At 30.8% G+C, this 72,089-nt stretch overlaps 6 protein-coding genes and 1 non-coding gene across 8 annotated transcripts; 5 read left to right on the forward strand and 2 right to left on the reverse strand.

Moving 5' to 3' along the window:
- The first annotated feature begins 5,959 nt into the window (after positions 1–5,959).
- On the forward strand, positions 5,960–8,340 carry LOC100805300 (chitinase-like protein 2-like). The gene is given in 3 exon segments (NM_001255679.2): positions 5,960–6,379; positions 7,072–7,231; positions 7,646–8,340. Coding segments are annotated over 3 exon segments (957 nt in total). The 5' UTR covers positions 5,960–6,003; the 3' UTR covers positions 8,067–8,340.
- A 19,721-nt stretch (positions 8,341–28,061) lies between these two features.
- Positions 28,062–34,856, forward strand: LOC100805839 (beta-D-xylosidase 1). Its single transcript, XM_003546286.5, has 6 exons — positions 28,062–28,525; positions 30,951–31,232; positions 31,994–32,163; positions 32,505–32,953; positions 33,057–33,470; positions 34,002–34,856. Exons 1-6 carry the CDS (start codon positions 28,100–28,102, stop codon positions 34,586–34,588), a joined length of 2,328 nt encoding a protein of 775 aa, XP_003546334.1. The 5' UTR covers positions 28,062–28,099; the 3' UTR covers positions 34,589–34,856.
- Positions 34,857–39,181: 4,325 nt separating this feature from the next.
- LOC100527098 (uncharacterized) lies at positions 39,182–42,165 on the forward strand. Of its 2 annotated transcripts, none has more exons than NM_001251741.2 (7): positions 39,182–39,298; positions 39,600–39,657; positions 41,272–41,331; positions 41,448–41,495; positions 41,659–41,721; positions 41,838–41,917; positions 42,021–42,146. In NM_001251741.2, the coding sequence occupies exons 2-6, from the start codon at positions 39,610–39,612 to the stop codon at positions 41,889–41,891; spliced, it is 273 nt and encodes a 90-aa protein (NP_001238670.1). In that variant the 5' UTR covers positions 39,182–39,298; positions 39,600–39,609; the 3' UTR covers positions 41,892–41,917; positions 42,021–42,146. The 2 variants fall into 2 exon arrangements, with proteins under 2 accessions (NP_001238670.1, XP_006596983.1); XM_006596920.4 differs by lacking the exon at positions 39,182–39,298 and adding an exon at positions 39,381–39,474 and having other exon boundaries at positions 42,021–42,165.
- A 4,256-nt stretch (positions 42,166–46,421) lies between these two features.
- LOC100806363 (uncharacterized) lies at positions 46,422–50,155 on the forward strand. Its single transcript, NM_001254514.2, has 4 exons — positions 46,422–46,539; positions 46,630–46,844; positions 48,307–48,532; positions 49,807–50,155. Exons 1-4 carry the CDS (start codon positions 46,458–46,460, stop codon positions 49,932–49,934), a joined length of 651 nt encoding a protein of 216 aa, NP_001241443.1. The 5' UTR covers positions 46,422–46,457; the 3' UTR covers positions 49,935–50,155.
- Positions 50,156–52,115: 1,960 nt separating this feature from the next.
- TRNAP-UGG (transfer RNA proline (anticodon UGG)) lies at positions 52,116–52,187 on the reverse strand. Its single transcript has one exon. It is a non-coding gene; the product is annotated as a tRNA-Pro (tRNA).
- Positions 52,188–58,453: 6,266 nt separating this feature from the next.
- On the forward strand, positions 58,454–62,756 carry LOC100819736 (transcription repressor MYB6). Its single transcript, XM_003547318.5, has 3 exons — positions 58,454–58,666; positions 58,761–58,890; positions 61,940–62,756. The coding sequence occupies exons 1-3, from the start codon at positions 58,534–58,536 to the stop codon at positions 62,667–62,669; spliced, it is 993 nt and encodes a 330-aa protein (XP_003547366.1). The 5' UTR covers positions 58,454–58,533; the 3' UTR covers positions 62,670–62,756.
- Positions 62,757–64,245: 1,489 nt separating this feature from the next.
- On the reverse strand, positions 64,246–69,620 carry LOC102669513 (uncharacterized). Its single transcript, XM_006597650.4, has 6 exons — positions 69,273–69,620; positions 68,011–68,244; positions 67,823–67,884; positions 65,896–67,728; positions 65,093–65,216; positions 64,246–64,995 (listed from the first exon to the last, which is right to left on the reverse strand). The coding sequence occupies exons 2-6, from the start codon at positions 68,129–68,131 to the stop codon at positions 64,331–64,333; spliced, it is 2,805 nt and encodes a 934-aa protein (XP_006597713.1). The 5' UTR covers positions 68,132–68,244; positions 69,273–69,620; the 3' UTR covers positions 64,246–64,330.
- Between the last annotated feature and the right edge of the window lie 2,469 nt (positions 69,621–72,089).

Genomic DNA, 72,089 nt, shown 5'->3' on the forward strand with positions numbered 1-72,089 from the left:
AAAAACACTCCCCTAAATTTGGAACAAATTGTCTTGATTCATAACAATGCTCTCCTATAGCCTAAGATAGGGTGCACAAAGATAGCATCTGCATTTAGCTCAGGGTTCAATGACACATTCATTCACATTTAGGCCCAAAAGGGTGCAAGGGATTCAATCATTCATTAACACAAGGTAGCTGTTTGGCTAAGTGGCTGAAATTAAAATAAACAACAAGACCTTGATCATATCCACATCATGTATGCACTTAAGCAATTCAAGAATCATGCAAAATCGAGAAAATGAAATCATTCATTCTCTAGCAATTAAGGTGCACATAACTCACACGACAATGTGAAACATTTAGTTTTTCATCCACAATTTCCTATCATGCAAGCTAACCAACTCACTCATGCGCATTTAATTCACAAAACCATCATTCAACAACAACGTGTGCTCACTCAAAAATCGAAAATTTCACAACATTAATTACCAGTACACAATGTCTTAGTCATGCAATCAATTCAACCAAACATGCCTCATAATGTGTTAACTATTAGAGTTAACCAAAATGTATCATCATGTCTTTCATGCAAAATTAAACATAATAAAGAATTCAAATTTGAAAAATAACAAAAATTAAAGTAAGGTAGGAGGGAGTGGTGCACTAAATGCACAGGTGCACGCTTGGTGCTTCACAAAACAAAATAAACATAAATGCATGGTGGGCTTAACGCATAAGCGTGCAAAGCCCAATTGACAACAAAAAAGAATAGCAAACTTATTAGGCTTAGCATGCAAATAATGCTTAGCCCAATAGATAAATGCAAAACACTGAGGAAAACTAAGACTTAGTGCATAAGTGCGTGATGACTCTGCCTGCAATAGACATACCAAAATAAAAGTACAAGAAATTTTGATTTTCTTTTAAATTTTTTTTGGCTAAGCTCGAACTTGTGCGCTAAGCCCAATCTTGAGCGCTAAGCCCGAACTTGCATGCTAAGCCCAAACCATTAAATTGAAACTCCATAGATATGATTGGGCTTAGCACGCCACATGGGGCTTAGTGAGTTTTGCAGAAGGAAATTCTTGCAAAATATGCTTAGCGAGCACCATGGGCTTAGCGGGAATGCATGACTCGCTTAGCCTGCGCTTACGTGCTTAGCCCAATTCGAGATATTACAAAATAGAGACGCTTTTGGGCTTAGTGCGACATGCAGGCTTAGCCAGTTGCCCATGCACGCTTAGCCTGCACTTGCGCGCTAAGCGCACACATGTGCGTTGAGTGCATGACATAATTAGATAGCAAAAAATAAAAAATAAAAACATTTGTACTCAAATTGACTAACACAAACATTCACAAAGTCATGGGTATAACCAAAATCATCCTAACATCAACACACAAACCAACTAACACAATTATTAAACAAGTCACATAAAAAGAGGAGAAAAAAGGTAGAAATCCTGGGTTGCCTTTCAGTAAGCACTTCTTTAATGTTACTAGCTTGACAGGCTAGATGCGTTCAAGGTGGCATGAAGGTCACATAGAACACATCTTTCTTGTATTTTTGCTTCTTAGCTAGAGACTCCATGAAAATCATGTATCACTGAAATGCCTTCCATATCATTGCAAGGGAAGTATTGGTGGTCACTGAAATGCCTTCCACATCTTCCTTGGAGAAGGCTTTCTTGTTCAATTTCTACTTGTGAACACTTCTCCCACTATTGTTGTGTTCTCTCCTCACATTTTTTTTTCTTCATTTTTTTCTCTTGAATCATGCTCTCTACAAGACTCTCCCCATGTGCTTTAACCTCTACAAAGTTTTCTTCCCTTGTGACCAAAAAAGGTATTTCAACCACTTCTTTTACTAGCTTATCAACCTGAATCTCCAGATTTCGAATTGAGTTTTGATTGGCTTTGAAGCTAGCTTAGGATGTTTCCATGAATTGCATTAACACATTCTCAATATTAGAGAGTCTTTTTTCTTCATATTGATTGTAAGGGTGTAACTCTTGTTCCCACCAAGAATTTTCCATGGAGTAAAGATAACAACTATCATCGTAATACTCTTCTCCATAAAAATCACAATTGACAGGTTGTGGGTGACTGACCCTTATTGCACAATTTCAGCATGCTCAGACAACATCTTTAATTGGTTACTAAGAAGCCTTCGTTGTCTCAGCATACTACTCAAAATATCTTTCATGGATCAAGTTCTTCAAAGGTTCCACCTTGCAAGCATAGACTCAAAAGAAAAGATACGTTTTTTTCTTATTTTTTTCTTTTTAGACAAAAAATCAAAGAATAAAGAATTGATGCTTAAAATAAGGATATACAGACTACTAAGTACAAGGGATGGAAAAATGAAAAAAGAAGAAAAATGGAAGTGTATGTTGGGAGAAGAAAAAGAAAGAAAAATGAAATGTACGTTGGGAGAAAGAAGTGTACGTTGGAGTGGGGGACGAAAAAAATTAAAAGTGGGATACATGTGGGACCTACAAAAAATTGTGTAAGATTCTAAAACGAAATTTATTACTAAAGGGGAAAAAATGAAACAAATCTTAATAAATCTTCAATTTTACGTAACACTGTAGGATCTATTGAAAAATGGTCTAAGATTTTAATTTGAAATTTACCACTAAAAATGCTCTAATTGTCTAATAAACTAGACAAGTGTCAACAATTATATCAAGTTTTTCACCCTCTCTTCTTTTTCTATCTTGCATTCTATATTCTTTATAAAAGAAAATAAGTTATTTTTTTCAACCGCCGGTGCAAAAGCACCGGACAAATGATCTAGTATATGTATATGATAATATATGATATGTGATAAGTAATAATATAAAAAAGTTTAATTGTATTTTTTACCATATTTGTTAAAAATGTTTAATTAGTCCTTTTTTATTTTTGGTTTTTGTAAGTTCAATTTTTTTAATTTTAGTTACGTAAGTGGATATTTTTTTCAATTTTGATCATTGTAAGTTTTTTTTAGTTCTTATAAGTTTTTGTTTTTTTTTTTAATTTATTCCTTTAAGATTTTAACTTTTCATCTATAGTTTTCATAAGTTTGTTCTTATAGATATCAAAATTGAAAAAAATGTAAATTTATAAGGACTAAAAATGAATAAAATATCTTACATGAATCAAAATTAAAAAATATAACTTACAGGAATTAAAATTCAAAAATAAACTTACAAAAATTAATAATAAAAAAAATATTATCTTATAAGAACTAAAAACATATCTAAATCTACATTTTTACTTTTTGACAAGTTTTATTCCTAACAAATTGTTCTAACACATTTTACCTTTCACTATATTTAAATGTCTATTGAATTTCAAACACCTAACACATTTTACCTCCCTTTTAATGCGTCATACATGATAGTTGGAGTTGTATTGCTTTTTTCTATTGCTTTATCACATTCTATTTGACCATAAAGGAAAGTTTAACGATTTTAAGATAAAATAATCAATAGTTTTTAAATTTACTTAGATTATCATAAACAATAATGTCTTGAAATTGTAGTCATGTTTCTTAGGACAATTATTAAGAGAGTGCATATCTTTAAGAACTGTAGGGTTCTATTTTTTATATTTTTTTTTATTTATTCACGATTGAACTTTAAACTATTTATGTTAAAAAATACTTTATAGTAATAAATATAAACACATCAAATTATATTTTAAGAGATTTTATATAACAATAATAAATATTTATTTTTATATAAGTATTTAAAAATAAAAGTTAAGTGATATTTTTATAATTATTAGTATAAACACAAAAATAGAAACAAAATATACTTTACATTAAAGAGTTCTTTACTTTGTGTTATATGTGTTACATAATTTCTGTAATAAATTTCTTTAATTTTTACCGACAAGTTGTGGAAGGGAAGGAGCCTAAATCGACCCCCTTCTTTTTCTTTTTAATTTGAAAAAGAAAAAAGCACTACAAAGAGATTAGACTCTGGATCGGATGAGACTAAGAAGCCACCGACCAAGAAAGAAATTCAAATTAAAAAGTATAAAATTAACAAAGACTAAGTGGACCTAACCCATTAAATTATACCAATATTTATTATTCTTATATTTAAATTGAGTAAAGATGAAATTCGGACAATGATTTTTTGATTTTCTTTTTAAAATTTATTATTTAGAGTTAGTTTTAATGATTTAATACTTTATCAATATATAATAATATTTTTTTATCATGTTAATGGTACAAAATATTCATTAGCTTTATTGACGATTAAATATCGTAAAAAAATCTGACTGATTATCTTTAATGAAATTTTTTTCTTCCAATCATATTTTATTTTTATTCACAAGACTTGAACCGAGACCTTACTTAAAGTAATCAAGTTTAATATTACCGAGATCAACTAATTCTTGATATAGATAATATTAATATATTGAGTCTTTATTAGCTTAATCAATATAACTAGCTGTTATATATTAATTTCACATTACTATTTTGTTTACATAAAATTATTGATATTTGTATTTAGGAGTTAGCTAATGAATGTCTATTTTGATGAATAAAAAAAAACTAATCAATGTCTAATTTTGTTGGTTAACCATTTTAACATTTTTGTGGGTATCGATCGCATCCTTTTGGATACTAGCTAATCAGACATACATGACCTGGAATAGAAGCCTAGCTAGTCTCTATACTTAAATGACCCATGCATGAATAATTGGTCTATCTTACTTATCATACATTTTCGTGGTTTCCGTCAAATAGGTTCAAGCATCTCGACATTTTCCTCTCTATCTTACTTGAATCCGTAACAGATATGGCACCTCTAGTCATCAACAACAAATGCGATATTGATGTTGAAGGTTACCAAAGTTACTATTCTCCCTTTCTGGGTTGGCAGGTGCACGCATTGGATCTTCAGTATATATGAAAATATAATTAAGGATTATAAATAGAACAAAGCTTGTTTTACTTCCTTCGAATAATTGAATTATTTTTTATCCTTTATTTATGAAAATGTATGATATGTAATTCTAGTCTTTTATAAACAATGTTTGTTTTTGGTCTCTCATTTATTGAAATAAGAATCACATATGACATTTTCATAAATAAGGGACAAAAAGAAAAATTTGTTTCTTGAGAGACTAAAAATTATTAAAAATAATTGTATTAGCCTATTTGTATAAATGAAAAATAAATTTAACCCCGATAATAATACTATAAGGCATAGAGTACTAGATTGACAATTTTATTTTATTTTTTTATTTAAGACCAGAGGTATATGTCTTTCTTTTTATCAACTAATGTTAGTTATTAATTTTTGTTAAAATATTAGTGGGAGATTCTTAAACTCATATCACCAAATCAATCTTATATTTATTTGAATATATTTTTCTTGAGAAGTTATTACGTTGGAATTGGATATGGTCCCTCTGAATGATAAAATTCTTCTTTGAGTAATTAAACTGAAAACAAATAACCTCAAGAAAGTTGATAATACATGAGAAGGTGTAGCTTTACCAACTTACTCAAACAATCCATAAGGTCATGTCTGAGACCTGAATTTGTACAAAGTAAACAATCCCCAATTAAGCAAGAAAGCCCTTCATAGACTTATCCATCAACATAGGCAGTCTTAGGTCCAAATTATTTGTAGCAATCTGAACAAACCAGGCCTGAAGTAAGAACACTAAAAATGAAAAAAATCACACAATTTGGGCCAAGGTCCAATTATAGCATCTTTTGCCTATACAGGCACAAGTACACATTAATTAGAAGAAACCCCCACACCCATGATATTTCTTCCCTTCTACTCAAACGTGAATGAGAATGGAAGCAAAAGCTCCACTTATTCCACCTCTGAAAATCTCTTCCTCCTACTAAGTTACACTCTCGCTTTCCATTACTTTCACTCTACATTACAGCCTGTCTAGAACAACCCTCTTCATACGTGCAAACACCTCTATATAGTTTCTCTCACTTGGTGCCAAAGAACCACACCACACAACAAACAATATTATTCAATAGAAAAGAAAGAAAGATGAGTCCAACATGGGTTTTTGTGTTAGGTATTATTGCAGCAATGTTGGTGGTTGTGAATGGACAATCATCAGTGAAGCCATTGGTGAAGACAGTGAAGGGGAAGAAGGTGTGTGACAAAGGGTGGGAGTGCAAGGGTTGGTCTGCTTATTGCTGCAATGAGACTATCTCCGATTACTTTCAGACATACCAGTTTGAGAACCTCTTCGCGAAGCGCAATTCGCCGGTGGCACATGCAGTCGGATTCTGGGACTACCGTTCTTTCATCACTGCTGCAGCACTGTATCAGCCTCTTGGCTTTGGCACCACTGGAGGAAAGACCAGTGGCCAGAAGGAGCTTGCTGCTTTCTTTGGCCATGTTGGCAGCAAGACCTCTTGTAAGTCACACATTTCTTAAATTTTGACAATAATTCGGTTTGTAAGATAAGGATGGTTCTTATCATATATTATTTCTAGTTAACCTGAGAGTTAAAGAATTTTTCTCTATAGCATTTAATTGTTATACCAATCATGCATGATATTACATATGATATGATCATTCATGGGGATGAACTTATTCTTATTTTGTTTTTTAATATGTTGGATTCTGGGAGGAATCCACCTTAAGTATTATTAAGGGGGCAATATTTTTTTATTTAAATATATTTAATAAAAAAATGTATCCCATAAAAAAAAAGTGATACCCCATAAAATGAAAATGTGTTTATAAATAAATATAAAAAATTACTAGTGACACAAACCCACACATTGGTCCAATTGTAATTTTTAGAAGTTCAAATAATTTGAATTTTTTTACGATGTATTGTGTAAAAGCTTAAAATTAATATTGTTTTAAAAAATATTATAAATTAATACTTTTTTGTCCCCATTATAAAATATTTTTGGATCCCTCCTTGATTGTATTCATGATCTCAGTTGCCTAATCTCAATAATTTGGATATTTCAAGTGATATATACGGGATATGGTTATTTGATTTTGATCTTTAATTTATTTTGGTTAGGTGTGATTGGAGATTTTTTTAAAGACCATGAAATTGTATAGTAACAAAGTGTTGGAATAATGTTTCAGGTGGTTATGGGGTGGCTACAGGGGGACCCTTAGCCTGGGGCTTATGCTACAATAAGGAATTGAGTCCTGATAAATTCTACTGCGATGACTACTACAAATTAACCTACCCTTGTACTCCTGGTGCAGCATACTATGGCCGTGGTGCCATCCCACTTTACTGGTATTAATATCTTGAGATTTTTAAACATCCCTTAATTTCACCAACATGGTCTAAATTATATAATCTCGACCAATTTCTATGTGACATATTATTCACTTTTGTTTTCATAAATTGAAAAATATAATCATGTTTTGTAGAGATTGACCAGAACCGCATGACACCAGATGATGTAATAATTTCTCCTGGATTCGATCCACCATTGGAGTATAATTATATTCATTTGTTTATTTCCACAAAATATGTGTTAAATTGAGAGACTGGTTTTGGTTGTGTTCCTAAGAAGGGAACAAATATTTATACAAAGTCTCTACTTGTTTGTACAAGTGGTTAGTTAGAAGCATTTTATGCAAAAATATTACCAAGTTTTGGACACTTGATGATCAAAGTCCTTGTGTTTTTCTTCCTTGATAACAGGAACTACAACTATGGAAAAGCTGGGGAAGCCTTGAAGGTGGATCTGTTGAACCATCCAGAATACATAGAACAAAATGCCACCTTAGCCTTCCAGGCTGCACTCTGGCAGTGGATGAACCCACCAGAGAAGCACCTACCATCACCCCACGATGTCTTTGTTGGCAACTGGAAACCCACAAAAAATGACACATTGTCCAAAAGGGTGCCTGGATTTGGTGCCACAATAAACTTGCTCTATGGGGACCAAACTTGTGGCCAGGGATCAGATAATGAGGCCATGAACAACATCATTTCACACTATCTTTATTACCTTGATCTCATAGGTGTTGGCAGAGAAGAGGCAGGACCTAATGAAGTACTCTCATGTGCTGAACAAGCTGCTTTTAAGCCCCCTGGCTCACCATCTTCTGCCACAAATTGAGCCTTGCCTTGCTTGGCTGAAATTCTTGGCCGTTCCATTCTTGAATCCTGCAAAAAATTCTTAATAAAGGAGGCAACAAGTAGACAAGATACTTCAATTACTTTGGCCTTCAAATGAGAGTGAAACGAGTTTGGAGTGGACACTCATTGTTAATTTGTGTATAGATTATATTACTTTGCCATATATTTTGGCTTTTGATGTTTTCTTTCTCTTGTATAATTTGAATATATTTTGGTATATAATGTATGTATACAATTGAGTATTTGATCATTAAGGATTGCCTGAACAATTTTGTTGATGTTTGCATGTTGTGCATTTCACTTATCAAATGATACAATGTTTCATTTGGATAATCTGTTTCCCATTTACTATTTCCTGAAACCCCGAGCATGTCCATGTATTTATTTTTGTCTAAACTGCTTACATTGGACTTTTTTTTTCCCAAAATATTTTTATGCAGTGTTTTCCCCATGTAACAAAAAAATTATTTATATACAGTTATTTTATAATTAAATTAATCATTATTTTTTTAAAAAATGTTCATGGAATTGGTTCACGTGACTTGATCCTTCTAAAGGAATGTGAAAATGCTTCACTCGTTAAACTTTTTGTGAATAAATTTTTTTCTTACGTCAAGATTATTAATTTAATGATAACTAAAAGAAAATAAAATATGACTTCTTCCATGACTTGGGCACTTCCAGTAGTGGCCCAAATAGATCAACCTATTTGAGTAGGGTCTATAACTTAGCCCACATGAAACTTAAACTAAGACCCATTTATTAAATAAGCTAGTTAATTCTTTTTAAAAGTCTATTTAATTAAAAATATTATATTTCTAACCATTCAAAATGCCTTTTTAAATTTAAAATGTATGTCAATAATAATAATAAACATCATGCTGCATATTTAATCCGATAGAAATAAGAGTTTTCTAACTTATTATAAGTAAAAATGAGATTAAAAAATTCCATCCTAAATGAATGGTGCAATCATGAAAAGAAAAATGTTAATAAGATGAACCATCTAAACGAATGGTACCAAACTACAGCTGTAAATATTTTAAAAGAACAACAACTAATTACCCATTTTTAATGGAAATCAAGATTGGCTAAATATATATAAAAAAACAATAAAAATTATTCGTTCCTTTTTGTATCAGCCACTCTTTGTAAATTCAGCATTTACCTTAAGAAAACTGCTCTAACCATTTGTAAATATCTAGAGAATTGTACCAAACATTTATTATGGGATTATTTAACAACATGAAACAACCCCATAAAAATAGCAGCATCATCATTTTATAGGTGTAATAATGTTATTTTCGTCATTAAATATTTAACATAGTGATTTTTATGTTCCATCGTTTAAAGAATGTATAATGTCCTTTTAAATCAAATTACTAGTATACAAATTGTGATCTCTGGCGCTGCACCATGTAAAGTTTTTGATCCACAAAATTGTTAATATATTAATTTTTATTAGTGATAGAGATTTTGACTTACGTTTTTTTTTTTTCTTCCTTCAATCATCAAATCAACCTTATACATTTTTTCACATGTAAAGTACTACACGTGCCTTATTGGATAAATTATATGTTCCATCTTTTAAAGAGTATGTGATTTCCTTTTAGATTACCTTAATAAATCAAGCAGTGCTTCTGATTCGTACACGAAAAATGGGAAAAATAAATGAATGAAACAATACTAGTTTTGCTGTTTTATTTAGGCCCAAAACTTTTGTTTTGCAAGCTGGTAAGATTTTTTAGAACCGTCTTTTCTCCAAAGTTTTTTTGATTGCGTATGTGAAACAAAGTGAAATGAATTGGTTTTCCTTACTGTCTTTCTAGTAAGTAGTTTGTCTGTAAACATTCCCCCCTCATTATATCAAGAAGAAATTGACCACTGGAATAGGAAAAATAAAAGAAAAATGACATAGATAAGATATACTCCATAGTCCATGTATTATTTACAAACTGGTTCATTGGTTAAGGCATTCTCTACCAAAAAAATTTGATTTTAATAGATTTATTGTTGAGCCGTGAATCATATGAATTCTTTTGCCTTTTCTTTTTGTTGACTGGTAGACTAGTGAAAACATTCTAATTTATTTCAAACGAACAATTCTGTGTGTAGTCCTGCTTGAAGCAAATCTGTTTAATCACGCTGCCCTCTTTTTAACTAATGTATGCATTTACACAGGCAAAAAGCTAACTAAGGCAGTATATATATGCAGCCATTGCCAATTATGAAGTGATTCATTTTTGTGCAGCACCAATGGAAATTAGCTCATTTTTTTATTTAATTTGGTTCGAGTTTTGTTGTGATGTGAACTCGAGGTGCTTAGTTTGAACAACTTTTGTGTTAAAAAATAAAAATAAAAACCTAGCCGAAGGTTATGTAGGTCCATGGTGCCTTCTTATTGGGTCCCAAAATAAGTTGTATTTGGACTGTTGCCAAGGTCAGCAACTGGAAGATAGAGGTATTTGCTGAGGGCAAAGGCAAGGACATCATGGGTCCTGTTAGGATGGGCAAGTTGTAACCGTATGTTACACAAACGATCAATGAAAATCGTTGTGGTTGTTGCTGTGTGTCATGGGACTAGGATTGTTCGTTTGTGCCATTTTATCAAATAATAAAGGCTTTTGAGTTTTGACACACTGGAACCACGGTTGGCAGTTATCCATGTTGCATGGAGACGGCACAGGTGAATACAAAAATAAAATAAAATAGATACACCATAAAATAAATTAAAATTAGAAGACGACATGCCAATGTAACAAAATATAATTTTATTAACAAGCTATTGGACATAAATGATTAATACATTAAAGTTAAAGTTAAATATTTCCCGTAATATTTGAGTTCAATTTTTAATTAAAATAATTTTTTTATCATATTTTACTTCTCAGTCGAATTCCGAATTAATTATGATTTCTTTTCAATTAGAGGATTAAGAAAAAAAACACATATATATATATATATATATATATATATATATATATATATATTGTTTATTTATATATTATTGTTATTATTACAGTTTTCTTTATTTCCATAATCTTTCAAAAAATAGGTATAAATAATTTTTAAATAAAAGTAATTAGTTAATTTCTCAAAATATTAGGTCAAGATCTATGACTAAATATAAGTGATATAATTCAAGTAATAATTACAAATTAGTCTCTATAAAAGATGTAAATAAATTAGAATGTAAAACATTTAAATTTCTATATGAAAACCATGGTGTAATATGTGTTTTAATATTTGGTACAGGCATGATATAAATTTAATTTTATAGTATTTGTGCACAAGCGAAGTCGCAACACAAAAGAAGCAGGGCTATTGCATCCTGCACTCCCTTTATTGCATCCTACATGTCTAATTACATTCTGAAAAGTTCATTTTAGAATGAATTTTTTAGAATACAATAGGAGGTATAAGATGCAATTGTGGAAATGCAAGAAATAAATGCCAATGAGCAGTTTCCAACTAACGATGTTGGGTTTAGCAGGCCCAATATGTTTTACTTATTGGGTCCAATATCAATTTTTCTTTTTTTAGAGAGAAACATCTTATACCTCTAAATTTTACTTCAGATATCCTATTACATTATGCAATGTCCAATCCATAATGTAGAATTACATTACGAATTGAACATTATGTAATGTAATGGAGTGTAATGGCTGAGGAATGTGGAGAATATGAGGATTACGGATGGTGTTGATAAGATGACAATTGAGGATCTAATTATGCTTTAGGTACGCTACTTTAGGTACGCTACTGGAATGAACACTTATTGTATGAACTATTTGAAGATGCACTAGTAAAGGATATTATGAAAATTCCCCTCTTTAATTGTGTAAATGATGATTTACATGTTTGGTGGCATGAGAAAAATGGTATTTATATAGTTTGTTTTGTATATAGGTTAATTATGAATGATATGGCTGACTTGCTTCATTTTAGAGTTGATAGAAAATGGTCCCTGATTTGGAGGTTAAGAGTTCCTCCCCAAGTAAGGCTTTTCATGTAGAAGGCTTATAAGGAGTGTATTTCAACTACGATTAGACTCTAGTAAAAGGGAGTCCAACTGTGTCTGTTGTGTGCAGTAATCAATTAGAGCATGCTTAAGACTTATTTTTTGACTGTTTAGGAAGTAGGCATTGTTGGGAGCAAATTGACATATGGTCTATGCTAACTCATTTTATGTTGGAGGAAGATAGTTTTGTTGATGAAAATGTTGTAGAATCTTGAAGAATCAAGTAGAGCTCTTTTTTGCATGACTCTACGAAATATTTGGAATAGTCAAAACACTAAACTGTCGGAGGATAAGACTACCTCATTTAATCAGATAGTCCATAACACTAAATAATTCCTTCATGATTGGAGGACAACCAAGGCAGGTAGAGGATTTAATGCAAAAATACATCAACAGACAAACAATATTAAGTGGCTTCCCTCATAGAGAATTCTTCAAGTGTAATATAGATGTAGTGTTCAATATTCATAATGCTAAGACGAGTTGGGCTTGTTGTGTTCGTGATGAGAAATGGGAGTTTGTTGTTGCTTATGTTGGTTCCACTTGGTTGTGCATACTTATTGAAGAAGGGAACACTGACTGATAATTGCTATTCATACTTAGTTTGTACGTTTAAATTATATAACAATTATTTAATTTCTTCTCTTTTAATGTTTCTTTTGACTTAAAAAGATAGGAATTTAGCTTCTTTTGAGTTCTTATCTCAGGAATGCTAAAGTTAGTAAATTTACAGGTTTTGTTATATTTTTGTAGAGTTTTGATAGACAAAGGACTGAAAGATGTTAAAGAATTAAAGCAACCCGCTTAGCGTGCCATTGCATGCTCAACGCTAGAAGCCAAGTTGGAAGCTATCTGTATCGAGCATATGCACTTAGTTCGCGGATGGAGGCTTAGTGCGTGGTCATTTATCCAACTGTATTATGCATGTGCACTAAGCACTCATATGCAGGCTTAGCACATGGTGATTTTTGAAAAGCATGACTGTGTAACATTTTGAAGGATATAAAAAGCTACACTGTGCTTTTTAGAGGGAGTTAGCATCAAAGGGCATGAAAAGGAAGCAAAGCACTTACTTAGGAGCTTTTCTTCTTCCATTTCCTTTGTTTCATCTTTTGTTTTTGAGCCTTTCATGACTATGAGAGGCTAGATTACCCATTGTTGGGAGTTTAGATACCAAACACTCTTTGATGTAATGATCCTTAGTATCTATTTAATGTTATTTCAATATTATTGCTTCCTTTATAAGTTTATTGCCCTTTTATTGTTTGATCACCCATTCATATGTATGTTATAAGATTTTAATCATTAGGAAATGTTTTTATCCTAAGAACTTGAATGAACTTCTAGGTATTCCATATCTAGGGATATAATGGTGTTATTTAGCCTTATTTATGCATTGTTAGTCATAAAGCAAATTACTTGGTTTATCTCTTAAGGGATTATGAGTGAAATTAGGTGATTTAGGCTTTTTCACATGATGAATCATGGTTAGAGTAGTTTAGTTGGTGAAGGTGATAGTTAGAATAACTTTCAATGGTGAAAAATCCTTAACATTGTATCAAGAGTAATTTTGGTAGGCCAAACACCCAATATTTTCACAAGTATTTACACCAAATATCATTTTCCACCTCCAAGTGTTTGTTTTCTTGTCTCTTGCTCTATTTTCGTATCCTTTGTTATGGTTAAAGTTGTTATTTCTGCACTATTACTCCGAAAAATATTTAATTTTAGTAATTCATTTGCTTAAAACTTGACATATATAAACTCTGAATACAATCAAAGTTCCTATAAATTCGACAGTCGATCTTATCATTTTAATATTATTTTGACAAATAGATATGTTTATGAAGGAGTTAACCGTTACAAGCTTTTCCAAGCTTTGACGTGGGCGTCTAACCTATGTCATTTTTGAAATGGACTATAAGAATGTAGTTGGAAGAATAAATAGCCTAGTTTAAGATATCTCTGAGCTGGGGTCTATAATTTCAAAATGTAAATATCCCATCCTCTTGTCCAAACTTTGGAGTAAAGTTTGTTAAAAGGGAAGCTAATATGGTAGCTCATGTTCTTGCTAAGGCTGCCATTACAAATGTTGACCCTTTTTTTTTATTCTCCTATTTCTAATTGTATTTCGGTATTAATTATGAATGAAATGATACAAGCATTGCTTTGCCAAAAAAAAGAGAGAGAGAGAGAGATGCCAGAAGCAACACTCTTTTTTGGATGCTATATCATTTGTGTTTTGAAACTACGAAAACACTCCTATTAGACCATATGGTATAGACAGTTTTTTCAGTAAAATGGAAGAGACAAAAGAAGAGGTGGGTAGTTTTTAACTTAATTTAATGATACTTGACTTATTTTAACTATAATTTTTTCTCTCTTTTAATAGAACCATAAATAAATTATTCTAACTAAATTTTAGTATTTTAGTTTAATAAATAACAAATTATAATAGTTCTGCCTTTTATTAGTATGTTTTTAAGTTAAGTTTCAAAACTAGTTAAATTTTCTATTTAATCCAATTTAGTTCCTAAGCTTATTAGCTCATTACTAATGACTTTTGGTCATTTTTATGAACTTAATCTTTTTTAACAAGTCCTAGAAAATATTAGTAGTATTAGACATTAGTAGCACAACTCTACTCATTAACAATTCCTCGTGATTTTAATAATAATATGAAAATATATACCATCCATTATTTACTCATTATTATTGGCTCTACATCAATTTTTAAAAGTAAATTTACTGAACAAGAAAGATGTGAATAAATAAATAAAATTTTAGGGGCAAATAACTTCACTAAAACATGGATGATGCTCATGGACAAACAAAATGGATTTCTCTTTATTTTCAACTTTTCATCAATTATTTTGAGTTTTACATAAATAATAATATACAAATAAAAATATATAAAATTCATAAAATAAATAAAAAAAGATATAAACATTAAAGTGAGAATGAAATATGATTGCTATACTGGATAACTGCAAAAAAAATCCAAGATCCAAAAAGTTAATGTGGCAGTATCAAACTAACCGGATATAATTGGTCTGCCACTACCTCTGCAGGGACTTAATTCTGACAACAATTTGTCTACTTGTACATAATCTTTATCATCTCCGAACTCCGAAAACAATAGTATCAAGAACAAAAAATATTTATATATATTGGTGCTCTTGTCTCATTATTTCACAGTTTTATATATTTTTTTGTTTCAAGATTTTTTTGACTGATTATTTTATTTCAGGATATTGAAAAAGTTAAAAGTATTAATTTTGAGCTACCATATTTTAAATAAATTCACAACTATATTTTAGCTCTTTTAATAAGGATAATTTTATGTTTTTTAATATTATAACTTGTGTAATTAATAATTTTTTAAGAAGTGTGTATTAATTTTTAAAAATAAATAATATGAGACGGGTTAATAATGACCTGTAAAATCTAGAAGCTCAATTTTTTTGAAAAATGAAGTGGCGTAGAATAAAATTAAACTACCTGGATGATAATGCAAAGGTTCTTTTCGATTGGTTATTCATAGTAATCTTCTTTGTATAATGGATACCATAATTTCAATCTCTTAACTACCATGATTTGATTGAACCGATCGATCTCACAACGATGTTCCTTCCAATATTCTTAAACTTAAGTACCAATTTTCCATCAAGAAGGACCCACTATGTCTATATTCCATTGGGATATATAGTAAAAGCAAACCAATAATTTCTCTACCTTTAGCTGCATTTTATGACTGCAGTTTACAAACACTTGGAGATGAAATCATTAGACAGAGAACCAAAAAAATGGTGAAGTTAAGTAGCATATGATATGGCAGTGCTTCAAAATTAGGTAAGTACAACTTTTGAAAAGTCAACTCAAAGTTTGGGATTAATTAAAGAAAATTAAAGTGCTATCTATGATCACACTTGATAATAACTTAAACCATGTAATGAATAAATTATTGTTCCTTAAAATTTTAACATGACTTATAGCTTCATCTTGTAAGAAAACTTTCAATTGGATAACTTGTTCTTGGAAAAGCAACATCTTCACGTCACCTTATAGTTTTAAGGATAAGAAGGTATACCATATCATTCAGCAACTACACACCATGCTTATACCATGCCACAGTTTGTTCTTTGTAGAATGTTCATTGAGAATGTTAGAGAAACAATTTTTTTGGTGATGCGTTGCTGAGGTGGATTTGGTTCTCATCTATTAGATATGAACTAGCCATGCAAGTAGCTAGCCTTGTGTCTAAGGATGGATTTGGTTTCAAACTTTCAATGGTGCATACATAGCAATTATTTCGTTCTAATCCAAAAATCTTCATCAAAATCCGGATACTCAACGGATAGGATTTGTGGGCCCGTTTTATTTATGATCCAGTTGGGTCTTGTTAGGCCCATATTGCCGTTGCCACCTCTACAATTTATCCACTCCCTCTTTTCGCTTTCATTCACTCTCTCACTAGACAATAGCCAACACATCGTGCATGAGAGTTGTACGCAAGTCACTGCGATAGCATGGATTCATGTTGGTAGCCACCACAAGAATTTTGATATTTGTATAGCTCTAATTCTTTTTTTTTAGATCATACATATCTTCCACCAGAGATAACATTGTTTGAACTGAGTAGAACTATTATAGAAGATAAAATTTTCTCTCCAAATATTTAACATAATTCTAATTCTAATTCTAATTCTTAAATTTTTGTAGCTAGTGTAAAAATTTTTACACTTGTTGTATATTGAATTTAAATTATACTCACACACCACATGTTTTTACAAAATAAATATTTCACAATTAATTAAATTGTGTCAATTTATCAGAAAGAAGAAAGGGAAAGTTTTCTTTCGTTTATTAAATTTGTTTCGATGGATGATTGGTTACTTATTAGTGTTATGTATCCTTCCCAGGAAACGCGGTTCATATATTCCAACAAATAGAAAATAAAAAAGAACGTACAGATACACACAAATTAAAATTTTGGATTATTTAATCTTTTCGGTTTGGACTCTAATAAAATTGCTTACTAAGTCGGCAATCTGATTTCTTTCACCAAGCTTCCTTCTACCACACTGATTTGATACCTGAATTTTATCTGATTCCTTCCTTAGAGACACATAAAAACCAAAGAGATTTTAATAAACTAAACTAAGACAAAACAAAACAGGAGGACAATTTTAATTCAGTTAAGGAACAAAACTATCTATGACCGTTAAACTCTCTCTACATATATAATATTTAGATTTTTTTTTCTTGTTCATATATTATTGAATGAGTGAAAGATATACAAAATGACTTAATATTAAGAAAAAGTTTGGATGCCTTTGTCTGGTTCCTTCAAGCTAGGTTTTCAAATGGAAGCAGAGTTAAAGGGAGAAACAAAAAAGTTGAGTGTCCGTTAGTGACATATAATCGAATCGTTGCATGGTCTCTGTAAATTCTGTTAAACAATGTCCCACCCGACATAACGTAACTCAAGCTGACTCGTGCTTTTTAGTTTTTTGGAGAAAAGAAGGAAACCAACAATGACAATACATATTTATTTTGTCTTTTGCTTATGATGAAAAATCATTATTTGTATGAATATGCTTATAATAACCAAATTCTTATGAAAAAATTGAATCGAACTGGCCTGCTACACATGCCTAATTACGCATGCATTGAACTTATCATTAGGTTGAGATTTACAGTCACTTACATGAATAGGTGGAAGTATTAATTTAAGATTTGATGGTTTAATCGGTAGTAAATATTTTTTATATAATATTTTAAATAATAGAATAGTATAAAATTATGAAAATCAGTATATAAAAAATTATAAGTTAATGTAAATAACTAAATTATATGTTTTATACTTATATGAAATATTTAAATATGTACTTGTATTTATTTTGAAAATGTTTTAGATTAAATTAAAAAAAAACTAAATTGACTGGCTCAACTTAATTTTCTACCCCAATTTTTGTTGGTTAAATTGGTTATTTTATTTTACTAGCAAGTTTTGAGATGTCATGATTTTTATTCAAGCTAGTAAACTGATCATCAAGCTAGTTGTTGGTTAAAAAGGTTGAATTGATAGGTTTTAGTCATATTTTTATAACAATATATAGTTAGAGGAATGATAGTGGTGGTGGTTTTTTTTTTATCATAATATAATTAACATTCAATTAAATAAAAATAGAATGTATTACATATTTCTTTAGATTTATGAATGTGTTGTTTTCAAAGAAGAGAAACAGTTTTAGATGCTATGGTTTAGGCTTTGGTACCAACGTCAAGAAGAGGTTAAAGAGAGAGATATATGAAAACACGAGAAAGTAAGTATGTGAGTTAGTGTATATGATAATAATGCATGCATTATATTTATTGAAAAAATCTAACGGTAACATAATTCATTTGGTGGAATCTTGGTCGTTGATTTTTTTTCGGTGTGATCTTGGTCGTTGAACATGGGTTATTCCAATCGGTGATATCTAGATTGTTCATTTTGTCAGTTGGATCTTGGCCATTCAACATGTATTGTTCCAATCGGTGATATCTAGGTTATTCATTTTGTCGGTGGGATCTTGGTCGTTCTTTTTGAAGTGTATGTGACAAGCCATTAAACATTATAAATATGATCTACACTAAGGCAGTCTGATCCATCACCTCAATTAGAAACCTTTATGCTACCCAAAACCCTAAACCACGACATCATCATCAGTCAATGTGATTGTATATTATGATGGCGACATCATAACAATAAAACATGGTTCAACGTTTGTAAGTGGTTCACCAAATATTGTTTAACTTGACAATAAAATGTCATTTGATGCCTTGAAACAAGCTATTGAAAACATGATTAGTCTGCCAAATAGTAAAATGGTCAAGGATATATATTTTTTATTACCTGTATCATTTGTTGGTGATTGTGGCCAGTACAGGACATGCATGTTGCACAATGATGAGAATGTAATTACTATGTTTTCTATGTACACAAAAATCTCCAAGCTCACATGTCTGGAGTTATATATTACCATTTCATACACACCCACACAAACATGTGCACATTCACCACCAATTTCTACTAGCTCTTTGAATTTGGAGGGTTTAGATGAATACCTCGATGAAATAATGAATCTTGATTTGATTTTGGAAGAATTGCTCCCCCCCCCCCCACCGCCAATTTATTTGATTGTTATTTTATTATTTAATGATTTGTAGTTGTCATGTGTGTTTTAATGCCAAAAGTTTGAAGTATTGATTGAAATCTTAAAGTGTCAATAACTTTTTCTTGGCCACTTCTTTAATGCATTTGAGGGCCAAATCGAGACCCGAAAGTTGTTTTAATGGCTTCATTAACATGAAACTATGAGAATGAAATATTATTTTAACCAAAACAGCTAATACTAATAACAATTTAAGTGTCAAAAGTTGCCTTCATGGATTGAAATCTTCAAGTCTTAGTAATTCTTTATTGTTTTTGGCTACTTCGTTAATGTGTTTGAAGGCGAAATGACTTCATTGACATGAAAATTACGGGAATGAAATATTATTTTAATCAAAATAGCTGATACTAATAACAATTTAAGTGTCAAAAGTTACAATCATGGATTGAAGTCTTCAAGTCTTAGTATTTTTTCTTATTTTTGGCCACTTCCTTAATGCATTTGAAGGTTGAATCGAGGCCCAAAAGTTATCTTAATGGCTTCATTGACATGAAAAATACGAGAATGAAATATTATTTTAACCAAAACAGCTGATACTAATAACAATCTAATTACCTAAAGTTGCCCTTATGGATTGAAATCTTCATGTCTTCGTAATTTTTTTAAATTTTTGGCCACTTCGTTAATGCGTTTGAAGGCCGAATCGAGACTCAAAAGTTGTCTTAATGACTTGATTGACATGAAAACTACAGGAACGAAATATTATTTTAACCAAAACAACAGATACTAATAATAATCTAAGTGTCAAAATTTGCTCTCCTGGATTGAAATTTTCAAGTCTTAGTAATTTTTCTTGTTTTTGCCCTAATTATCAACCTCAATCCATATGTTTGTCACATAAACCCTAATCCTCGTATATTAACTAATCCATGGACACTAAAAGTCACCTTAACCTTAGGTCATAAACCCTTAACTTTGACCCCAGACCCTACACTTAAGAGGAGAGAAAACTTCTTTTATCTAATCTTTTTTCTTTTTTTTTTCTCTCTCATTCACGGGTTCACAACTTCATCCTCATTTATTCATGTTAGGGAATCCAATGCTTCAAATCCTCATTTATTCACGTTAGGGAATCCAATGCTTCAAACCCTTATTTATTCATGTCAGGGAATCCAATGCTTCAAACCTTAAATCCTAGCCCTAATCCTAGGTCGTAAACCCTTAACTTTGCCCTAGACCTTACACTTAAGAGGAAAGAGAACTTCTTTTCTCTATTTTTTTTCTTCTTTTTCTCTCACTCACAGGTTCACAACTTCATCCTTATTTATCCACGTCAAGAAATCTAATGCTTCATATCCTCATTTACTTACATTAAGGAATCCAAAGCTTCAAACTCTCATTTATTCACGTCAGGGAATCCAATGCTTCAAACCCTAATCCTAGGTTGTAAACCATTAACCTTGACCCTTATATATAAAAGTCATATTTACTTTCGTTTAACACATCCACACAACACTTTCTTCCTCTATTACTTTCTTCCAACTTTGCAAATACAAACCCTCTGTCACGTTTCTTTCTCTATTACATAACATGCCTTCCTGAACTATCAAATGATTAGTGCACTACAATAGTCAATTAATCAAAATAGATGAAGGGGATAGTTTCAATGTCCCCACCCATTATTCTTTCAAAAAAAAGTGAGGCCTCACACTTGAAGCCTTAAAAAGAAAATTCAACAAAAGGCTTCGTCTTCAACCATTGGACCAAGTATACGATATTTTATTCTGATACCCACAAGTAGTAGGGTGTGGAATGCTCAAGTTTATAGCAGTGCAACTTGTTGATGATGAAGATGTCGAAGCTATGATTTATGTTATTTGCCAAAGTGAGATTCTTCAATACTGTGAATTGAATGCAAACATCGAGCTACATACATTTCCCATCCCAAACCCTCAACCAGTACCTCATCAATCACAATATTATCCTCAGTCACATTATTCACACGCATCCAATGCAACCAAGACACTTTTTCTTTAACCCAACCACAACAAAATTTAATTGAACCAAAAACATCTTCTTTTACCCAACTTCTTTTTGCACCATTTTCCACCAATTTTTTAGATTCACAAGCATTTGATGCTACTAAGGATCAACCTCACCCATACTTGAGTACCCCTATTGTAAAGCCTACCTCATCAACCCAACCAAATGAGCCTGAGTTTACACCAGAGCCTGGCTTACCTAACGAAGAGCTCGATCCCTTTAGTGAGGACAGAGACAAAGTTCTACACAATCAACCCAAGAGCAAGATGATGAGGAAGAAGTTGAGTCTGTTTCACCAATAACAATCGTACTAACATACTACATACCACCACACATGCAAAATTTTGAAGAATCTAATTTTTAAGATTTTGAATACGGTTGTAGCTTGGATCGTGAAGAAGTCTAACATCAAGTGGGGACTCTCTTTGAAGGGATATGTTTTTTGTCAAAACAAGAAGCACAACATGCTTTGCAAAAATATCATGTGAGTAAATGAGCTAACTATAAGACACAACTATCGAACCCAACAAAGCTAATTATCGTTTGTGATGACGATAGTTGTGGTTAGAGGTGCAGGGAATCATACACCCTTCCAAGTAAGCAATGGGAAATAAGAAAGATCTGTAAACCCCATACATGTTCAAATCCAACAATCTCACAAGTTCATGTAAAGCTGTTGTATTTTCTCATCAGTAAAAGCATCCAACTTGATTGAAAATGATCCATCAACTTCAGTGCTAGCCTTGATAGCATATATCAAAAGCATTGAAGGATACACCACCATGTACCGCAAAGTATGGTTGGAAAAACAAAAGGCTATTGAAAACATCTACGACAACTGAGAAAGATCGTACTATGATTTACTGAGATTGTTGCAAGCTATGGAACAATTATTTCCTGGTATGGTTGTGGAGAAGGAAACACTGTCAATGCCACCACAAGGAGGTCAAGCAATAGAGAGTTTCATGATGTTTCATTGTCTTTTTTTGGAGTTTCAGACTGTGTATTGATAGGTTTTAATATTGCAAGTCGTGGTTCGTGTTGATGGAATATGATTGTATGGTAAGTACAAGGGGGCCCTCCTTGTGTTAGTTGCACAAGATGACAACAATAAAATCATTCCAAACAAAGGATTGTTTGGAGAATTATATAATGAAATGTATTGGTCACCGTGTCACGAGTCAATGATCTGCCATCACCTAGACAAGAAAAAAAATTCTAAGGCTCTTCCTATCTCCTATCCTATCCACACCGAAATGAATATCTAAGAAGCGGATCAATAAAAGTGATGTTTCGTGTGTCACATCTCAAGTCATTCAAAAAAAAAAAAATTATCCCCACCATGTAGGCTCAAGCCAACAACATTGAATTTATGTCATATTCTTTCTGTTTAAACTTTTTTGTTGTATTGTTTCAAATTTAAATATTTTTTTATGTTGTTGGTAATTTTAAAATATTTTTTTATTTTAAATATTTTAATTCAATTCAACTTGTCAGTTACATATTTTTTAAATTTCAATTATGTATTTTAATAATCAAATAAAATGAAAATACAAAGGAATAAAAATACTCTTGTGGTCAGTGTGTTATATTGAGAGAGAAATTTGTTGGTGATTTGGTCAATTATATATTTTTTATTTTTAAGTTTCATTTAATCTATTTAAAAGTTTAATTTGATCTATTAATCTATTTACATATCTATTTTATATTGATGTTTTATATAAGTCTATTTTTTTATATTAGACAATAAACTCATAAATCATGGAGAAAAAATGTATGTAAAACAAATTATAATCTATAAAAATCACAATTATCATTACTAAAACATGATAAAGATGAAAATATATTGGAATAAACAACAAAATAACACAATAAAAGTATGATCTTAAAATTGTTTGTTAACAACTTTTTTTAAATCAACTTTATTTCATTTTAAACTACTAATACAATTAAAAAAATAATACAAAGTCTTCTCAAACTATAAACTATTTTTAATTTAAACATAAATATAGATAATTAAAAAGGAAAAAAATTAAAAATAATTTTTTAAAAAAATCAAAAGAAATAAAAAATAAAAACTACGTTATGAAATCGATTCCTAAGGACCATTTTCATAATGCATGTTCTAAAATAAAAATCTTAGTTTTAAAATTAGTTTCTAAAAAATAAAAATATTCACATTAAGAAATTAGTTCTTGGAAAACTTATTTTTCAACATAAATAATAATTTATATCATACACGTAAATAATTTTTCAGTTGCATTATTTATATAAATAATTATTTTTATTATTATTTATGTGAAAAACTCTCATCCAGGTCGCATTTATGGTTTTTCTTAATTCTGTCGTACCATTTTGGTTCGGCGAGAGATGGGGGCGGGTGCTAACTATTAACACAACATGCACGATGAGAGTACTCGAACTAAAAACTATGCCCCCACAAAAAATCAACTATAAAATGATTTTACCATAATTGCATTTTCTATGCTTCAAATCGAAGCTTTCCCTCATAAACTTACGGTGACCCTTTTATTTGTTTAATTTTTTCTTTTTTGACAAATATTAATTTATTATTTTTTATTAAAAATGTAACTGATAGATTCAGATCGTCACCTCTCTTTTCTCCCTTCTATCTTTATTATTAAGTATTTTCTTTTCAATTATTAAATCAATTTTATATTTTTCATTTGTTCAAATTTTATCATCATTTACCCACTGAATATACAATAAGTTCTCTATGCTTAAGTGGGACTAGTGTAGCAATTTTAGAAAATTCCTTTTGTATTGCGAGCAATTAAAGATGACAACGGGGATGCCATTTAAAGAAGAGAAAATATTTGGTGTAATGGAAAGAGAACGATTACTAAAGGAAATTAGAACAAAACTAATATTCCTCACATAACGCTCAGAAAAGGCACAAAAATAATGACTGATATTACAATGTATTATTAACTAATTAACAATCTCGAAAATTAAAGTTGTTATGAGATGTCACATTCATGATTTTTATAATCGTCTTTCTAACATCTTCGATGTCATAAAATATTCAAAATTTTGTCACTCCCGCAATTTTTATATCTTTAAAAAACATATCGTATTTTCTTTTTATGCAGAATTAAGGAAAATAATAAGACGAAAAATCTGTTCCATGATATTTTAAAGAATAAAAGTTCAATTGGAATGATACCCACTTCTAATTAATGGACATCGTCTTAGTAATACATCTATTTATATCATATTAATTGTTGGTCAGTTTGGGAACAGTTGCATGAAGAGTTTGGTAGTTACATTCTATATTATTCACTAATAAGAGAGTTTAACATAACTAATCATTTTGTTTTTTTTACTATCCTTTAATTTCTATGTGTATTTTTAAACAAATATTGTTTAATTTAAAACATGTTTATAACTTTTATAATAATTTACGCGACACTCACTTTGTGGGCGGGGGAGGGGGTTGTTCGTTAATTCTTTTTGACGTTCTTTTCCTTTTCTCATTACATAGTGATTTTCTCACACAACTTATAAGAATGAAATTATTTTCTTTTTAAGATTTTACAAAATTTTCAAATTATCATCTATTAAATCATATTTTATTTTAAATGATCATATATACGATTATTTTTAATTTTTAATTAAATTATATAAATTATTGTTATTTTGAATATGTAATTATCTTCAAATTCGTTTTAAATCTTTTTTATTTTAAGTTTTAGCAAATCTTATTGTCTTTAAAATATTGTAGTTATAACTATAATATTATCTTAAACTTGAATAAATTAAAATTTTATTTAATATTAATTTGATTTATAATTGAAAGACCGTGACAAAATAGCTTTAATTTATCCTATGAATTTATAAGGATTAAAATGCTAATTAGATAAATGCTCGTAAACAAAATCATACAAATATATTTCAGTATCTTTTTTAGAAATTGAAAGCAGTTTTAAACAAATACTCTAAGTTATGTAAATAGTTAGAGAGAGTTTTACTGTTCCATATTAGTTTTATTCGACTTGGGTAAGATTATCTTATATAGAATATACATGCGATCTTTTTTTTTGTTGTTACATGAGATAAATATATACGTGTGGTCTTAAATAAAAAAAACTCAAAAATATTATTTTGTAAAGTTTAAACAAATTAACAACGTTTTTTTTTCTTTCAAGTTTACGAGGAGTAAAGCAAGAAAAACTATATTTCGCTTATGGCCATTTTGTTTGGACTTAATAAGAAGCTGCTTTACCAATATTTACTGCAAAAATAGCCCAAACCATTATGTACACTCAGCTTTTTTCCTGATTTTTTTCCCCATGAAATGATGTTTGTTTCTCCACATTCAAGCATGAATTAATAATTCGCTAATTAATTCATTTGATTTTGGATCTAATCTGATATATATCATGCTTCAAAAAATTAAAATGCTCAACATGGGTGATCATAATCTTTTTCAAAAATCAAAATTTAACCACAAGAAATTGTATTCCATGCTTTATTAAATATTTGTTATTGTATTGAGACAGTAGTGGCATGTGGAACTGGGAATCTTGCTTGTGAACCTCACATGCCACACTCTCAAGACAGTTGGTAGGCTATCACGTATATGATTTACAATTGGACCCAACCCACTTCTTCCTGCTTCGTTTTTTTTCTTAATTGACAAAAAAAATGAAATGAAATGTGAAATGATGTCCGCAGATAATTTCAAATTATTTTTTTGGTCAATGATATCAATTTATAAATTGCAACGTTTGTTAATGAAGTTCATAGAAGCCTAATTATTTATTCTCAATTATTCTTATTGAGCTTGAAAAGATATATATACTAAATAGATATCATTTGCCTATCTTCCCTTATGCAATCACATAACTCAAAATGTCTACAAGCCTATCAACTATAATATAAATGCACTTCTTAAAAGCATGTGGGGCCCTTACAAGTTGGCATTGAAATAGAAATTCTTTAACATACATGCATATATATAACAATAATGATATTCAATTTCATTCTTTCTGGGGTAAGTTAGGACTTACGATTCTTGAACTTCCACCCACCTCTGCAGAATAATCAGAATTTTTTATTGTCAGAATAATCAGAGTTGTTAAAAAACGAATTGAGGTCAAATTATTGGATAATTTATTTATATATTAAGAAGAGTGAGACATCTCTGGACCAAAATGAGTTCAACATTGACATGTATCGTAGAAAAATACATAGAAAAAGTCTATCATTCTACATAAGTTCATGCATATGGGAGGTAGAAACAGAAGTAAAAACATGACAAAAGCACATATTTTCCTCAAATGGGGTCACGGGTTTTGATCTTCTTTTTATGGTGCCTTAGTCAATTCCAGCAACATCACGGGGGTGAAAGCCTTTTTTCGTGGATCATAGGTAAACTCACAAGTACAGCTGAGGTTTTTAATTTGAATAGTCTTCAAGACAAGTCATTGTAACAGGTGGGGAGAACCTTCAGAAACCGTCAAATATATTGACTTATGTAGTTTTCTAAGTATTTATGCATGTCAATGAAATTATATATGATTATTTATTTAACTCATGAGAACGAAGCCTTTGATTCATAGTCAAAATAACATTCTAGATACAACATGTGATTGGTCTGAGTAAAATTAAGGTTAACTATCTTAAATAAAGTCGCAGTTTAAATTTTATGGATATAAAAACATAACTAAAAGGAAAATTAGAAACAGTTCAATTCTTAATTAGAAATAATCATCAATATATGCTGTTAACCGAAAAATATCAACCTACCTAGGTAGCTCGTGGAATTGTAAATTTGTGAATATAAATGCAACTTCCATTTAGGCCATATGCATGCACACGAGAAAGCTAGTTATAACTATAAGCCACACCTGAGTTCGCGCATGGTACAAGTAAGAAAGCGAGAGATTCTTTCGTCCGTGAATGTCCATAACTTGCAGTACTTCTCAAAAAGATTAAATTAAAAACTAAAAATTACACACGCAACTTGATATCTCTGTTTTTTTCTTTAATTTCTTTTGGTAAGTTTCTCTTTCTTTAATTATATCTATATTCCTAAGTAATGGCATGTAATATATTTTAGCATCTCCTGCCACACTAGCTAGGCCACAATGGGACCAACCCAGCCACCACCCACTGAGCCCAACTACGTGTTACACTGACTCACTCTCTGAAATTTTACCATGATAAGAAACCTGACCAAAATAAACCATATCTCGAGAATCTTAAAAAAAATATTTTTTCTGAAATATTATCAAAGTAAAATTCTTACCAAACATTTTTATTATAAACATTCTTCTACTAGTTTAGAATAAGTATTTTAGCGCTAATATTTCGTGTCTTTCACAAAGATGAAGTTTTCATCCTTCATAGTTTCATAGATCGATCTTAAAAAAAGAGACAATTTTTTTCTCGAATTAAATAAACCCTTATAATGACAACTTTATTATAAAATATTTTTTGCCATTTTGTCCATTTCCCTTGTGACGCTGACTGACAGTACTCCACCCCGTTACACATCCAAAGTAAGTAAATATCTATTGCAAGTTTAGTTATTAGTCGTTATAATAAAAGCTTGATATACATACATATATATGAATATGAATTATGAATATATGATGCATGGTGGATGTAATTAATCGTTCTATTAATTAATCGACGTGGAAACCCAATCATGTAAGTAGTTTCTTTTCTTTCTATGACCTTTGAAACACGCAACTCCATCTCTATATATAACCCACCTCACTCACCATCACACTTCACTCATTCCAAACCCACATTTTCAAAATGGCTTGTGAAAATGACAACAACAACAAAGGCCTATTACTTGCCCTAGGGCTAGTACTTTGTGTCACCCTGTCCTTCTTCCCAAGGGTCACAGAAGGGAGGGTGCCCTTTGCATGCGACCCTAGGAACGGTCTCACGAGGGGTTTCAAGTTTTGCAACACGCACGTGCCAATCCACGTGAGGGTGCAGGACCTCATTGCGAGGCTCACATTGCCGGAGAAGATCAGGCTCGTGGTCAACAATGCCATCGCCGTGCCCAGGCTCGGCATCCAAGGCTACGAGTGGTGGTCCGAGGCTCTCCACGGCGTCTCCAATGTGGGCCCCGGCACCAAGTTCGGCGGAGCCTTCCCCGGCGCCACCATGTTCCCTCAGGTCATCTCGACCGCTGCTTCGTTCAATCAGTCGCTGTGGCAGGAAATTGGACGGGTGAGATTTAGTTTCAAATCTTGCTTCTTCTTTCTTATTACGCATATCATTAAAAGGTTTTATAAAACGGTCTATCAGTACCACTGCAATTGAGATTTTATTGATCACATTTGTTTCTAATTTGTCACAATATCAATAAACATAATAAAATTCATAACGCAACCGTGATTGATATTTAAAATCTTATCATATAATCCCACATGAACTTATAACATCATCTTTTTTAGCTTCGACCTTCGGTTGGCTAAAAAATAATTAAACCAAAAGCAGATTCCTTGGTTTTCCTTTTCGGCCATTCATGATAAAACTAAGCATTTATCCATTCAACTTTATATCCATAATAATAATACATTACATATTGCATGCATGTCTTTAGAATTAGAATATTGCACGCACACACTACTAGCCAGGGTAATAAATGGCTTTTACATCAGAGTATATATAAAGTACATATATATATACTAGTCATCATTATCTTTCATATGCTACTTTTAGTTAAATGAAATGATTTTATCTTTAAGAAGATAAATTCCCACAGCTGGATTTCAATTTATAAAATCTTTTTGCATAATTATTGTCTAATAATTAATACTTTCTTTTGAATAAAAAATATTACTTTAGTTTCTTTTTATAAATTTTGAATCTCTTCATTTTTAACCAATGTAATTTTGCACTTTAAGTTTTGACACATGGTAATAATCTACTCGATCAGGTCCTCAGTCCTCATTGAAAATGAAAAGAGTCTTTTTTTGGTACATGAATGAAAAGAGTCTTAAATTACCGGGGCTCAAGATTTTTTTTTTATGATATTTTCTGCTATTTAATTACCGAAATATCTGAAGAACGACAGGAAAAACAATGTTGTGTATTATAAAAACCAATAATTTAGTATTTACTTTCCAATCATGTATGCTAACAAGTCTCTAGCTTTTTTTGTTTGCCTATTACCTTTTTTGTTATCATCCAAATAAGATTGTTTTGAGTGGATATATATAAAAATGAAGGCATAAGAAAAATATTATTAAAAATGTGGCGCTCCTCGGCTACTCGCCACTCACTACTACCTGTTTTATCTGGTTTACATGGTTGCTGACGAATTGTGTCCCAACAACCATGTGCCTTATTGCATGCATTTTCATATAAATATATGCAATCTTACAATAAGGTCATTTTAATGGTAAAGAAAATTATGATAGTAACGTTGAAAAATCTCATACTCAAATCGTAAGCAACTAGAGGGTAAAAGAAGTCCATTACGCCATTGATTCAATAACTACGAAAGCAACATCAGCCTGATTAGATGGTGGTTTTGGCTGTCCTTGCCTTTAGTCCCTCTTGACGTCATTAAATAAATATATGTATCTATTAAGATTGGAATAATAATTAATAACACTTTTAGTGGTAATTAGTAGATCCTTTTCATACCTAAATCGTTATGTTCAGTTAAATAGAGGGAAATTTTGACAAGGTTTTCCCATCAAAATTAATTATGGTTAGTGAAGCATAGAAATCAATCATCTCAATTTGCATGTTTGAAGTTGTTTAATGAAGCGTAAAATTCCATCTTCTCCACATCATTTATTAATAATTTGTTTGGTGAATAATTGAGCAAACATTATAGGTGTTTGATGTTGCCCACACCAACGCCTTGCAAAACCTTGCGTCGAACTTTCCACCACGTCCTTTTTTTTCTTTTGGGTCCCGGGGCTATACATGTTTGATGCTTAATTTTCATGCTCATTAAGTTGCGTTTGTTGTTGTAACAATGAGACCCAGTAATAGCCTACTAGCCAATCACATTAGCCAAAGTTGATATCTTAATTTATTATTGGTGAAGTGAAGTTCTTCTTTTAAGATAAAGTGATCTTGAAAAAGAAAAGAAAACCATTCGATATTCGTTCGGATACAGACATATAGTATTAGTTATACGTCGTGACTTTTGGATTCCAGAAAATGTCAAAAATGGGGTGTTTTGTTTGTCTCTTAGCGTCAAAAACAACTTTTATTATTCCGGTTGGTACTTCAGCTAAGTGACAGAGAATAAACCAATATAAAGATTTTTCTTTTCAGAATAAGAAAAAGTTATCTATTTCACCGGAACAATTCTAACAATTAGGAGACATACATTAAAAGTAAAAAGCAAAACTCTATATAAATATATTTTCATAAAAAAGTTGAAGGAACTAAAGATTCCTTTCTTTAAAATTATAATATTCCATTATATCATCAGAGACGAATTCAGTTAATTGAAAAGTATTTATAAATTATTATAAATCCTTGATATCTGAATTTAATTTTTATGGATAAAAATATATTTTATTATATGTTGTCATGCACGACTTATTAAATGCTTAATGAGATAAAATTCTTAATAAAATTGTATTATTTCATATACGTACCTAATTAATCATGCATGTATACGCAGGTGGTGTCTGATGAAGCAAGAGCAATGTACAACGGTGGACAGGCTGGTTTGACGTATTGGAGTCCTAATGTGAACATTTTCCGTGACCCACGGTGGGGCCGTGGCCAAGAGACTCCCGGCGAGGACCCAACACTGGCCGCGAAATACGCCGCCAGCTATGTCAAAGGACTTCAAGGCGACAGTGCCGGAAACCACCTCAAGGTTGCTGCTTGTTGTAAACACTACACTGCCTATGATCTTGATAACTGGAATGGTGTGGACAGGTTTCATTTCAACGCCAAGGTATGTATTATGGTCCCTACATATGTATTGTTATTTTTTTTTTATCAACTATCTAGATATTTTTATAATTACTATATGAGTATTTTATTTAATAGTATTAATTTATAATAATTATTTGAGTTAATAATCCAAATAATGAAAATGGTAATAAGTATTTTTGGTTGGTTATGATTTGAGTGCATTGAGAGCACTTTTCATGTGGCTCCATACTTTCTTGAATGGTCACTTATGCCACATGGATATACAGCCATGTTATTGTTAAGTTATGGCAATCTATTTATTTATCTAAGCTTAGCAAGCAAGGCTATATATAGTGGATCTAACTTTCGATTTTGTCTTTGTTCATTTCTTTATAAGATGTTATATATCTATGATGCAAGAGAAACAATAGAACCGAATTTCACTAAAGTGGAAGTGATGTAAGTTGTTGGGACAAAGACATGAGGCCACTTGCAAATTAGTTAGGATAAGTGACAACGATGCCTTTCAAACTACCGAATCAGCACTTACGCACCATAGGCACATAAACGCTTCTATTTTCCCTGTCATTGATTATGGTGTCCCTCGTGACATGACTTTAATGGGAAAAAGGTGGGAATATTTTTTTAACCTAAAACTAGCCAAAATAAATTAAAATAGTTTGATGTAGTGTGGTGTGATGTGGGCACCTGGGGTGTGGGTGAAGAAAGCCTTAAAGTTTGAAGCCCAAACAAAAAATGGACCAAAACTGAAATTGGTTTGGGCCATTGATGCACTTGCAGGTGAGTAAACAGGATTTGGAGGATACTTATGATGTACCATTTAAAGCGTGCGTGTTGGAAGGGCAAGTGGCGAGTGTGATGTGCTCCTACAATCAGGTGAATGGCAAGCCCACGTGTGCTGACCCAGATCTCCTTCGCAACACTATTCGTGGCCAATGGCGCCTCAATGGGTGAGTCCAATATAGTCATTTTCACATTCACTTGCTGCTTTTGGTTTTACTTTTTATGTTCGATCAAAATATCTTTCTTGTCCTTGTGGTTTAGTATTTTTTTTTTGTTTTTATCAATTATTTTTTATTTTTAGTTATTGTAACTTATATTTGTTTTGTTTTTAGTCCTTTAAACATTATAAATAATACTTTAACATTAATAAAAGTATTATCTAAAGAACTATAAGGACAAAAATAATTTGAAATGTTAAAAAAAATTATAAAGATTAAAAAAATATTTAAGCCTTTAAGTTTTAACCATTTTTGTGAATGTGACCTATTTTTCTTGTTATGCAAAATAGGTATATTGTCTCAGACTGTGATTCAGTTGGAGTTTTCTTTGACAACCAACACTACACAAAAACACCTGAAGAGGCAGCTGCTGAGGCCATTAAAGCGGGTCTAGACTTGGATTGTGGCCCATTTTTGGCTATCCACACTGATTCTGCCATTAGGAAAGGGCTTATTTCCGAAAATGATCTTAACCTTGCCTTGGCCAACCTTATTTCGGTCCAAATGAGATTGGGTATGTTCGACGGCGAACCGTCAACCCAACCATACGGAAACCTAGGCCCAAGAGATGTGTGCACCTCGGCCCATCAACAATTGGCCCTTGAAGCAGCTAGAGAGAGTATAGTCTTACTACAAAACAAAGGAAACTCCCTACCATTATCCCCTTCAAGACTTCGTACTATAGGTGTCGTTGGACCCAATGCTGATGCTACCGTTACAATGATTGGGAACTATGCTGGTTAGTTTAGTTAATGATCACTAATATGATATTTCTTCTTATGTAAAAAAAATATACATCTAATTTGGATTTTTATATTTTCATTACATTTGCATTGGGGTAGGTGTGGCATGTGGTTATACCACTCCTTTGCAAGGAATTGCGAGGTATGTGAAGACGGCTCATCAAGTGGGGTGTAGGGGTGTGGCTTGTAGGGGAAATGAACTATTTGGGGCTGCAGAGACCATAGCTAGGCAAGCTGATGCGATTGTTTTGGTAATGGGCCTTGACCAGACTGTAGAAGCGGAAACAAGAGATAGAGTTGGGCTTCTCTTACCGGGCCTTCAACAAGAACTTGTGACAAGGGTGGCTAGGGCCGCTAAGGGCCCAGTTATCTTGCTCATCATGTCTGGTGGCCCAGTTGATATCTCGTTTGCCAAAAATGACCCCAAGATTAGTGCCATTTTGTGGGTTGGTTATCCCGGGCAAGCTGGGGGAACTGCCATTGCTGATGTAATCTTTGGTACAACTAACCCAGGTAAATTATTCCCACACCATTATCTTGAATTTATTTCATATACAATATAAAATGTTTCACAAATACTAAATAAGAATGTGTAAATAGTATATGCATAATTAGTGTAAAATATTTTTACACTATCTCAATCATAAACTATTAGTATGAAATTTTACACAAACAGTATATAGAAATTAAATTCTAAAGTTTTATCTTATATCAACATGTCATGTTAATAAATAGAATGATATAGTAAGAAAAAATATGTAATGAATCACAATGTAATTACATAATCATCCAATCACAAATAATTATTTATGATAATAAGATTGTTAACTTTTTAAACAATTACAGGAAAAGTTGTATCTTATTGGTTTAAAATTAGTTTATTATATCAAAACGCATGATCGTTAAACTCATATAGTAATAATAAAATCTTATTGCATATTTATATAAAATTATTTGACTCTATGAAAGAAATTAAAGCACGAAGAATGGAGATATGCTCCCTATGACTTAAGGACTTATTTTTGGATTGGACTTGTTTTCCAGGAGGAAGGTTACCCATGACATGGTACCCACAAGGTTACTTGGCCAAAGTGCCCATGACAAACATGGACATGCGTCCAAACCCAACAACAGGGTACCCAGGAAGAACCTATAGATTCTACAAAGGTCCTGTAGTGTTCCCATTCGGACATGGCCTAAGTTACTCAAGATTCAGCCACAGCTTAGCACTTGCCCCCAAACAGGTCTCAGTGCCCATAATGAGCCTCCAAGCCTTGACAAACTCAACCCTCTCAAGCAAAGCAGTTAAGGTGAGCCATGCCAATTGTGATGACTCATTGGAGATGGAATTCCACGTTGATGTGAAAAACGAAGGCTCAATGGATGGGACCCACACCCTTCTCATATTCTCACAACCACCCCATGGAAAATGGTCGCAAATTAAACAATTGGTGGGCTTCCACAAGACCCATGTTCTTGCTGGCTCAAAGCAACGAGTCAAGGTTGGTGTTCATGTGTGCAAACACTTATCCGTTGTGGACCAGTTCGGGGTTCGAAGAATCCCAACCGGTGAACATGAACTCCACATTGGTGATGTCAAACATTCAATTTCTGTTCAAACTACGCATTAAATCAAGCACTACAGGATTAATTAAACTGTCAAGAAAATTTGACAGATACTGAACCAGAAGTTTTGCAAATAGCAAAAACATATGAAGAATAAAGAAAGAACAAAAAGTGTTGTCTCTCCCCGCAAATGTAAAAATAAGGATATATATAGGTGGCAATTGTAATTTGTAAACCAATCAATCATAGTGGCAAGTGTATTATTTGATACTTCATATGTTGAAAAAAAGGGTTTTAATTTTAATCAAAGTTAAAGTTCTTATTTCTTTCTCATTCAATCTTGTCGTCTCAAAATTGAACAAGTTAACAAGGGCTTTGCTACTGTTCTGGTTCGCACCCTTATTTCTAAACATTTGGGCTATCCTCGCCATAATTTATTTTTGGTTAGCAAAAAAAGTATTTATATTATATAAGGCACGAGCAGTGCACAAATATTGTATTACAAAAGCGATAACACGGTTCACAACATTTACCAACAACACAAGATCAAGGATCTTAACCTATACAAAAGCGTATTGCATATGTAAGATTCTGGACTTTTGAAATGGTATGTATTAACGCATGCATCAGAATTTCAAGCCAAAAGATAAGATATATGCATATTAAAAAATAGATTTTTTATCAGTAAGATTAATGTGATTTAAATATAAAATAAAAGATTACATTTTATTAGATAAACTTTAGGTAAATAAATACAATAAAAGTTGTTTTTGTTTCAACTTTTCATAGAACTTATTTATTATAGTTGATGACAATCTTCACTACAAATAAAGAAGATAATTAGTGGAGAAACACAACATATGAAGAGAGAGTGTGTGAGAAGAGATTGTAAAATAAAATCACTTTGTTGAAAGAAAAATATCTTTGTGTGAGAGTGTTATCATTTCTTGTAATGATTGAGTTAGATACTCGGGTTTGTAAAATGATATATTATCTGAGATGAGTTATAATCTTGTAATTATTTTTGTGATATTGAAATACTTTTTTAGACTATTCCGTAGGCATAGGCAAGATGTGATTCTTGTATTTGTTATTATTTTTCTATGGTGTAATCTTTATTTATGTTCTTTTGTGGGTGTGGATAATTTTATTTATGGGGGTATTGATTATTCAACGTGCGAAAACCAAAATTAATACTTAAATGCATTTTCCTTCAGAAAAAAAGGTAAAGGAAAAACAAATTTTGAGGTTTGGATTTTGAGGAGTAATAGTTTGAATAAAACAACTCTCTCAAAAGTTGACTTTGGCTCATTATTTCACAAATAAATACTTATCCAAGTTGGTCTTTTGTTTTTTGTTCTGTTTATGAAGAGAGGGAGGGGGTTACTTGCTGCTACCAAAGGTGCTGCACTTTATGGAAACTTCATGTATTAAAGAAACTTCAAAACGGATTGTTATCTGTATAATTAAAGGGTAATTTGTATACCCAATGGTAAAATATCACCGTCACGATAGTTGGGACTCTAATTGAATTCTCTAAATAGTGAGAGCTGTGTATTTGCAATTAATTAAGAACAGGGGATAAGGATAGGACTGTAGCATATAGGAGTAGGACAATTATTATGTACGAATTAAATCAATCATCCAATAATTTTACTCTTTTATTTAAGATATAATTTCTTCCGTAGTGTCATTCTCAATGATAAAGAAAAGTTATATTTGTATAATTTTTTGTTACAAAAATTTATACAATATAGAAAAAATAAGAGAAGAGAAAAAAATGTGAAAAGATGATATTTAAAAATGTTAAAAGAGACTATGAAAAATAATATTTAAAAAGTATTTAAAAAATGATTATATAACTAATATAATTCTTAGCGTCTCTAAAACTCCCATTTAATAAAATAGATAGTGAAATGAAAACGTGATAGAGGTTGATGGGGACTTTGACAAGTGGCAAATGTACAAGATTTTATTATTTTCATAATTGTTTTAGTTACTTCATCAATCAAGTAAATAAACTCTTACTTTTTTGCCGGACTAAAGAGGAAAAATGTTACAATGTTTACGATTCAACATAACTATATATATTTTTTATAATCAATCAAACTACCTGTATGCTCATAAATTATAAACATCACAGAATTATACCTCCCATATATAGGATTTTAATTTGTCTCAAGGTGAGGGAGGGATGAGTGACTAGTAGCTTTAGTCCTTTAAATATATAATAAAGGTCTTATCCTTGTGAATAGATGAGTTAAAAACTTGTTTCTTAATTGATTCTCTACATTCTTTGAGATTAATTTTATGACAGTTGATTGTAAAAATACCTTGAGTCTATTCCTCACTATATTCAGTGTCTATAATTTTTTTTTATAAAACTATAAAACTAATTGATACGTCATTAAATTAATTCAATTTAGCATATAATATGTATTTTTAAACATAGGTAAATATTGATTATAAGATTACATAATTAGGAATACTCTATTAAAAACTAAAATCTAAAAACAACTTCTCAAATCGGTTAAAAAGTTCAACCGATACAAAAAAATAAAACGTAACATTCCCCACGCCACACCCCACCATGCCCCTCACTGCGTTGTGGTTCTCAGCTATGTTCTATGATAGGATACTCGTACTATATATTTCTCAGAGGGAAAATGTCAACTGACTTCTGTGACCGTGAAGGGTAGGATTTTGGCCTTTTGGCTATCAAAGTAGCTACCTGGGGACCTTTTGTTCTTCTCAATTTGGAAGAATATAATCTTATTAGCCATAATGTTTCAAAGGAATGACTTGGTAGCGGTTCACTTTTGAGAAATACTGAGTACCAATGTAGTTGATTCTTCACTAAGTTATTTTTGCACTTTGTAGACGTGAATACACGATTAAGTGCAATTGCAAGGCTTTAATTGACTCTCTGCTTCAATAGATTCTTTTTCCTGAAAGTTACATTTATTATTTGGTGTACATTTTCATTTTCTTTATGATTATGTGAACCGAAATTTTATCAGGTTTGTGAAACTTTACCCTCACTTATGTTAGTAAACCTGTTTGCTTTATCTCACCAGTGGAAATTCTTTACAAGAAACTTTAAACAACATCAATTTTTTATTATTATTATACACAATGTCATTTATTTTTATTAATGATTCGAGGAGGTGCTAGGACTTTGTTCATTTTGGGGTTTTCTATGATAACTATTCAGTGCATGTTTGGTTTATCGTGGGAAAGGAATGTTGGTAGGAAAAAGGACTTTTGCATAAGCATTTACACCCTTACTTTTGTGCTCATTTTCCGTTGGACATTTGGATTTTGTCTTGGAATTTGTGCACAACAAGTTGGATGTCTTAGATGGTGGATATCATATGCCATATGCACATAAAGGCCTAGCATCTGGTCTTAAGCTGGATTCCTATTCTATCACAGTATGCTTCTTTGCTATCTTTTATGCTCCAACCAGAATAAAGAATTTTCTTTATCTTCCTAGATCAGTCTATTATCTAAAATAATTTGCTCCAGTGAGCTAAAATAATAGAATACTTTTGGAACTGGATCTTCAATTGTTCTTTGTTACCAGAGATTGCTTATGTACTAAAGGATGGTTATGATATGAATGAGACAGATGTTTGAAAGGGTTAGCATCCAAAGTTGTGGAGGCAGCTCAGAGAAAAGCACAAAGAATTATGATCAACTTGGCAGAAAAGCTATATATGCTTTTTATTTACCCAAACTTCATGATTAATAGGTGCTTGCTTTGTTGTTAAGGCAATTGGTTAATCAATTTTTCAGTCATCTTATTGATTTAAACAAGATTTTTTGGTATTTGCCCTTGTATTTATTTTGCAAATTAGCATGCTTTCATAACTTGGGGTGTTTGCTGCCTTGACAGGTATGGAGACTAGCATAATAAGATGCTTCATTTTGCTTTATATAATGGTTAATACTATGATTAATACTGATTATTTACTTATTTTATTAATAATTAATCTTTATCAAAAAATCTGACTAATCATTTTTAGTGAATTCTCTTTACTCAACTATGTCTTTTTCTTTCACATAATTTAAATTTAAAATTTTATTTAAAAGAACTAAGTCTAATAGCATTGGAATCAATACCTTATTGACAAATGTTTTTCTTTTATAATTATTAAAGTTGGAATATTTGAGAGATTTTAGTGAAAAATAGGGAAATAATTTACAGATATAACATCTCATAAATTCGTAAGCAGAAAAGTGTCGGTAATGTGGATGACTGGCACATGATAAAATTGTACGTTGGGGGTATGATATGGACCAAACGATGTTGATATCCTAACGTCTTAAACTACAACAGCCAATGGGTACAAAGATCTTAGTTTTTTTAAAAGTAAATCACAAGAACAATAATTTAATTGAATCTGGTCACAGTTGATAGTCATTGGCCACTTCAGAAAGAAAAAAAAAATCCCACAAGAAAATGAAACTAGTGTCAACTAGCCACTAGAAAACGCCCACGTAAAGCCCATCATATGAAAGTGTATGGGACTGGATATTTGACATGTAGCATTCAAACTTAAAATGATTAATATTATTATTTTTATTCCTTTTGGTGGCTTATTTCTTAGCCTCTCTTCATAAATGTAATCTCTTGGTATGCGTAGTGGATGCATATTCTTATCTAACGTTCTCACTCAAACCTCTTCTATCTCATTGTCTCCACTTTCTTCTCTTTTTTCCCCTTTTAACACTTTCTCTTCCTTGCATCTCTACGTTCCTCTTACCACAAGGTAATTATCAACATCATCCGTTTTATTTTATCTCTCATTTTTCTCCATTCTTTTGTGTGTTTGTTTTCACTCACCATATAATTCGGTATCCCCATAAACCATTTTCCTTGCAACTTGTTCTTCCTTGCTTGATTGGGAGACTGCCCTGTTTCTATTCTATGCTCTTTCTTTCTTTGGTTTCTTGTTTTCCCCCTCTTCTCTTTCCACACTAGTTAAAGGCTACATTTCATTGATTAATAATAGTCTAACTTTGAACATTAGTTTCTTATTTGTTAGTCACGAATTGGTTTTTGTTGAATAGGTAAACAAAGATGGCAGGGTGCGATAAGGAAGACTATTTCTCTGCCCCGAATGCTGAGGTACATAACCGAACTCCAACCACTTATTCACCCTTTTTATATTTTATTATAATATAATTTTTCAGTCCTCAAATTCTTTTCCTCTTAATAGCATAAACATCATATAATTTGCGATTAGTGGTGCTAAGAATTAGGAAAACAAAAGTTTCCTTTGAGGGCAGGTGCTAACTAGAACAAAATGATAATTAGCAATCAAAGTAGTGAATAATGTGAATGCTATGTGTTTGGTATTTGCAAATTTGGAACAACACTACCACACGTAAAGCTAATAATACCAAAAATTAAAAGGAGAATCGGACGGAAAATCTAACTGTTTATTATTCAGAGTGACATAACTGCACGTGTCTATTTTCATTGGTGTGCATTACGCTGTACCCATGTACTCTTTCTAGCTTCCATCATGGTTGTACAATGTACTTTTGTGGCATTTATGATATGGGTACCTAAGTTTATTTATCTGTATTTATTTTTCGAGATTGTTGGCTGTGTAATTAGGTACAGTCATATCAAACAAATTATTGCGCGCAATATAGAATATTATGTGAATTAATTTTGACCTTTCTCGTTTCTTTTGAATGTTATTACACTTGACAATTGAATGTCTTGTTCATGTTTTATTTGTTTCGATGTGCCCAAGAGACGTTTTTCTTTTACTTTTACAATTACTCGTCAATGAGATACATTGGAATTTAACATTATTAATTTTTGCCTGCTTATAATATTTGTATCAAAATAATTAAGCTAAGGTTGAAAAAGAAGTTTAACAAAGATGGGAGATTTTAGAGTGAAGATATTTAAAGGGTGCATGCTTTCAAAATTGTCGGTTACTCTGTTATTGGTTTGAAGGTGTGCCTACCTAAAGCGATGCCACGTACAAAACTCACTATGCAACACAAAACAAAACAAGCTTAACTGGCTTTTGGGCTGTCAAGCAAATCATGTGAACTTCGTTTTCTCTCAAACATGAGGTTCTCATCATTGATTCACCTTTTTTTTTTATTTTTAAAAAAGAACATAATTAAGGTCTTCTAGAATATTCTCCCTCCCCACCCACGTGAAAGGGTTTTCTTCATGAATTGCGCGAATATTTTTAACTTTGACACTCTTTTGATTTTGATGATATCAAACGGCGATTTAGGTTTTAATTAGGTTAATGATAGAATCAGTCAAATGCATACTTTTAATTATAAGTAGCTCAAGTATCATATGTGTGGTAATGACTAGTTTTATGCAAAGAAAAACAGAACAATCACGACCTTGTCTTAGTTGACAAATTTATAATTTGAACAAGTTGGATTACTTAATTTCTAACATTTAGGATTCAAATTAACGAAGGATCCAATTGCATAACGTCTTAGGTTAAATAATTTCCCACTAGACAAACATTGACTTTTTTGATGAATACCTTTTCTTGCACTAACAAAATATATGTGATATCATGATTTTTCTTATTGAAGACAATTCTATTTGGTAGTTGGTGAGATGTGGCCCTAAGATTCAAAATATAACATCTGCTAACTTCATAGTATTTTTGGTCCTCACCAGTTGTTAATTTTATAATATAGCATTCCCTTTTATTTCTTTTGGTTTGATTTAACAATTATTTAATATCAGACAACATCCGAGGGAAAGTACGGTAGGCTTGCCCCAAAGAAGAAGCCTTTGATATCGAAAGTAAGCCCAAACTAGAAAAACTACATAAGCACATCCATAATTTACTTCCTTATTTACAAGTTTCAGTTGTATCTAATTTAATTTAATTTTATGCTTTAATTTTTCGGGGTTAAAAGGATAATGAAAGAGCATTCTTTGATTCGGCAGACTGGGCATTATGCAAGGTATATATATTTGAATTTCATATGTTAAATAAACACATAAATGACTTCTGATAATGCCCCAAAACCATCAAAATAAAATAAATAGTAAAATGTATACCAAAACATGTTTATTTCTTTTCTCTTTCGTAAATATAATTTTTTGATATATATCTAATCTCAACAGCAAGGTGCTGGAGTGAATCAACAATCTACAGCAACAGTGGAGACACTGCGACCAAAACTACAGGTACTTAGAGTTGTAACACTATCTATTGAGTTATAATTTTTTTATGTTTTAAATGAATCTTTTTGCTTTAAGTACTTAACCATTTTTCCTTTACATATTTTTGTTTTTTCAAACAGAGAACTCCACATCAGCAGCTTCCTCCAAGACGACCTGCATGCACATCTGGTTGAGATAATTTCGTGAATTACTATAATGTGTAATGCTCTCACTTTAATCTCATTTTCTAGCATATCTGCATTACTGAATTATATATTCTTTTTATGAATGCATTCAATAATTTTACATTCATTGTAATGCAGGGAGAGTAGACTTAATAAACGGAACAAGGATTTGCTCAGCCAAATTTACTATTACAAAACTCATGATGTTCCTGATCTGATGTATATTACAATTTACTTCATGCTTTGTGTTATTAGCAGTTCAATAAAAATTCCATTTCAATTCCCTTTTGTTTCTTCTATTCTATCTGTTGGACGGGCCTAACAAGTAACAACAATGGGAGATGGGACGTGAGGATCAAATTAATCTCAAAGCATAGCACTTTTGAGATTTTTTCAATGGGACATAATACTTTTTTTTTTAAGGTTTACAACAATCTCCCTTGTAGGATACATGATATAATGTTTTTCAAATAATAAAAGAAAGTTAGTATAAAAATAAAAAAGAAGAAGGATATTATGTGTAATTCGAAAAAAACTAAGAAAGTATGAGTATAATACTCTAAAAGTTATTTACTTTCATTATACCTTAATAAAAAATGATTTGTGGGCACCTATGTGCCAATATCTATAGTTAGATAGATAACAAAATAAAAGAGAAAAAAGTGTAAAGTAATATGAAATGAAAAGAAGAGAGGCATATAAGAAAAAAAAAACATCAAATTAATAAGTGTGTATACTATTTGGATGTTCATGCATCATTATTGCATGTTTATTTGTAGAAGAGCTACGAAAATTTAAAGTTTAAAAATAAAACTAAATCCTGCCCACAAATAAAAAAAAAGTGTCAAAAAGAATATTTGACTTACTTTAAAGTGGAGAATGTCATTGAAGAGATAAGAATAATAAATGTTGATTAAAAAATTATTTAAGATTTCAATAATTTTTTATTATCTTTTATTACAATTTTAACCCTTTACAGAAAATATTAATAAATAAAAGCATAAGGAGTACTTTAAGTCTAACATAATCAAAGTAAGAGACCAAGAAATACTCTAACCCTGATGCAATTAAAGCCAATTCTGATTCATTCTGTAAATATTATTACTCGAATTTGAAAACACAAGACTAAGTTCACCTACTTCAAGCTAGAAAACAATACTAAGATTGGAATTTTATGAGGTCCGTAATAAACAATAAATTAAATCTCTCATTATTAAATAAATATTATTGCAAGCTAGCCACAAAATCAAGACATTGAAATAATGCCAGATGGGCTGCAAATTGTATTTAATCTTCTTTTCTCTGACCAGACCTCAGTTTTGGATATGATTCTCTCAGCTACCTAATAGAAAACAACAAAGAATCCAAGTATCCAACCCAAGCATAGCAATTAACAAGATCAATCCTTGTAAAACAACAAGCAGGTGAAATAAAAAGGTGGTCTGAACTCTGAAACCTCTTGATATATGGTTACTGCATAGTCCACACTGGCCTCTAGCAAATCTGATATGACCTTCTTATTAAACAAGTTCACCCTTGGAGGCAATCTATCAGTATAAAATTGCCATGAAAAGGCTAGCAACTTAATATGCAGCAAAACACTTCCAGAAATTCTGAAAAAACTCATTAAGGGGGCTAATAGAAACATGAAAACTAGCTTGAATTTGCAGAGAAAGATGAGCTGAAGTATATGTAGTAAGGCGTTCTTTGATAATGTTTTCTATACACATTTATATAAGAAGAAGAAAAAGAGGATAAAATGAATTAAACTTCTTTCATAAGTTAAAATCCAGTTATGTACTTCATCTTTTATACTCTCATCTAACTTTCTAAAAAATTAAGGTGCATAAGTTGATTTTAACTTATAAGAAAAGTTTGTTTGATGTTACTTTTCTTTTTCAACAAGCTTTTACGGGAATGTTTATTGAATAAGGACCTAAGCATGTGAGTCATCCACTTTCCGTACCGATCAATCATCAGATTTTTCATTGCAAAGCAAACAGAGACTAAAGCCAATAAGTTCATCAAATCAACAAATAAAATCGTCCTCCTATACAAGGAATCTCTTCCTCCATATCTGTTTCATACTCCAATCATTATGACACCAATCTACACTATGTGGGCTACACCAGCATGTTTATCTTCCAATAATTGGTACAACCTAAGAAAGAAATTAAGTCTTTTAAACTTTCTGGACCCATCGAAATATCATGCCAAAGTTTCACATTCTCTCCTAGCCATTCCTTTTTTAAAACCAGTTTGGGTTTATGTTTCTCCCATATTTGATACTACATAGGTCCCTCCACTATGTAGAGGAAATTTAAGGATTCCACCTATTATTGTCCATCACAAAGCCTAATTCTCCGTATCTGTATTCTATGATATTAAACCAAACAGCTCCTTTTTTAACAAGAAGCCTTCACTTTGGATCCATTTTCCTAGAAGCCTAAAATTAAACCACTGGAAATTTTTTACAACAAGATACCACTTGCATGCTTTTGATTAGCAGACTTTATGTCTTGACTAATTAACTCAAGCTATCTTTTTTCTTTATCTTCACAATCTGCCCCACATAAATGATTTTTGAATAGTCAAGATTATTAAACTCGAGAATTTATATAAATTCGTGAGAGTTCGATAGACTCAACTAGTAAACTCAACTCATACACTCGTAAGAGTCAACTTCATATAAAAATAATAACAAAATATATATTAAGTAACATATCGATTAAACATTTCAACAATATAGTAAAACAAAATAGTAAATCATAAATTTCACAATACTTAAATAATCAAGTCTAATAATGCATCACTATTAGATAATAACTTGCGGATGTTATAGTAGTGATAGATCATTGTCATTGAGGGTTTGATGTTATTAGAAAATAAGGATTTGATTTTATTAAATGTGAGAAATTTTTTTATTCGGAAATAACACACTAAATGAAGGTATATTAAACACCACACAGACAGAAAATAACTTAAAATGACTTACATTTTGGTCTGATTTTTTTAACTTGCTGACTCGTTGACTCGGTGATAAACTTGAGAGTCTACTGAATTTACTTAGAGTTTATAAAATTTACTAAAAAAGAGTTTACACATGAGTCGCAGAGGTTAAATAAACTCGTAAACTCATAATAATTAGAGAGTTAACTCGAGAGTTTGATAACCTTACTTTTGATATTTAAGACTTTTTTTGCCATTTTGAATTGTCATTTTGAAGAAAGATGGAAAACTGCACATGACAACTTAGGCAACACAAAATTCAAGATTACAATTTGACATTCTATGGACAAATGTCTACCTTTCTAAGTAACAAACCTTTTTTTATCATATAATCTACCAATCGGTTACAAAGTAGCTAGCGTTCTTAGATTAGCTTCAACTGTAAACCTAAATAATTAAAAACAATACTCCTTAATTCACTTTTTTTTCAAGACTTAGGGGCGGTTTGGCTCCACTGAAGAGGAGAGAAGGGGCAAGGAGGAGCGACGATTTGCAAGGAGTTTGTGAAATGTGCACGGTTTGAATGCGCACCGAAAATTTTCAAAAAAAATCTGGTGGGACCCATGATTAAAATTATCCACTCTAATATGAGAAGACCGGTGATAAAATGAACAAAAATTGGCATTCTCTGTCCGTTTGTGTTTTGGGCATGCCATTACCACTCACCAATCTCTTTATCACGTTTTCTATAATATTATTATCATAATAAATATTATTATAAAAATAAAAATAAATAATAATAAACTAATATTATTAATAAAAAATATTATAATAACAATAAAATATATTTAAAATGGAAACAGATTAAGAATATATGCACCTCTTAATCCTATTCTTTAATTTGACACAAAATGGGTCTACCTCTCTAAGCTAACAAACAATTTGGACACAATTTTGTGTAACGCCGATTCGTTGTTTTAGAAGAAAATTGCAATATATATATATATATAAAAGAGAAGCAAATTGCAAAATTATGAAACCGAAGACAAAAACTTGTGGTTAATAAAGAAGCAGGTGGCATTTGCTTTTCCACCGCAACAAATGTTACCCAAGTTTATAAGGAAAATATTACTACACAAACAATTTTAGGTTTGATTTTATGTGAGTAAAAACAGAGAAAATTGAAGTTGGTGGCTTGCACTTCAACTGCTGCCCTGTCCTTATTTTTCTAGTCTTGTCTTCCATAAATTTTAATCGTGACTAGCAGCAAACCTTTTGACTAATTTCCCCTTCTAATGAAATTCACCCAACATTTACACCCATTAATGTGTGCCTCATTCATTTCACTTAATTATGCTGAGCCGTTTATCTCGTTGGAGGTTAATTCTGATTAGAAAAACACATGCAAGAAAAAGGAATGTTCATGCACACCCTCACTAATAAAGAAAAAAGTGAATGGTAGTGGTTGGTAATGTTCGTTTGGAATTGGAATTTAGCAACTAATTAACTATTTCTTGTAGCATAGCGCAAAAAAGGGTAACGTTGCATACTTGCTTTGCTATATAACGTGCTCCAATTCAACTTTTTTTTAATGTGAAAAATTTAGATAATTAAGCTTGGAGAATAATGGCATTCTTCCAAGTGAGTGTCAGGCGTTGGATTTTAACCTTTGCTATCCTTTACGTTTGTGTATTTGGGAAAAACTTTGGTATGTTATTATTAACCAGAATAGATTAAACTTTATTTTATTTTTTTTTTATTTTTTGAGTGTCTCCTATTATGCTATAAAATTTGATAGGAAATGCTGATGAGGATGAGTCCGAGGCACAGACAGGTGGTGGTGGGTACGGTGGTGTGGGAGGTGGTTTTGGTGGTGCTGGGGCCGGAGTTGTTGGTGGTGGTGGTGGATTTGGAGCCGGTGGTGGTGGTTTTGGAGCCGGTGGTGGTGGGGTTGGTAGTGGTGACCCTGCTCAAATTGTCTCCAAAGCCTTGCTCTGTTTCAATGATAAGAATGTGAGTGCCCAAACTGATTTTTATGTTTACTGCTTTTCAAGGAGGTTTCAAGTGTTTAAGTGAATGCAAGCCCAGAGAGTAATTAAGACAAAAATATGAATTTTCTTTTACTGCTCAAATATTTTGTTTTTAAACTTCCATTTATATACTCATTTTTTTCCTTACTATTTTTCCTCTTCTTTTTATTACATCTATCACTTTTTTTGAAAAGGTAAAAAAAATCATTTTTCTTAAAACAATATCTATGCAAAAGATACTAGTAAAACACTCTTTTGGAACACTTTCTTTTCTCGTATTTGACTGATGTTATGCAAGAAATAGAAGTGATAGAATCTTTTGGAACATTCTCTTTGTTTGTTGTATGACTAAAATTTATTGAAAATTATAAAATTTATTGGTTTCATTTCTTAATCAAAGAGCTCCATTCTTAATTTTGTAATATTTAATAAATTTTAACCAATACAAAAAATGTTAAGAGAATAAAAATATATTACTAACACTTCTAAAGTCCGTGAGAATTTAGTTCTAATTAATCTTCTCATGACACTTAATTTTATATTATTAATTATTTATTGTAAATTAAAAAAATTAAATTTATATCATACAGAGATAATTGACATGCAATTATACAAAACTATCTAATAATTTCTCTTTCTCATATATATAAATTTTACAGGTTGCCAACTTTTGTTTCCAATTTATTACCTTACATCTTTATTTTGTATTGCTAATCCCCTTAAATTTGGGCTAAAGTAAAAAAATGTTATAATCATCATTAAAGTTGTAGCTAATAAGCTTAAAATAATAGCTAAATTGAGAGTTTAACACTTTTCACGTTAACTTAAACTTGGGGAAGTTGGGCCTAGTGCCCTGTTGAATTTGAAAGAAAAAATAAACATGGGGGACTTTATACAGTAATACAGAAAAGAAGTATAGATGAATAAATTGGAAAAATTCAAAGCTATAAAGAATAAATTAAAGTAATTTATTCTTAAAACTTCGAATTTAACACGTTCAGTAAGGCTAAGTATAAACAGAGGATGATTTACTAAAACTGTTTTTCGAGTACAACAGCGACAGGATATGGTGCGAATTAGTCTATTTTTTATCTTCCCAAAAAATAACAGTTTCTGGTAAGATTAAGAACTTTTTCATTTTCTTTATATTTCTCATTTCTGTCTGTTTATTCAATGAGACTAATTCATCATCCTCTCGTAGCAGACGCAGTGACAGTAAGTTGGGTATAGTGATTAGTGACAGCAACTTACCGATTTGAGTTGGTTAATTTCTTCTATTATTTCTTTAAGAAAAAAACAGATATTCTACTCCATTATTCATGCTGTGTTATGTGTTTTTACCTTTATATAACTTTGTCATATATGTATAATCTTGTATATTTATATATGTGTGCAACATAGGTTAAAATATTTCTCAGAGTTTGTTTATTTTGGTGGGGTTTCAGATTTATCGCAGCTGCGAAGAGACGTGTAGATTGAACGAGAATGGAAACCTGAATGTGCCTGTAGAGAAAACTGATACATTCTGCCAAGGACCATGTTTGTCAGAGACAAACTTGGTCCTCAATTGCCTGGACAACGTTTTCAGCAACTTCATATTTTACAACAGGGCAACCATACAAGACATCAGAGAAACAATTGAAGCTGGATGTGGCTATGGCCGTCAAAGAGGTATCGTTCGTGGTTTTATTGCATACTATAATTAATTGAAGACTAAAACAACTTTATTTTAGGCTTAATATGTTTGTATGTTCATGCAAGCTAGTATCGGCATGTAAATTTTTTGGGATCAAACTCCTTTTGAATTGCACGTACAGTTTACTTTATAGAGTAATTTATAGAGTAATACACTTAATCAAATGATTTAAGATTTGAAATCTAACATTAGATATTAGATATGATAAATTTTATTAAAAGAAAAATGTTCACCTTCCGTGCATTCACCATATTTAATGAAAATTAATCATTATTTTTATGTGTAATTACTTCATATTAATACGATCTCTAAATAATTATTTTTACTTTATAGAATAAAAGGAGTATTTTTAATTATTGAAAAAAATTGACAATTTTATGTATATGCTTATGATAAGTCAGGGATATGTATGTTAAAATATGAACACCTAATTTCTTCATCAATCATTGAGATTAGTTATTTACTCTTATATTTTTTTGAAAGTTTTGAAAATAGTTCATATTACCATTTCGTTATAACATCACATGCATCTAAATATATTATATATTATGTCACAATGATCTATGACTATGACATCTAATGATAAAAAGTCATTTTCAAAATAATAAATTTTTAGACTCAAAATCAACAATTTTATTTAAAAGAATTAAAATCAAAATTTATAATTTTTATAGGTCAAATTATTTATTTTATCCTTTATCTTATTTTTATGGTTTAGTTTGATTTTTTATATTTTAAAAAGTTCAATTTAATCTTTTATCTTATTTTTTTGTTCAGTTTAATTCTTTATCTTTTAAAATATTTATTTTGATCATTTATCTTTTTTTTCAGTTTAATCTTTCAATCCATTTAAGATTAATGTCGTTAATCATTTAAGAATGAACTTTTTTTGTTAAAAATAAGGTGGAGGGGAAGGGAAGAAAACCAAATAAAAAAATGATTTTTAAACTATTAACATAGTTAATTTTAAATAGATTGAAGGACCAAACTGAAAAAAAAAATAAAATAAAGGATCAAACTGAACCAAAAAAAGATAAATGACTAAATATTTTTTTAAAAAAGATGAAAGACTAAACTGAAAAAAAAATATATACAATCAAATTAAACTTTTTAAAAGATAAAGAATTAAACTGGGAAAAAAAGATATAGAACTAAATAGGTTATTTAGCTCTTTTTTATGAAGAAAAAAAATATTAAAATTTTTATTTTATTCTTGTAATCTATTGATAAATGGGGAGGATGCATGCAGGAAACTTCAATGTGGCTGAGCACATTCAGAGAGAAGAAAGCAAAGCCCCAAAGGCTACTAGCCATGTTGTAATGGGACTTGCTATTGTCATGATGGGACGCGCTCTATTGCCTCTGAATTTTACATGATATTACGTTGATAATAATTATTTATGCATGCTCATCAGTTTCATGTGTACTTATTTACTGATATGTTCATATGTAGCTGCTTATAGAAGGGAAAATATTTTAGGTTATGGAGTTGTATTATACTAGCTTTTCCCTTGGTCGTATATATAAGTTATAGATGTGTGGAACACATTACAGATAAATAAATTTTGTAGTATATGGGCATATATTAAACAAAGAACTACCCCAGTTTTAGTTTAACTAGTTACGCACTTTCACCTAATTCTTTGACATCTGCACAAGCCGTCCTATTTTGATGACTTGGTTTGAATAGCTTCAATCAGTGTTACAAGTTATAGTAGCTTTTACAGAGCTACGATTCAAAACCAAACTCGGATCAAAATCGTGCATTTACAAGCGTAGGAGAGTAAAATTGTAAGTAAACTTCTAAATCTTTTATTTCTTTTAGACAAATAATCTGTTAGTGTAAGGTTCTTGTTAATTAGTATTCTTAAGGCATTAAATGAAAAATTAAAAGAAAAAAGTATTTATTATGAATATATATAAAAAAAGGTCAGTTGTGCATTTCAATAAACAAATTTCTTCTTTTAATTCCTTAATTAATAATCTAAAGACACTCATTAGTATTTGTCTTAGTCTAATAACTCTAAGCTTTCTTAAATAAACATAACTTAATAGAAAAATTAAAGAAATTAAATAATAATAATAATAATAAAGAAAGAAAATGTAGCAGTGAGGAGCTACTACGAACGCGCGCATTAAGGTTTTTAGAATGTTTATGACTGCGATACAACTGAAATTATGGTCGTATCGATCATATTTATCTACAATTTCTTATAATATAAAAAAAAAACCCACCATAATCGTGACGTCAACTGTATAATAAAACCTTACCAACAAGAACTATTTTCACCGCATTTCTGCTTAAAACATTTACCGATGATGTTTTATTCTCTTTTCAATGTGTTACTTAAGATTCTACCAAATAGGCAAATACTGTCTGTGTATAACAGATAAATATTTCCTTTATGCATGAGAGTGTTAATAGTTGTATGGGCATACAAATGGTCATAAAGTGTAATGTTGGGCCACTCAGTAGGAGTCCTGGTCCGTCTATTTGGGCCTCCTGTGTCTCATTGGTCTATGGGTGTTACTTTGGGAACAACAATTTTGCTAGGACACCCAGCTTCCTAGGTGAAAGGACTAAAATGTCCTTCACCCTATTAATATAAATACAACTATAGTGTATGTCCGTGCGATTCCTCCGCAATGCTTCTTCTTCCTTCATGTCGTGCTTCTTCCTCCTCATGGTGGTCTCTTTCATTCTTCTTCTTCATCGTTCTCCTTCACGCACGTTTTGGTTGCGGTTCTTCTTCTTCCTCCATTCCCGCGCGACTGTGGTTCTTTTTCTTTCCTTCTTCTTCCTCCACGCTGTTGTGGTTCTTCTTCTTCCTCTTCCTTGTGTCGTTTCACTCCGTTGGTGCTTCTTCTTCCTTCGTGGGTACTAGATGTTGTTGATATTGGTTTGATGCTTTGTTTGAAGCAATGTCGCAAACAAAAATGACATTTTTTTGGAAAAATCCTATATGGATTGTCAATCCGTATGACCCATACAGATTCGTATGATTTTTTTTTTGTTGAATAATTTTTTTTTTCAATTTTTTTCTTTTAAATTTTTTTTAAAACTTTGTGTTTATATTGTAAATATATATTTATCAATTATTATTTAAATTGTTTCGCAATGCAATATTGTTTTGTAGTGTTAGTGAAATTTTATAATTTTTTCTGATTTATATTTTAAGTATTGATTTTATTTATAAAAAAAATATATTAGTTAATACTAAGATTAGATTACATTAGATTGTTAAAATTAAGATTAGATTGGTGAAACAATTAATTTTCAATATTTTTATATTATATTTGTTTAACTTTTAAAAACAGTTGAAACAAATATTTAAAAGATGTTGAATTTATTACTTATGAAAAATATTGAAATCATAAATAAAAATAATTTAAATTTGTTAGTTACAAAAAATAATTAAACAAAAATTTTAAATAATTAAAATTTGTTATAAAAATATTAAAACATAATTTTTAATTGTACAATAAATCTGTTAGTTATAAAAGACAAGAAAAAAAATAACATAATTTATACCCCATACTGGGGGTGCATGCATAAGTGGGGCATTCCGAGAATCGAACTCGGGACCTCTCGCACCCAAAGCGAGAATCATACCACTAGACCAAATGCCCATTATTATTATGCAGCATAGCTAAGGGTTTGGTTAGTTATCATTTGGTGGTTGTTATCTTAAGAGAGGCTTTATTATCCGAACAAAAATCTGGACCAAATGGAGGGTGTATAAAACAAATGAAAGTTGAAGAAATTGTTGAAATTTGAGAAGGCTGCGAAGCGCAAAGCCCTATAAGATGCTCTATTTCGTTTTTAGTAGTTTTTTGTCTTCAAACATAATTAGACCAGGGTTGTTGCTTATCAAGGATTGCATTTTATTATCTATTGAAAATCCAAGGTAAGTAATGTCTTCGAATAGAACTCAATTACTCCTTAATTAGTTTCTAAAAAAATAACTCCTGAGAAGATTAAGTGGAGGTAAAGCTTTAAAAAATTCGCATATTTATTGATAACAAATTCAGAAACCTAAAAGAAAAACAACAACGTGAAAATACTAAGCAAGAGTAATGACAAATCTGACTTGTAAACATTTAATTTTAGAGACACCTTTTTTTTAACCTCATTATCTCTTTAATTGGTTATGTATTCATAGTCTACCAAATTAATTATTAACAGGTAGTTGATGCAAGTAGTATTAAATTTGATTCCTTTAAACTTGATAAGTACTTTGTGTTAATCACATGATAAAATATCAAAATACTTCTTGTGATTTTTGTGGGACTTTTTTTATGCTAAACAGGAACTAGAACTGAAATAACCTCAACCGACAACTTTTTTAACTTTCTATGGACAAGGCCTAAAATATTAATCGACATTACATATTTATGTCACTGTATCCTTTTGGTCCATCCGTCAGCGGCAAAACAACTCAATTGCACCCAACAGCTTCTTGTGTCCATATTTCTCAACATCAATTGCTTGCATGATTTTTGTATACATTGTTAGTTAATAACCAACTTGATTGGAAAGCCAAAAATTATTCAAGATTTATGTCTTATCGTACATTTCAAGCCACAAAATTCAAACTTAAGGAACGAATCAAATAGAAAAATTGGGAGGCACCCATGCATATTCCAATGGCTCCCCATATTGCTGGCTATATCCCTCTTGTTCCACGCACTTGCCTGGACGTGTTTCTCCTTAATTAAAAAGGTTCTGGGTAGGTGCTTTTAAAACATTGGTTAAAAAATTGAAAAGAACAAATATTTATTGTAGGTTAAAAATTATAGAAGAATGTAAAAAAAATACAATTTTGTGTATGCTAATTAAAAAAAAAATCTTTGAATTTCTTAACCAATATTTAAGAGTACTCATTATCATTTACCAATTTAAAATCATGTATTCATTCACTACCACCTTTTACTTTGGCCAAAGAAAACATGCATTCCTAACGGCAACTACTACAACAGAATGACATTAATTAAAATAAGAGTCATATTAATTAGTGTCTTTAAACATTAGTTAAGAAATTAAAAAAAGTATTTAATATGAAAATTATAAAAAAAAATATAAAAAAAGTCATAGACAATACAATTTTATGCGTTTCAATAAAATTATTTTTTCTTCATTTTTTTAACCAATACCCTAATGCACAAGTTAATATTTACCTTAAAAATAATATGGCCGCTGAAAAATGTTATGGAAAGAAAACGTTCGGCACAGCTATTACTACATATTGGTACTAATTAAGTGCTACAAGGCTAGGAATGATGCCCGTGCCGGGGCGTGCGAGTACTCACCCGCTCCGTGGTGGGGTATTTTTTGTTCTCTCTCACGCAGTTTTACATTAAAAAATATTAAAAATTATTAAAAAACTATAATTTTTTATCTCAATTTTTCAACAATAATAAACTTAAGATTTAATTTTAAGTTTAAAACATGACTAAAAATATCAAAACAAATCAATAATAATAGTAATAAAATCACACAAACATAAAAACATTCAAGAAATATTCAAGTACACATTAATGTTATAGTATTACACAATAAAAATAATAAAACTAGTATAACATTACAAGTCTTCATACAATAAAATATCTTCAACATCAAATCTACATAAACATATAAATATGTGTTTAGAAAATATAACAAGTCTTACAATGAAGGCTTCCATGAGTTCATAGCTGAAATGAACGATGAAACGAACGATGAAGAAGAAATAGTGAAACAAACGGTGAAGAAGCGGAAAAGTGAAGTGTGAAACTGTGAAACGAACGATGAAGAAGGAACAAAGGTGAAGAAAGAAGTTAAGGAACGGAATATTTGATGCAGCATTTTAGGGTTTGGATAATGTTTGTGTCTTTGTGACTTGTGAGATATTACTTATATATATGATAATTTTATTTTGTATTTGTAAAATATTATATTAATCCTTATATTTATGTTATATATATTATAAATTATAAGAATATATAAATAAAATTTTATATATGCGAGAATATGAGAACCGGGCGACGGAAAACATAATCATCGTCCCCGTCCTTAAATTAACTTTAAGGGATTTTTTATTTCTATTCATGTTCCCACGGGAAATTTTTTCCCAAGGCCAACCCATGAGGGATCCTCAAGTTGCAACAAGAATTACCATGTCTATACAAGACCACGGGAAATCTTGTTGGTACCCATAACAGACGGTGTACACTCTCAATGATCTTTTAGCAGCTCTGAGCCAGTTAGCTAGCACAGCCATATCTCTCACCTTATGTATTGGTTATCGTCAATATGACATGTGAACCTATTAAATGCTTTGCGAAATGAAGGGTCATATTGATGTTGACAAATTAATTCACTACTCTAACTAACTAGATAACTTATACATGAGTCAATTAAAATTACATTAAATTCCTTTATGAGTAGAGAGTACACGTAGGGCGAAAAAAATTATCATGTCTTTAACCTTTACCGTTACGTGCAAATGGGGATGCTAGGAAGGTTAGGTCATATGGTATTATGCCATAAAATAAAGAATAGCGACTTGACAATTCCTATTTATTTCCATATTTGACAACTCAAGAGTTCTTAGATAGCTGAAAAGTCAACAATTATTATTTATTTCCATAACTGACAACTTGTACGTGTAGGATCCCTTTTCAATTTTCCATAATCGACAACTAGAGACAATTCTTATTCCTTTTTTCAGATGTTCTCATACTTATAATTTAACGTGGTTCAATTCAATATGTATATATTTATAAATGAGAAAGTATGTTATGAAAAACATTAGTATAATACTTTATACGGTTCTAAATATTCCTTTAGTAATTTTCTTTTTTATTTCATTTCAATAACATATATCATATCTCATTCCAAATATTTATAACTCCTAATAATTAATTGAATTCCACACTCTTATGGAAAGCATTATCTTAATTTTTCCAAAAATATGTTAAATTAAAGTTTTTTTTTTATTTGAAAAACTTTATCTATCATATCATGATATATATTGATTAAAACTCAGAAGTGAAAAGAAAAAAATATCAATAAAATAAGAGGCTAACCATAATTTTTTTACTGCAGTTAACTATCATTTTTTAAAATGAGTTTAGTGGATATATAAATTGTGAGTGTAAAAGATTTTGCACTACCAACCAATTAAAAATTAATTTTATTGTGACTTTTAAGATAATTATTTCAAAATTTAACAACTTCATCATATATAATAATTTATAATAAAATCATGGTGCAAAAAATTTTACATTATACACATTCTTTTTTCTCTTTTAAAACACAAACAATGTGTCAGTCATTAGTTGTGTTGGACATACTAAAAGGAAAACATTCATATATTTTTTTAGAGATTTTATAAAGTATTTACAATCTATAATTGCCTAAATGAATTGTTTATCATAAATTTATGGGTCTTATATATAATGCTACATAAATTTAAGAATTTTATATTAAAATTTACTCAAATACTAAAGTTGTTAGAATAAGTATTTAACTTGACTTATATTAAATTTTGAATTGAATTTGTTTTTAATAATCAATTAAGCAATGAATGCTTATATAGATAATTCATTTAAGTAACACACTCTCAAGTCATCAACTCCAAATAGAAAAATTCGTTAAGCAATGATGCTTAACTTTAAGCAACTCATTTAAGTATCAATGTTGGAGATGGTTTAACATTTTAAAAAACTATACTCCTGTAAAAATATATAGAAAAAAAAAGTTTATTGGGAAAACTATAATTTCACACCGATTTTAAAAAAAGAAAATATAAATGATTAGAACCTATAGAAACTCATAATATTATTATTGTATTTTAGATTAATTTGAAGTACCTTAAAAAATCTTTTATTTTTTTAATTTCCCTTTGTGATTTTCTTTTCATTATGTGTCAAACATATATTAATATTAATAATTATTTACATTATATCATTCATATCTCATTCATTATATTTGTCATTATATAATATAAAATATAACAATTGTTGATTCGAGTGAAATTAGATTTAAATTTTTTAAGTAATGTTTTTAGTCAAGGTAGATTAGAAAATATTATTATAAGGAGAGATGACACTGTAGGTGATTAGTTGACTTCCCAATAAATATTAGTCATTCACAACCAATAAATATTCTCTATTAATGTTATAGTGAAAAAAAATATCATTCAATTAAATCTTTCTTTTTTTTCTTTTTTTATTTCAACTCCTATATAATTTCAACACATGCATATATTTATTGCAAAATTTAAAAATAACATTAATATCTTGTGGAGCTTGGTTAATTGTTTTCTTGCCATAATTTGGCCAACCTGGAAAAGCTCAAGGTCAGACTAAGGGTGGCTAACATCTAAATACTACATTTTATGACTGGTACGTACGTGCAGCAATCGAGTGTATGGATGGGTAGGCTGCTATGTGAGGATATGATGAGAAATATTGAATGCTGGATTTTTCTGATAATTTCTGTTCCTATACGTATTTGTTAAGATTAATTATAATATTCTTAATTTGTACTATTTCTTAATAAAAATTATTCATTTCTAATAAAAAAAAACAGAAAAAGTATGGAAATGTTTTAGTCCTTCAACATATAGAATAATTTTATAGGTAAAAAAATTTTAAAAAGTAGAAATAATTATTTATTTTTTCAATGTAGAATTAGAATTGATTTTTAAAAAAATTGAATTTAATCCAAACACACTATAAAAATTATTAGTTGGAAGTTGTAGGTAGCTATGACATCTTTTTTATGTATTTTAGGTGATTTGTTTGGCTTCTGAACATATTTCCAAACTCGTTTAGTCTCTCTAGAATAAAAATAAACATTATATACTAGTCTCACTTAATATTTATAACTGTCAAAATCAACTTGGTTGAGTTCTAATTAAGAAGAATATTTTTAACTTAACTTTGATTAGAGTTTTTTTTCATCTACAACCTTGGTTAGAGTATATTCAATTCAATCCCAATGAAAATATCTATAATTCAGCCTTAATCATATTTTTAATTTTGTTTGAGCCAAAGTATTTAAAAAATAGGTCAAATTATTTATATTTAAGGTCTATCTACCAATCCAAGCTCACTTGAAAAGTTTGTATTGACTTCCTAAATTTTAATTTTTAAAAGTTGGATTGTCCTAAGGATTTTCAAATTATTTATATTTAAGGTCTATCTACCAATCCAAGCTCACTTGAAAAGTTTGTATTGACTTCCTAAATTTTAATTTTTAAAAGTTGGATTGTCCTAAGGACTTTTGGGCCCTATGGACAGTTTATAGCCATTTGGTCCTATCGTCATTTTGGTCCTAGTTCACGTGTAAGGATAGAAAAACAACAAATGCTTGTGAAAGAACAATAATATATTTGACCACCTTTTAATTTTAACCACTTTATTAATATATCTCATTTTTTATCTTTTTCTTTCAATCAAATTATATCCCTTATTATACTTATATTTATTTTCTCTTTTTTAGTTCTATTATATTCCTAGATGTAAAATAGATATTTGGATGTACGCATATATTTATCCTTTCTGAAAGTAGGTTTGATGTGGGTCGTGAAAACATATATTCCCAATTTATTGCTCCGACATTACAGCAGGATCAAAGAGAACATACATTACTACTACTATATCCTACACAATGATATTTATCTTGTGGTCGCCACCCTCGTAATTAGTTATAATGGTAACTCTGAAAAAAAGGGAAAAAGCAGTGTACTTTAACCTGCTACAAAGTGCAACTTTTCACTGAAGGGTTCTGATCCACCATTAATTACCAGAACTGCTCTTTAACTCACTACACATGTCCTTGTTCCCATTTCCTTTATATACTACTACAGTGTTGCATCCCTTCCCACATCCATTCAATAGTAGTAGTAGTGAGTAATCTATGTCTCAGTGTGTGAGAGTTAGTACTTTGTGAGTGTTTGTGTTTCATAAAAAAAAAAAAAAAATCTAAATGGGTAGATCTCCTTGCTGTGAGAAAGTGGGGTTGAAGAAAGGAAGATGGACTGCAGAAGAGGATAAAATCTTGACCGATTACATTCAAGAAAATGGTGAAGGCTCGTGGAAAACCTTGCCTAAGAATGCAGGTATATACACATTGTAAAATTTTGTACTTGCGATTTAATTAATGATTTCATGTTGTGTTTGTGTTTATTTGTTTGAATTTTTTTAAAAATGAAGGTTTGTTGAGGTGTGGGAAGAGTTGCCGACTGAGATGGATCAACTATTTGAGAGCTGACGTGAAGAGAGGTAACATCACTCCTGAGGAAGAAGAGATCATTGTCAAGTTGCATGCTGTTCTTGGTAATAGGTGATGCTTTGCACGCTCATATCAAATGCCTTTACTTAATAACTTTATAGTTTATACTACTATAGTACTATATAATTTCTGAAAACCAAACGCTAGATTTTTTTTTCTAAAAAAATTGTTCCCTAGAAAGGCGTAGTAATTAACCTACCGAGACAATTGGAATCCAAGATTGAATGGTAACTGACTTACAATTAGACCATACCGATTGAATTCGATGGATACAAAAACATTCAACAAAACCCATTAAGACATCTTTTAAAAATAAAATTGTAAGGTTAATTAGTACAAGTGTTAAAACAATCAGCCTAACAATGCATCCGACTTAAAATCAAAACATTGGCGATAAAAGAATGGACTAGGGAATTGCTTCTTATACGCACAAATAAAGACTAAGAATAATTTATAAATACTCTTATACCTTAAGTTAATAAAGTGTTTTATAAGGACAAACTATAAGGCCTACATGAAAGAACAAATTATGCTTCATCTTACATTAGCAATTGACTAAAAGAATACGACAACGATTGTTTGAGGTCACTCTCGTCTCCAAGACAAAACTAACGAGACAGAAAGAGAAAGATAGATATACTTTTCCAACATTAAACCTGCGAGGGAATGTTGGTTTCACTGTACCCTTCTTCAATTCCTCACGAACCATACGGGTTCTGTGAGCGAACGAACACTCACCTTAATGGAGCGTGACATTAATTATGAAATGATGTATCTCAAGAAAAAGTTAAAAAAAATATCAAAGGAATTATGGCCTGGTCAGAGGGAGTGTTCCATAGCATTGCCAAGCAATAATTCTAAATTACTATAAGAAAATTTTGTTGATAAGTAAATAAAAATATTGAATTTATTAATAAAAGATATTGAAAGAAGATATAATACTACTGCTTCAGAAAGATATCAACCATGCAAGTCACTTTTAAAAAAAATGGTTTATAATATACATGAAAAGAAATAAGTATTTTGAAAACATAACGAAAATAAGGTGAAGCATATAATGAAAGCAACAACATGACTAACTTTTCTCTTCTTTATTTTTTTTGACTGGGAATGACTAACTTTTTTTTATAACAATAACAATATGGTCTTCATCAAATTTAAAACATAATTTAACATTATTTATAACTTTAGTTGTGTTTAATTTAATTTTATATGATATACTAGTTTTAGAAACGACCAAGAAGGCAGGTGTTAGGTAGATCCAAGTTACACTCACACGACCAAGGTGGACCTATTCACTGCATCTGATACAGCTTCAACTACTGTACCAAATTCTTAGGAATGGGTTAATTGTATGCATTTATTTGCCTTAGATATTTCCTCCTTTGCAGTAAAAAAAGAAGATATATATTTCCTCTTTCTTTATCACAACAATTACTATTTTAATGTTGTAGTATATTTTAAATTATTTATTATTTAAAAATTGAAAAATTAATAATAATTTTTAACTTTGTTTTTTATATTTTTATTAATCAAAATAAGATAGAATATTAGTAAAGTAGTATTTTATTTATATGTGATTATATTTTAAAAAATGAAGATACTTAATATCTATTTCCAGTTTTATAAAAAAATTATAATTATTTAAAACAATAAATAGTTACAAATATCGGAATATGGACTTTTCACGTTATTTTTGCTTTACATCTTTTTCCCAATATAAACTTTTGCATAGGTTTATACTTACAACTGAAAGAAATTAGTGATGGATTTTTAGACGGACTGATTTTATTAAATGTTTTTTACTCAAGTTTACATTTTGTAGATTTCGTAGAAACGTGTTTTTCTCTTGATTTTAGAAAAGTTAAAATTAACAAAATCAAACATATTTTTAATCCAAAATTTAATGATTAATGCGCTGTACAATAAACCTTGCGTTTTTTTTAAAAAAAAAGAAAAAAGAAAGAAAGCTTAAGTATCAAAGAAGTTATTTGTACTTTACCCAAATTAATTGGAAAGAATATTTTGCAAATAATTACATGCTGGCTGTCTCTATGATCATACTTAAGTATGTAAGTAAGGGTCACTAGACAGAGTTAGGTATCAGGAAAGCTTGGCCCATTTAGGTTTGGTTTGTATGAGTAACTTAGTTAGCAAGGCCACATTACGGAGTTAGGTATAAGGGCAAATATGATACATTTAGGTTTGGTTTGTATTGAGTTAGGTATAAGGGCAAACATGATCCATTTAGGTTTGGTTTGTATTGTTTACGGGAATTGTTATTTGCATTCCTTACCTTTTTTCTTTTTTCCTCTTCATACACCAATTTTTTACTTTTATTATATTTTCAAAATATTCCTATTCTGATTATCCTGTTTTAACATGTCCACCATAAAAACAAATTCGCTTGTCAATCATGAAGAGAGAGCAGTTAACCTGGTTTGGACAGATTGTCCCACCTACTGGTTGTGGGCTAAAACCTCTGGCCCAACTCATTTTGGAGTGAGCTAGCATATTAGCCTATATAAAAAAGATAAAGTTGAAGCTATTTATTTCTAACATTAACTCAAATTGATAAATTTAATTAAAAGACATAAAGTATATTATTAACCTAGCCTAAATTTGAATATAAATATTATGATTAGTGGAATTGGTATTAACAATAATAATATATATGTATTTTGTAAAATACTAAAAACTTAAAAAAATAAATTGATACTAATCATATTAACTCTGTTTTTTCTAGCATTAAACATTTTTTTTCTTTAGCAAGTGACTTTTAAAATAACTTAAGTTAATAATATATTTTATTTTTAAAAAGAAATAATGTTGACCTCAGGAGGAGACAACCTGTTCTGACTAACTAATAGTTCACTAAATTAGCAATTAGATGTGTTCACTGAATTAGCAGTTAGATGTGTCAAGTTGAGTTGAGCCGGTGGGTTGAAACACCTAATCCACATAACCAATTTTAATCGATTAATTTGTGTGTGTATGTGGGTGTGATCCACATTTTCAAAATCCATTTAACTTTGGAGTTCTAGTGGTGATTTTTCTTCTTTTTTTCATGTGAACTTACAAAAACGTTTGGTTGTTGTAGGTGGTCTGTGATAGCTGGACGTTTACCGGGACGAACAGACAATGAGATAAAGAACTATTGGAACTCTCACCTTAGGAGAAAGATCTATTGCTTCATGAGATCTCTAAATGAGTCTCTTCCACCCACTGACATGGCTGCTGTAAACTCTGCCACATCCAAGAGAAGAGTTCGCGGTTCAAGAAACAAGCCAGCCACAGAAGAAGAAAAGAACATGGCTTTGAGCCAAAACTCCTTTGAGTCAATGCCTAGTTGCAACAGAGAAGAAGGTGAAGAAATTTCCATGATGGATGCTTGTTATGAAATGGAGAGCATTACAATTAGTAGCACATTTGCATCATGCCCCAGCCTTGAAGCCAGCTTGGGACCATATCATCATTGGTCTGATGATGAAATCATGAAACTTAGTAACATGTTTGAAAATGGGGTGCTTGTGAATCCAAGTGGTAATAATGTAACCCTTAAGGATGAGCCTAATGGAATTGAATGTGGCCAGATGAATGTGGATATAATGGGAACAGATCAAAGCAAGAATAATGCATCAAATGGGGATAGTGGAGAATGGTACCCCAATTGTTCATCAGTGAATTCTGCTATTGATTATCAGTGGTCTGATTGGGACATGGGAGGAAGTGTTCAATCCAATAATCAGTGGAACCTTTGTGATGACCAAGTGATGAATTGCTTGTGGAGTACTGGCATTGGTGAAATAAATTATGGTTTTCATCCATAATCCTAATCAGTGCACAAAACTGTTGGAAATTAAGTTGTTTATATATAGTATGTAACTCGATTTTATAATAGCTTCATGAGATTAGGGTGGGGGCAGTTTAAATAGAAGTGAAAGGGGGTTAGTTGATTTTTTAGTGAACTATGCAATTTGCAAGATGTCATATATATGATTAAAATCTATGTTGTTGTACTGAAAATAAATAATAAAAGTGTATCAATATATATGATGTACTAAAATAAAACTAGTTATTTGAAACTATGGTAGTAACATTTATTTGTATTCCTTATATATTGGAGAATTGTTTATTTTTGTAATGCTGCTCTGATTTTTAAATGCACTTGCATTAATTTTTAGGGTAAATATTTAATAAAAAAATAAATGTCAAGAAACCTTTGCTTTTCTGAATGTCGAAGATTTATTCTTTTCCATGGCTTCTATTCCCATCTTCCGAAAAATAGAAAGCCTTTCTTTACTAATTGGCTCCAGTTTTAACGTTTAAATCACTGTCCTAATCAACACAATTAACACAGTTATAGCCTCTGCTTGGAAAAGCTCAACTCCAAAGTCTATTAACTCTAAAACTCTTCCAACATTGACACTCCAAAGTCGTATGTTGGCAAGTCCGATCAACTTTACCAAAATAAATAGGCCTATTTTATAAACACAAAATTAATTTTTTTGTCACACACGCTTTAATATACAGTACTAATTCCGTTTTATATAGTTATTAAAAAAATTTATCCCTTAATTTCATTTCATCTCTATTGTGCATTGATGATTTTTTGACTAAAATATCATAAATTATCTCTTTCTCTCTCCTATGAGGATTGAAAAAGATAAATAATTTTTTAATAAAGTTAAGAATATATTTGAAAAAATATTATAAATTTAATGTTAATAATTAAGTTAACTAACTTTTTTAATAAACACAAATTATTCAATTATGTCTTATAATTAGGAAAAGACGAAATATAATTTATGATTTAGATTAATTTTAGTGCATTTTAATTGTTTTTAACTATTTAAAATTAATTTTATCAATATTAATTGCACTCAATTTTAAAAGGAAAAAATATATTTGTATCTGATCCTTATACTTTTGATTAAACTTAATTTTAGTTACTATGCTTTCAAATTGATATCAACTTTTAGAAAAAATTATTTCCATCCATCCAATGTGATTTTGCAACCAACGGAGTAGGTGGAGAGAGACAAAAATCACATTTTAAAAAGTTTATAGATTGATTTCATCAATTTGAAAGTACAAAAATCAAAAATAAGTTTAACCGAAAATATATAAACTAAAAACTTATTTTTCTTATTTAAAAATATACAGACATGCTAAGGCTAAGATTAGTTTAAATTTACAGGAAAAGGTTCACTTAATTGGTGATTATTAACCAACTATAATAAATAGCTGAATTACCGCACAATTGTGCCCAATGGCAGAGTGGTACTATGTTGTATCAAGCAAAAATGTAGGTGATATTTAACAAGACAACTTTATCAAGTCATTCATATATGCCAAGGGGAAAGCAGCAGCTTCTATCACCCAAAAGAAACTACTAAAAAAGACTTGATAATGCCTACTTCTTTAATTAATCAATAAGAAGATAATTCTTCATAATTAATCAGCCGCAAAAAATCAATCATTAAGGTGTTTACAATTGCAACATTTCAGTCACAACATCATCAACCAAAGAATTAAATATTTGGTCCACAACCTCTGATCCGAGTTCAGAAGCATCAACCTCATACTCTAGCCATCTTCTATATTGGCTGCTCATGTCCTTGTCCACAAGCTCATCTACCATTGAGTCTCCCATTCCACTCCAATCTGAGATCTCCTTGTACACATCTTCTGCCAACCATTCTTTTCTTTTCACCATTTCAAACCCTTTGATCCACATTTTGTATCCTCCCCCTACATAACGCCTGCATCTCAAATCCAGACATTCACTCACACAATCAAATGTAACTTTCCTTGCCATCCTAGATTCGTCACCGCGCTTAAACCCTCCCTTGCACCCTTCCAACTGTTTGAATAGATGAGGGTTTATAACCTCGCTAGCTTGGCCAAGGGAAAAGTCTATATACATCAACTCAACATTACACACTATATCTTTCACGTAGTCCAACTCCCATGTGCTTGACCTTCCAAACCTCGTGACAGAACATGTACTTGTGCGCTTCCTCATCGGGTTCCCAGCTGATGTGGAAGAAGCTGAATCAGATAACTCAGTATCAGATTCACAAGGATAGAACTTCCGTGAAAAATTCAAACCATGAACTTCGTGAGCTTGAACAGATGAGCTTAACTTGCTTCCTGAAAGTAGATAAAGTATTAGCACTCATGTGTCATGAAATAACTAATTTCAAAATAAGGAATTAGATGCCCACATTGAGGCATAAAACAAAACTACCTTCTGTACTAGTAATATCTGTGCTCAATGAAGATTCACAGCTTTCCATTGAAAAAGAAGGCTCAAGAACAGAGATTGGACTTGGGTGTCGGCAATTGAGTAACTGTGATTCCATCTCATCAATCTGTAAACAACATGAGTTAATAACCTACTCAACATGGAAGAAAACCATTAGGAATATGCCATCAATTAGTGAGAGGTTGGTTGATTATTCTATAAAATTGGTACTTTCAATGGTATTGTTACAACCTATACTTTTAATCACATTTTATTTTAGTTACCCAAAGTTGGTTTTGCATTAACTGCATAATAAAAGTTAGTCGTTTATACATGATTTAACCACTTGTTCAATCAGATGTGGTTCACTAAACTCAAATGTGGTTCAAGTTAAACATGAAATAAATACAGCCTAAAAGTGCTGCTTCATAGAGAACCAGCTGCAACATAAAACTACAGAGAAATAGTAGAGAACAGGTAAGAGCCTGACTGACCATTGCAAGCAGACAAAGCACCAAAGATGACTTATGCATTAAGCCAAGAAATAATCTAAGGAAACGACTGCTCATTTCACTTGATTCACACATGACTTCATTTCTCCAGGAAAAACTAAGTTAATTACAGGTAGAACTTACTTTGAAAATTGGTTTTCTTGGGAAACAGACAATGAATCTGTTTCTTTTGTTTTCTTTTATAAGGATGATTTTCAACACGAAATAAACAAGCCTAACTTTCCATTTAGCATGCTTGACTGATAAATACTGAGCAATAAAATAGGCAACAAGAATTACAAGAATGTCACATACCCATGAGTTATGCTTCAATGACAGTTCAGGAGGACCAGTGAAGAAGATGTTTGAATCATAGTTACTGCTTAACTTGTCTGAAAATAACACACCTTGGTCTTTTTTCTGTTGCAACCTCGGATTGAGATTAACTACATTATGGCTGGTTACTTGATCATCTGAAATTGGTGCAGTAATGGCAGGTTGCCTCACTTTAGAAGAGTCATGACAAGTGGTTTCCATATTAGTCAATTCCCTCAACTTCTGTTCCAAAAGGATACCTAAGGCATCACCGCCACCAATTATATTGTATCCTATTGGAGACTTTGTATTGTCTGGGTCGAGTAACACTCTTTTAATGCGTTGATCCAAGGAAAGGCCATTAGTATTCTGGCCAGCTTGTCCAGATGTCTCAAAACCTGGATTGCTTCTTGTTAATGGTGTGGTAAATGTGAAGGAAACTACATCCATGTCTTTCTTTTTGACTTCTTCAGTCCAACTATTTTGCTTATTACTCACTAGGTTAGACTTAGCAGGCTTCTGCATTTTTTCAATGAACAAATTATCCACAACCCTATCATTCCAGTCCTTGTCTGTAGACCTTTTCTTTCTAGGAAAACTGTTTGTGCTGGTATACAAGACCTCCTTTTCACTATCTGTCACCTCCATGGCTGACTTTCTGGATCCAACTTTAGGTTTTGCATTGGATTTATTACTAGAGCTTCTATGGCGTCCATAAGAGGAATCCCCAGTCAGAACTTTCCTACTGTTTGAATTGGTAACCAATGGCTTTGATGGTAATTTGTCTTTGTCAATTGAATAATTCTGTTTCAGATTATTCTGTCTAAGAGCACCAGAAGATTTCTTGTGTAAATTTTTCTGAACACTTGCCTTCATTGGTTGGTTGGATTTAACATCAGGATGCTCTTTCTGGCCTGTCAAACTTCTGCCCCCAGTCAAACTCAAACCTTCCCTTCTTTGAACATTCACTTTTGCTTGGATTGCAAGTGAAATGGACTTCCCCTTATTCTTCAAAGAAGAATCTTCTTCCTCGTTTGTAGGAGATTTGACGGATACAGATGTATCCGCAGATCCATTCCAGCTTCTGTTCAAAGACTGTCCCTTTAGATACTTGGCAGCATTTGACTCGACTGATCTTTGAGAAGATTCTGAGGTCCTGGTTGTTCTATGAGTAATTTCTCTTTTCTCTTTCAGATCTCGAGTTCTAGAGGTCATGGAAGATGGCCCAATTAGAGGTTCTTTTTGTGAAGCCTCCACCTTATCTTTAAGATCTCTAACTCTCAATGGTGTTGATGATGCTATCAGCGGTGTCTTGAACTTGGTACTAACTTGGGATCCAGGCTCAATAATTCTTGCCGCAGCCTCCATTATATAAGCCGCATTATTGGTAGGAACAAAGCCAGGATTCTTAATAGGGGACAAGAGTTTATGGTGTGTAACAGGAATTGATTTAGCTGATTTTGGAGGCAATACTTCAGTTTGGAACTTTTCAATTGGCCTGGTAATGGCCTTTTGCGGCTTTGGCTCCATGAAGTTCCTAGAAGAGCTCTCAACCTTTTCAAGCAGCTTTCCAGAATATGGGGTATGATGGTCATGCTGGTGACGAAGGTTTTTCTTGAAGTCATGAGAGTCTTGAAGGGATCGGGTATCAAAGTATGGGGTAGAATAAGGATCAGAAAAACTGGAAGTAGGCAAGGAATCTAAACCCATAAGCCTGGCAACAACACTAGGGGCTCTTGTTCCATATGCTTCATCATCAGTAACAGATGAAGCATAACTATGATCACAACTTCCTCTAACACTTGCCCCTACTCCAATTTCATCGTCATCAACCTAAAAGAATTAAACAAATAACAATCAAATTTCACAACATAAATACATATATAAAAACAATAGCTGAGATTGCAAGAGATGGCAATATCCCTACCAGATAGGAGGGCTGTGTCATTGCCACATTGTAATCGACTTTTCTTCCCTGTTTTAAAGACTCTGCAAATGATTTAGAAACAATTTACCAACAGCAGAACACAAAATGACTAGACCAATTAAATATGGTATCAGTGATGCAAAACAGTTGACAAGAGACATAAAACACAATGCATGTAGTAAATTTACCTGGTAAATCTGACTTGGCTGCAAATAATTTCTTACGGGATTTTGAGCTCCAATCAAACAACTGGAAAAAACCACCAGCATAACCTCCTCCACTTTTTGTTCCTTCTTTTTCAACTCCCATTTTCAAATCAGAATTCAGTCAACTTTCAAGACACAACAAGAACCTTATCCGACTAGGTGAGATCAGCTATATGGATCACACAACATCATTCGTCTTGGTTCAAGACAGTAAACCTTCATGACACATCAGGAAAAAAAATTGGCATGAAAGATTAACATCGCTAGTCAAATAAGAATTATATAAAGATTTACTCAAGCTAACTTGATCAAATTTTAAAGGAAAAAAGTATGATTCATATGGGAACATTAACATGGAACATAATAATTCACCAATAATTAACTGATGCAATCTAAACCAAAAACTCTTCAAATAAACACAATGACCAAAATTTCAATAGTATGGTTCTCTGTATCTCTAGATCTCCTCCTTTGAATGAAAGCAACAACCAGATACCAGTTCACCAGACCTAAAATCCACTTAATAGTTCATATTTTGCTTATATGTAAATCTCCTTTAAGAGAACCAATCAGACAATAAAGAGTCAAGTCTAGCCAGCTAAATAGTCTCACAATTTTCCCGATGTTACTAAACTTGAAAATAATCATATGCTGTGCAAATTAATAGCAAATAGACATTTTTAGCCTGTTACAACTAATCGAGTTAGAAAAAATCTAAAGATCCATTTTAAAAATTCCAGCCAGGACCAAATGTGTATATACTAATCCTAATGTAAAGGGGAGGAGAAGTGGGGTGAAAAATACAATGTTGACAATTATTTAAACAAGCAAAGGTTTTGCGGATCTTGAATGCCTTAGAAAGTCCAAGCCTATATAAAGTCTATTCATGGATTCAAACGTAAACAGAGACATGTACAAACTGTGCTTATAGACAGGCATTACTTCACACCCCAAATGAATCTGATTCAAACGTGTTTGTTTCCCATCTATGAAATGATTCTCATCAACCAAACAAGGAATCGAAAACCCCAGAAACACCAAATTCAGGCCATTCAAAGCATAAGAACTTAAACTGAATCCAAACGCTAAAAATAACACACATGATAGCAATAAGAATACCAATAGGGGGAAAAAAGAAAGTAGCCAAATTCAAATGCAACTCTGAAAGGAAGAAGCCAACGTCAAGAACCCATTAACGGAAATGAAGAAAAGATGCAAACTTTGGCATTGCAGCTAGGACTTACGTTGAGACAACGAGTTGGGTCAGCTAAGCATTTGAGTAGAGTGAAAGGGAAGAAGCAAGCACCCACCGAAAAAGCACTTTTTTTTTACACTGTGAAAGAAAGAGGCTTAGTTGAAGAAGCAATTGAATTGATAATCACAGTCACAGAGAAGGTGAAGCTAAACGGGAAAATTTTCGGGAATTGAGAGAGTGAGAGAGAGAGAGAAGGAGTGGAGTCAGAGAATAGAGAGAGAAAGACACAGTTTGAAGTGATAATAAATGGAGACAGAGAAGAGAATTTTCGTTGCATGAAGTAATTGAAAATTTTTGTAGTATTAAATTTTTTTATAAAAAATGATTATTTTGAATTTATGTTTGCATTATAAAAATGGGGGAGAGTTTATAACGTCTTTCTTGAGAGGGATGGGATTTCAAATTCCAAACGGGGAAAAAGGTGGTCCAAGGAGCTTGATAACGTCACTGGACCCATGTATTTCGAGGATTGGTTCACCTATTGTTGGATGACACGTGTTCCATTGTCCGTTTTGAATGCGACTTCCGAATAAGCTCACAATTCACAACAATAGTCCGAAATGGTAACCAGGCTCACAAAATAAAAAAAAAAACTTAAATATATTTTTTCCTTTAATCTCACAAATTATATTTGTTTTATTTTTTATCATTATTATTAGTCTTCATCAAAAAATTATGACATGAGAAATATAATGATAATGTCATCATATCACATCATTACTTGATAATGTTATTCTATTACTTAATACAAAATATCATATTATCATTAATTTACAAAAATTAAAATTAAAACAAACATAATTTTTATGGACAAAAATAAAAAATGACATATTTGCAAAGACAAAAAGATATTTAAGTCTTAAATTAAATATTAAAACAAAGACTTAAGTTAAATATTAAAATTCATACACTTAATAATGCGATACACTTAACATTAACAAGTTTTTGTAAATTCCTACTATCAAAAACAACTTATCACCATCATTTTATATTGTCAGCACCATTATTACTAACTTATGGTTACAGTCACCACCGTCATTATTATTATTGTTGTTATCACCATTCTAGTCATTATTACTATTATTATTGTCAATTCAGCCACAACTACTGCGGGTTTATTATTTATCTATCTTTATCCTAATGAGTCGTTTATCGAAGCGTTGCAATCGATGTTTGATCCCGAAGAGAGGGAAGAGATCTTTGGAAAGTGAATTTTTATGATTCAATAAAGAATCAAACCTATTTAAATAGGCATGCTATTCTATATTTTTGTGAACGAGACGCTTAACCTATAGTAACTGTGTAGGATATTTTAAAAAGGGTTGGTATTTTTATGGAACTTAGCTCGAATCAACAAACGAAATTCCATTAATGAAATAAACAAAGGGGATGTCCATGACTTGTATATAGATTTCTAAAACTTTTTTCTCTTTTACCGCTCGCTCTCTTGTTCTATTCATTATCACAACTACTAGCACCACTGTATTGATTGTTGTTACCATCACCATTATCGTTATCAATACTATTGTTGTCACCACAATTGTTTAATGGCAAGAAATGATGTGAAAAAGGCACTAAAGGTGAAGCTTGAAAAGAGATGGTAAAAAAAAGAAGGATAAGAAAAAGAGTTTGAGTGTATAAAAAGTTTAAAGATTGAGATGTTGATAAATTAATGTTAAAACATTTAATTTATTTTAATATTTAATTAAAAACTTAAATATTTATTTTTCCCTATAAATATGTTATTATTTAGTTTTAGTTTCTATAAATTATATTTGTTTTAATTTTTGTCCTTATAAGTTAATGATAATATAATATCTCACACTGACATCATGGTGACATCATCGAGTGATGATGTGACATGATGACATCGTCAATTTATTTATCATTTTGTCATGTCACTATTTATAATGGAGACTAACGTCAAGGATAAAATACAAAAATAAACATAATTTGTAGGGATCATTACGAAAAAAATAATAATTATGAGAATGAAAAATAAAAAAGAACTAAGTTACATGGACAAAAGATATATTTAAGCCAATAAAAAAAATATGATCATATTCTATATATGTCTATGTTAGCACAACAAATTTATTTTTTCGAGTATTTTAACACAAATGGATAATTAAGACTCAATAATATTTTATTTACTTGTAAATCATATAAAAATATTTTTACTTGGAAATCATATAAAAAAATTCATAAATAATATTTTGTTAAATAAAGTTTTTATTTATGAGGTTGAATTTTTATACTAAAAATTAATTTAAAATGAATTAGTTGATAAATTTATTATAAAATTAACTTAAAACTTAAAACCATAATTTAAATAAATTATTTTATCTGCTTGAATATTGTCATTATTTTTTTTCATTTTTTAGAGAACATAAATAGCTAATAATGTTTATCTTAATTTAAAAATATATTTGAATATATCTAAAAACAAGAATAACCCATGCAGAGGCACGGTGTCTTACTAGTTAATATATATATATATATATATATATATATATATATATATATATATATATATATATATATATATATATATATATAATAGCTAAAAATATATATATTTACATAACTTTATGTTTCCAATTATTATATCATTTAAATTTTTATAAATGTATATCCTAAAAATAAGATTTGGTTTCTCCAAAGTGAACAACTCACTTTAAAGAATAAAATAAAAAAATTTACATAACATTTTAGTCCTATAAAATGGGATACTTTTATTTTAGTCTTTAAAGATTTTAATTTAGATATCAACAAAAAAAATGTTTTAATTTAGTCTTTAATGTCA

The sequence above is a fragment of the Glycine max genome, chromosome 15, assembly GCF_000004515.6.
Source record: "Glycine max cultivar Williams 82 chromosome 15, Glycine_max_v4.0, whole genome shotgun sequence".
NCBI lineage: Eukaryota > Viridiplantae > Streptophyta > Magnoliopsida > Fabales > Fabaceae > Glycine > Glycine max.

Excerpts from the sequence above, each read along its gene's own strand:
- LOC100527098 (NM_001251741.2), top strand. The coding sequence starts at position 39,610 with ATGGCAGGGTGCGATAAGGAAGACTATTTCTCTGCCCCGAATGCTGAG. Across the intron at positions 41,496-41,658 it reads CAGACTGGGCATTATGCAAG|CAAGGTGCTGGAGTGAATCA; the intron begins GTATATATATTT and ends TAATCTCAACAG. Across the intron at positions 41,722-41,837 it reads CACTGCGACCAAAACTACAG|AGAACTCCACATCAGCAGCT; the intron begins GTACTTAGAGTT and ends TTTTTCAAACAG.
- LOC102669513 (XM_006597650.4), bottom strand. The coding sequence starts at position 68,131 with ATGGGAGTTGAAAAAGAAGGAACAAAAAGTGGAGGAGGTTATGCTGGT. Across the intron at positions 67,729-67,822 it reads TGACACAGCCCTCCTATCTG|GTTGATGACGATGAAATTGG; the intron begins GTAGGGATATTG and ends TAATTCTTTTAG. Across the intron at positions 65,217-65,895 it reads CATTGAAGCATAACTCATGG|ATTGATGAGATGGAATCACA; the intron begins GTATGTGACATT and ends TGTTGTTTACAG.
- LOC100819736 (XM_003547318.5), top strand. The coding sequence starts at position 58,534 with ATGGGTAGATCTCCTTGCTGTGAGAAAGTGGGGTTGAAGAAAGGAAGA. Across the intron at positions 58,667-58,760 it reads AACCTTGCCTAAGAATGCAG|GTTTGTTGAGGTGTGGGAAG; the intron begins GTATATACACAT and ends TTAAAAATGAAG. Across the intron at positions 58,891-61,939 it reads CATGCTGTTCTTGGTAATAG|GTGGTCTGTGATAGCTGGAC; the intron begins GTGATGCTTTGC and ends TGGTTGTTGTAG.
- LOC100805839 (XM_003546286.5), top strand. The coding sequence starts at position 28,100 with ATGGCTTGTGAAAATGACAACAACAACAAAGGCCTATTACTTGCCCTA. Across the intron at positions 32,164-32,504 it reads GGCCAATGGCGCCTCAATGG|GTATATTGTCTCAGACTGTG; the intron begins GTGAGTCCAATA and ends TATGCAAAATAG. Across the intron at positions 33,471-34,001 it reads CTTTGGTACAACTAACCCAG|GAGGAAGGTTACCCATGACA; the intron begins GTAAATTATTCC and ends CTTGTTTTCCAG.
- LOC100806363 (NM_001254514.2), top strand. The coding sequence starts at position 46,458 with ATGGCATTCTTCCAAGTGAGTGTCAGGCGTTGGATTTTAACCTTTGCT. Across the intron at positions 46,845-48,306 it reads TCTGTTTCAATGATAAGAAT|ATTTATCGCAGCTGCGAAGA; the intron begins GTGAGTGCCCAA and ends GTGGGGTTTCAG. Across the intron at positions 48,533-49,806 it reads TGGCTATGGCCGTCAAAGAG|GAAACTTCAATGTGGCTGAG; the intron begins GTATCGTTCGTG and ends GGATGCATGCAG.